At 51.8% G+C, this 69,005-nt stretch overlaps 4 protein-coding genes across 4 annotated transcripts in view; 3 read left to right on the top strand and 1 right to left on the bottom strand.

Annotated features, from left to right (window-relative positions):
• The first annotated feature begins 12,050 nt into the window (after positions 1-12,050).
• On the top strand, positions 12,051-17,810 carry LOC132249257 (zinc finger protein 883-like). Its single transcript, XM_059723853.1, has 2 exons — positions 12,051-12,165; positions 14,863-17,810. The coding sequence occupies exon 2, from the start codon at positions 14,952-14,954 to the stop codon at positions 16,917-16,919; it is 1,968 nt and encodes a 655-aa protein (XP_059579836.1). The 5' UTR covers positions 12,051-12,165; positions 14,863-14,951; the 3' UTR covers positions 16,920-17,810.
• Positions 17,811-23,406: 5,596 nt separating this feature from the next.
• On the top strand, positions 23,407-53,986 carry LOC132249259 (delta-1-pyrroline-5-carboxylate synthase-like). Its single transcript, XM_059723863.1, has 19 exons — positions 23,407-23,640; positions 29,227-29,350; positions 31,206-31,328; positions 33,252-33,475; positions 34,029-34,178; positions 34,283-34,387; positions 35,618-35,770; positions 36,237-36,327; positions 39,885-40,033; positions 43,166-43,310; positions 46,095-46,168; positions 46,923-47,022; positions 48,335-48,555; positions 49,489-49,626; positions 49,763-49,958; positions 50,120-50,241; positions 51,920-52,106; positions 52,426-52,521; positions 53,712-53,986. The coding sequence occupies exons 2-19, from the start codon at positions 29,248-29,250 to the stop codon at positions 53,891-53,893; spliced, it is 2,559 nt and encodes an 852-aa protein (XP_059579846.1). The 5' UTR covers positions 23,407-23,640; positions 29,227-29,247; the 3' UTR covers positions 53,894-53,986.
• A 705-nt stretch (positions 53,987-54,691) lies between these two features.
• LOC132249258 (zinc finger protein 391-like) lies at positions 54,692-58,206 on the bottom strand. The gene is made up of 2 exons (XM_059723859.1): positions 56,040-58,206; positions 54,692-55,015 (listed from the first exon to the last, which is right to left on the bottom strand). Exon 1 carries the CDS (start codon positions 58,039-58,041, stop codon positions 56,737-56,739), a length of 1,305 nt encoding a protein of 434 aa, XP_059579842.1. The 5' UTR covers positions 58,042-58,206; the 3' UTR covers positions 54,692-55,015; positions 56,040-56,736.
• A 7,480-nt stretch (positions 58,207-65,686) lies between these two features.
• Positions 65,687-69,005, top strand: part of LOC132249252 (zinc finger protein 420-like) — a 6,255-nt gene continuing 2,936 nt past the window's right edge. Inside the window, exons 1-2 of the mRNA XM_059723843.1 lie at positions 65,687-65,878; positions 68,582-69,005. The exon at positions 68,582-69,005 is cut by the window's right edge and continues 2,936 nt beyond it. Coding sequence (XP_059579826.1) covers positions 65,728-65,878; positions 68,582-69,005 — 575 coding nt within the window. The 5' untranslated portion in view covers positions 65,687-65,727. The remainder of the gene's footprint in view (positions 65,879-68,581) is intronic.

Genomic DNA, 69,005 nt, shown 5'->3' with positions numbered 1-69,005 from the left:
GTGGAGACGTGTGCCCAGGCCGTGGCCCTGGCCGAGCGGATTCAGCTGGGGCAGGCGGAGGACGAGAAGCTGTAGGTGAGAACGTTTGTTTGGTGCCATCTGCACCTCCACGTGTCGGGGGATGTTCCCCCCAGATCCCGGCTCCCCAGTGACACGCGTGTCTCGTCCCCAGGTCATCATGCGTGTGAAGGATGAGGAGAGGTCCTCAGATGAGATGCAGCCCCCGGGGGCCCTGCCGAAGCCTGGCGATTCCTGGGTGCAGCAGCAAATGCCGGTGGTGAGGACAGGCCGCTGGAGGAGGCAGGAGAGCGGGAAACCCCAGGGCCCAAGGATGAACTGCCCCATGTCCGCAAAGAGGAGCCCCCGCCCAACCCGGAGCCAGGTCCTTACCAGCCTTTTTGATTTCATAGATTTCATAGACATTAGGGCTGGAAGGGACCTCGGAAGATCATCGAGTCCAGCCCCCCGCCCAAAGGGCAGGAAGTCAGCTGGGGTCGTAGCATCCCAGCAAGATGAGCATCCAGTTTCGTCTTGAAGGTGTTCAATGAAGGCGCTTGAACCACCTCCGGTGGCAGGCTGTTACAGACCTTGGGGGCTTGGACACTAAAGAAATTCTTCCTTATGTCCAGTCTGAAACGATCTTGTAGTAGTTTGTGACCATTCGACCTCGTCATCCCTTGGGGCGCTCTGGTGAACAAACGTTCCCCCAGATCCTGGTGGTCACCCCTGATAAACTTGTAGGTGGCCATCAGATCACCCCTGAGCCTGCGCTTTTCCAGGCTAAAGAGCCCCAGGGCTCTCAGCCTGTCATTGTAGGGTCTGCTTCCCTGACCTCTGATCATGCGCGTGGCTCTTCTCTGCACTCTCTCAAGCTTCTCCACATCCTTTTTGAATTGTGGAGCCCAAAACTGGACGCAGTACTCCAGCTGCGGCCTCGCTAAGGCCGAGTACAGGGGGAGAATGATGTCCCAGGATTTGCTTGAGAAGTATCTATGGATGCAAGCCAGCGTTTTGGTCGCTTTACTATCCGCAGCATCGCATTGCAGGCTCATGTTCATCTTGTGGTCAATGATGACCCCCAAGTCTCTTTCTTCCATAGTGCTAGCCAACATAGCACTGCCAAGCCTATAAGGATGCTGCGGGTTTTTCTTCCCAAGGTGGCGAACCTTGCATTTATCAGCGTTGAACACCATCAGATTCTTGTCCGCCCACTTGCAGAGCCTGTCCAGGTCAGCCTGGATCACCCGCCTGTCTTCTGGTGTGGATGCTTTGCCCCGCAATCAATTACTACCCTCTGGGTCCAACCCCGGAGCCAATTTTCCAGCCAGTGGATCGTGGAGGAACCAAGGCAACAATTGGCCAGTTTCTCCAAGAGGTGATCATGGGAAACCAGATCGAAGGCTTTTTTGAAGTCAAGATATATGACATCAATCTCTTCTCCCTTGTCCAGGTGATAGGTCACCTGGTCGTAGAACAAAATGAGATTGGTCAAGCAAGACCTACCCGCAACAAACCCGTGCTGGCTATCCCTTAAGATGTTGACATTGGCCAGTCCGTTAAGGATGGCCTCTTTAATAAACTTTTCTAAGGTCTTCCCTGGGATAGAAGTCAGGCTGATGGGCCTATAGTTAGCCGGATCCACTTTCCTCCCTTTCTTGAAGATAGGAACCACATTGGCCTTCTTCCAGTCTTCGGGCACGACACCAGAGCGCCAAGAGTTTTCAAAGATCCGCGCTAGAGGCTGGGCTATGATGCTCGCCAGCTCCTTGAGTACCCTGGGGTGAAGATTGTCAGGGCCGGCTGACTTGAAGGTATCCAGCTTCTCAAGATGTTCCTTCACGAAGTCAGCATCAATGGAGGGCAGGGGATCACCCTCACCCGGACTTTCCGGCCCTGTAGCGGGCATGGGCGTCCCATGGGGCTGATGAAAGACCGACGCAAAGTACCTATTTAACAGGTTGGCTTTTTCCTGGGCGTCAGTTGTCAGTTGCCGCATCTGGTTCAGCAGGGGTCCAGTGTTGCCCCTGCTTTTCCTCCAGCTCCCCACATACCTGAAAAAGGACGTTTTATTGTCCTTGATGCTCAAAGCTAGCTGGAGTTCAGTTGCAGCCTTGGCTTTCCTGGTCTGCTCCCTACAGGACCGGACCAGTGCAGAATAATCCTCCTTGGAGGTGACTCCCATCCTCCATCCTTTGTAGGCCTTTCTTTTTAGCCTCAGGAGGTCTGCTAGGTCCCTGGAGAGCCAGGGGGGCTGCTGTGCCCTCTTGCTGCCTTTCCTCCGAGATGGAATAGACTTAGTTTGTGCATTGAGGATCGCTCCCTTGAGGAGCAACCACTCGTCTTGAACTCCCCTCTCCCTGTGGTCACAGTCCCTTAGGGCCTCACTGACAAGCCTCCTGAGCTTGTCAAAGTCGGCTTTCCTGAAGTCAAGGACTTGCGTGTTGCTGACTGACTTGCCAGCTTTTCGGCGGATGGTGAAGGTGATCAGGTCGTGGTCGCTGTCACCCAGCTTCCCATCGATCACTAGGTCGCTGACTAGGTCATCCCCCGTAGCCAGCACCAGGTCGAGCAGTGCTTTGCCTCTTGTTGGCCCATAGACTTCTTGAGTCAGGTAGAGGTCATCCACGCACGAGAGGAAGCTTTGCGACCGCTCAGATGTTGCTGAGCGATCCTCCCACGAGATGTCCGGGTAATTGAAGTCACCCATGACAACCATGGTCCTGGAGCAAGCTATCTCAGCCAGTTCCTGGGCAAACTCCTGGTCAAGCTCAGGACTTTGGATGGGAGGTCTGTAATAGAAAGCAGGCTAAAGAAAGCAGGGCTGGGAGTGGGGTCGCAGGCTCCAAACAAGTATTGCAAGGAGGGACAGCGAGCGGAGCAGAGCAGACAGTAGCTGGTGGCTCTTGAATGAGCCCAAGGAGCCAGGGACAAGGGAGTTATTGGAGACAGGCCTGGGCATGGGTCTGGGTGCCTGAGTGGCTGTCCTGTGCTCGGGGGGAGAGGCTCTAATGCCGGCTGCTGCCTGGGACGGGGCCACAAGATGAAAAAGCCCCGTGGCGCAGGTGGGAAAGGGCTGTAGACTGTCTGGCTGGTTGAAGGTGCTGGATGTTCCTCGCCGGTGTGCAGCTCCCTGCACACAGACGCTTTACGGCTGTTGGCTCTTGCTGTGCTGCCATGGTCACAGTGGGTGATCTCATTGTTGTGCTAAAGATCCGTGTTGTAATAATATCAATCAATACGAGGCCGGTGCAGGCCTCCTTGTCACCCTTGGGCTGAGGCTGGTGCAGGTGATGGGGATGTGAAATTGCCTAGTGACTTTGAGGTGGTCCAGGTGCAGTTCACCCAGACCTCTGTTCTGGTGCAGATCCCCCGGGACAGGGGAGACCTGGGAGCTGTCAGCACGTGGAGGGTCCCCAGGTGGGTGCCCCAGATCCACACCCTTCCCCAGGCAAGGTGAGGAGCGGTGGGTTTCCTGTTGCCAGAGGCAGGAGGCCCTGTCCCTCAGTGCACAGATCTCTGCCAGAGCTGCTCGGTGGGTCCGTGCTCCAACAGATCCATGGCTGTTGTTCTCCCGGTGCCCCTGGAAGCATTTCACATGACTGTACTGTGCATTTCCCCTCTTTGCCCCCTGAAAATGTGAATGTGACACAGCGCCAACATCACGGCAGCTTCTTCCCCAGGAGCGATGTCCCTGCCGGCTCGGACACGGCGCTGTGATCACCACCTGCACTGGGACAGTGCTTGGGGCTCATCTCCATCCTCGTGCCTGTGAAGGTCTGTTAGCGAGAGCTGTGGGATCATAAGTCTCCTTTCTCCCCCCTCTTCCACACACTGCAGCCTCCAGCTCCCTTTGCCCCAGGCCAGTGCAGGGGACGAGCAGGGCTTTCCTCCTGCCACCACCCCAGGGCTCACCTTTACACTCTCTTCCACCCGCAGGTGCTGGGACCCTGAGCAGAGCGGATCAGCAGCCTCCAGAGGAAGGGCCTGTAAACCTGGAGCCACAGAGACCCTCCCCAGGGAGACGGGGACAAAGCGGCTCCCTGACACCTGGGCCGGGCCAGCTGCAGGAGGGGCAGGGCAGGCCGGCAAAGCAGGGGCAGAGCATGGAGGTGAGCAGGGCACCAGCTGGAGGTGGGGGTGGGAGTGCAGCTGGGGAAGAGCCCAGGAGGAGCCAGGGGTGCTGTCAAGATTTTGGGGAGCAGAGAGACCTGTAGAGTGAGACGTCTCTGGTGACAGTTGCAAACCCCCCAAGCTGCATTAGCAGGCGCGCACTCCCGGGTGCAGAGAGCCAGGGATGCTGGCACGGGAAGGCCTGGTCAGAGTCCCTGGAGCTGGGCTCCCTGCCTCTAAATGTGCTGCCTGGGCTGCCTCCAAGGGCCGAGGAAACGGAGCATGTTGTGCTGGGCTGAGGCCGACGCACGAGCTCCTATGTCCACAGCTGCATCCGTGGCTAAGGTGCAAATGCTTGTAGTAGAGTGAGTGCAGACAGGGCTGGGGGCAGCGGGGGCAGGAGACACTGATGCTGTAACGCTTGCACCTGCAGCTCTCGGAGGTGTTTGAGGACGTGGCAGTGTACTTCACACGGGAGGAGTGGGAGCTGCTGGAAGAGGAGGACAAGGGGCTTTACCAGGACCAGATGCTGAGGAACTACCAAGCCCTCCTTTCCCTGGGTAAAGCTCTGGTTCTTGCCTCTCCCTGCAGCCATGTGAGCTCTGAAGTAGTGTTGTCTTCTCCCTGGTTTTCAAGCATCTCATTCTCATAAGCTTTTGGCAGGTGTCTTAAATACTCTTCCTCCTGACTGCTCTGTCAGTGATCTGATGTCTCTGGCATTTCATGTTGAAATCTGCTCCCTCCTGTGATCCAGTCGCCTTCACTGGAGTCTTCCCCATTCCTGTAGCTCCTGGTACTGACATTCAGCTCCTTCTTGGCGAATGATCCCCCTTTGCCTTCTCAGCCTGTGCACATCTTCTCCATCACCGCCTACAAATTCATTCACAGACGGTCCTTGGAGAATTATTGTGATTTTTCGCCCGGTTTCGTAGTGTCTCCTGTTCAATCCCATTCAACAATCTGAGCGTGCTCAGTTCAGTGCTCTCTAAATCCCCTTTCTCCTCCTCTGGGTAGGACCCCCTGGAGTTATTGGATGTTGTAGTCTTTTCTTCTACATGACATGGATTATGCATTTCCTTGACTCCTTCCTAGTGACCTACGTACACGTGATGGAGCCCTGGTACCTGTAGCAAGGAATCACTGGACGCTTCTCTCCCCGTCCTTCCTGTCATCCTCATCTCCAGAGATCAGAGACTGTGGCTGTACTCTGTTTCCTTTGAGATGTGTGCTCTCAAGCTCGCTCTCCCATTCTCACAGGTTTTCTTGTCCTCCTCCTGTAGTCCTCCTTGGTGCAGGGCGTAGTGAAAACCAATTTTCCTTTCCAGAATATCTGTATTACCGGGGCTTGTTGTGTCTTGTGTGCAAGGTTGAGGAACTTACCTCTTCCTGGGTCGGTTTGCTTTCCTGGTGCTTTCTTTTCCCTCTGTTTCCTCCAGAGGATTTGCTTAGGGAAGTGCGCAAATGCTTTTTTTAGCTGAGCACAGACCAAAGAGATTTCTGTTTTTTTTCTGCAGTTATCTTGAAAATGTTAGAGGATTTTTGCCCGCTTCTAAAAACCTGCTGGTTATCACTCATGTTGGTTGTCCTTTTGATTCTGGCTGCACTAACATTTTCCTTACCTCTTTCATGGAGTGGCTACGACTAAGTAACTGTTCTCCATTCATTGAAGAATTGGCATTTACTACACCTCTCTCTCTCTCTCTCTCTCTCTCAACAAGAGATGTGATATTTCAGCCCCAGTCTGTTCATCCTGTTCATTTTCTAGATGAAAAAGTTTCATAGTATCTAAGGTCGGAAGGGACCTGAATAGATCGTCAAGTCCGACCTCCTGGCCTGGGCAGAAACGAGTGCTGGGAACACAATACCCCAGCCAGACAACTGTCCAACCTCCTCCTTGAAGACCTCCAGGGTAGGGGAGAGCACCACCTCCCTTGGGAGCCTGTTCCAGACCTTGGCCACTCTGAGGGTGAAGAAGTTCTTCCTAATGTCCAGTCTAAATCTGCTCTCTGCTAGATAATGTGGCCATTATTTCTTGTAACCCCCGGGGGCGCCTTGGGAATTGGTGAGGTTTTATTCACCTTCTGTGCCCCCGTGATGAACTTATAGGCAGCCACAAGATCGCCTCTCAACCTTCTCTTGCGGAGGCTGGAAAGGTCCAGGTGCCCCAGTCTCTCCTCGTAGGTCTTGGCCTGCAAGCCCTTAACCATACGAGTGGCCCTTCTCTGGACCCTCTCCAGGTTATGCACGTCTCTCTTGAAGTGCGGCGTCCAAAATTGCACGCAGTACTCCAACTGCAGTGTGACTGGCGCCCGATAGAGGGGAAGTATCACCTCCTTGGATCTGCTCGTCATGCATCTGCTGATGCGCGATAAAGTGCCATTGGCTTTTCTGATGGCTTCGTCACACTGCCGACTCATGTTCATCTTGGAGTCCACTGGGACTCCAAGATCCCTTTCCACTTCCGTGCCACCAAGCATCTCAGGGTCTACGCATGGCAGTCTGGCGCCTTGCTGCTGCCTCTCTACAACCCCAGTGAGAGCCTTGTCGTGCCCCTCACTTAGGAACACTGAGGCAAAGAACTCGTTGAGGAGGTCAGCCTTGTCCCCCCTGTCCGTCACCAATTGCTTCTGCCCATTTAGCAGGGGTCCTATTCCTCCCTGGGACTTCCTTTTACTCCCTATATATCTAAAAAACAATTTGTTGTTATCTTTATCTTGGGATGCCATCCTCAGCTCCATGGTAGCTTTGTCCCGTCTAACTGCATCCCTACAAGTGCGAGCAGAGGAGGTATACTCCTCTTTGGTAATCTCTCCCCGTTTCCACTTTTTATATGCTCCCCTTTTAGTCCGCAGGATGCCCTGGATTTCTCTGGTCAGCCAAGGAAGCCTTCTGGCCCCTTTCCCTCTTTTTCCTCGCTTCGGGATCGTCTCCCTCTGTGCCCAAAGGATCATTTCCTTAAGGCACAGCCACCCTTCCTGGGCTCCCATCTCTTCAAAACTTCTACTCTGCAGTGCGTCCTTGACTAATCGCCTGAGTTCATTGAAATCAGCTTTCCTAAAGTCTAGCACTTTCACCCTACTAGTTACCTTACCCACTCGACGTCTTATGATGAATTCTATTATTTGTTGATCACTGTCCCCCAGGTGACTACCAGTCTGTAGGTCCCCTACCATGTCATCCCCCATTGCCAGTACCAGGTCCAGGAAGGCATTCCCCCTGGTGGGACCGTGTACCTCCTGTGTCAGGTGGAGGTCCTGTACGCAGGATAGGAGCCTGTGTGAACGGTGGGACTTTGCCGTCTGTGTCTCCCAGCAGATGTCTGGGTAGTTTAGGTCCCCCATGACTACCAGCTCCCTAGTGTTTATGGTCTCTGAGAGCTGCCTCAGGAGCCCCGCATCTAGTTCTACCCCTTGGTGTGGGGGTCTGTAGCAGACCCCTACCACCAAATCCCTTTCTCCTTGCCCCCCATGTAACCTAACCCACAATCGTTCTACTTTCTCCTCCTTCGATTCCGTCTTGATGAGGGTCGATGTATATCGCTCATTGACATAGAGCACAACCCCTCCTCCTCTCTTCCCCACCCTGTCCTTTGTACAGCCTGTAACCCTCAATATGTACCGCCCAGTCGTGGGACGAATCCCACCAGGTTTCTGTTAGCCCTACTAAGTCGTAGGTGTTTTGTGCAAGCAGGAGCTCTAGTTCATCCTGCTTGCTCCCCATGCTCCTAGCATTAGTGTATAGGCACTTGAGCCTGTGACTGGTGCCTTTTTGCCTCCTGGCTCTGATGCCCAAAGGGCCCCTTATTGCTTACCTGTGCTGTAGTGCTGGCTGTCCCATGGCTTGCAGGTTCCTGATGTTCTCCTTCTTCAGGCTGGGCTGTCCTTGTGGGTGCCACATGGTTTGGTGGTCCATGGCTTCCCCCACCCTCATCTTCCCCTCCCCCCAGTGAGGCTAGTTGAAAGCCTGCCGGAGGAGATCTGCCAACCTAGAAGAGAACACATGCTTAGCTGTGGGATGGGCTTCACCTGTCCCCCAAAGGTAAGCGTGTGTTCTAGGTTGGCGGATCTCCTCCGGCGGGCTTTAAACTAGCCTTGTCAGGGGGAGGGGAAGATGAGGGCGGGGGAAGCTGTGGACCACCAAACCATGTGGCACCCACAAGGACAGCCCAGCCTGAAGAAGGAGAACATCAGGAACGTGCAATCCATGGGGCGGCCAGCAATAGATTAAGGAGCTTTAGTCTGTCTTAGTAGGGCCTGCCCTGCTCCCCCTGATCATGCGAGTGGCCCTCCTCTGGACCCTTTCAAGGTTAGCCACATCCCTCCTCGAAGTGCGGCGCCCAGAACTGGACGCAGTACTCCATCTGTGGCCTGACCAGCGCTGCATAGAGGGGGAGGGATCATCTCCCTGGACCTGCTTGAGATGCATCTGTGGATGCACAACAAGGTGCGGTTAGCCTTACTGACTGCTTCCACGCGTTTGCGGCTCATGTCCATCCTGGAATCAACTCTGAGTGCAAGATCCCTTTCAGCCGCTGTGTTGAGAACGGTGTTCCTCCGCCTTGATGTCGAAGTGTCCTCCTGTACCTCTGCATCCGCATCCACCGACGAACCTAGGTTTAAAGCTCGCTGTACAAGATCAGTCAACCTGGAAGAGAAATGCATGCTTACCTGTCAGGGAGAGATTTAGCCTGCTCTGCCCTAATATTTCTCCTGTGTGGAAGCGCAAGCCATGGTCGAGGAATCCAAAGCTGCCCAGTAACACCAGCTCCGAAGCTGCCGGTTGACCTCTCCAGTGCAAGCCTCGTGGCAGCTTCCATGTCTGCTCACCAGAAGAACAGATGAGAAAACCACCTGTGCTCCTGTGTCCCTAAGCTTGTCGCCCAGAGCCTTGTAGTTTTTCATGACGCGGTCCGGACAACTCCCGGCCGCGTCATGCATGTTCACATGGATGAGGACGAAGGGGGAGTGATCACAGGGCCGGATGAGGTCTGGGATCATGGCCATGATGTCCTGAATCCAGGCAAGCAGCAAATCGCACGTGCCATGGGATCCGGGCGACAGGTGGGTCCCTCCGTTCCGCTCAGGAGGGAGTTGCCCAGACGAGGACCCGGCGTCTCTTCCTGTGGGTGTTCCGGCATCGCTGAGTCTGCGCCGTGTGTGGAGCCACATCGGCTGCTCTGGAGTCAACCTCCCCTGCCTCCTCCTCCCATGCTGCCAGGGCCTCGTACCTTTTCCCCAGGTGTACTGCGTGGGTCGACACTGCGGGAGCACAAGTATCCCTGGCCCTGGTGGTAATGGTCCGTGATACTGCTGGGTTGGATCCCTCCCGGGGTGCCTCTCCACTAGGTACTTGACCCTGCAGAGAACAGAAATACCCGTGAATTTTGTCCTCGGCAGCTCTGATTCCCCTCAGCCCGTTGAGCTCCGCCTGGAGCTCCCTCATCTGCCCCTCCAGGGCCCGAAGGTGGGCACACGTGGGACAGGCAAGGGAACTCCCGCTCCCCACTTCCCCCACAGCCCACAGAGGCCCTGCCAGGCAGCCCCCACAGACGGGGGGAGGGTGGCTTAACCTGCATGCGGGCTCTGTGTGGGTGGAGGACTCAGAGGAGCCCCGGGCAGGCAGCATCCCTGGGGCCGGGTCCCTGGCAGCCCATCACGGCCTTACCATTAATGTAGAGTGACTTGTCTTCCTGTGTCCCCTGCCAAAGAATCGGACTTGGCTTCTGCTTGCCCGCCTTGTGCCAATGCCGGTGCAAACGCTGGCGCGTCTTTGCAGGGGTTTGCACTCCTGCCTGCAAAATGCTTGGAAATGGCTCCTGTTGGCAGTCCCTGCTCATTGACTCCCTGCTCACGGGCCATCGCAGCAGTGGGGGGGCTATGCATTTGGAGCAATTGGTGTTTTTTTTTTTTTTTTTTATGAGAGAATTTGCAGTTTTTAAACAGAGAATACCAGGATCCCTGCATGCCGTGTCAGCAGAGTAGCGTACCCCTGGCTGTCCTGGCTAAGTGTGCAAAGCGCAGTAGTGCGCAGTAAGTGCAGACAGGGCTGTGGGGGCAGCGAGGCATTAGACACTGATGCTGTAACGCTTGTGCCTGCAGCTCCGGGAGGTGTTCGAGGACGTGGCAGTGCATTTCACACGGGAGCAGTGGGAGCTGCTGGAAGAGGAAGACAAGGGGCTTTACCGGGACCAGATGCTGAGGAACTACCAAGCCCTCATTTTCCTGGGTAAAGCTCTGGCTCTTGCTTTGCCCTGGAGCCATGTGTGCTCTGAATTAGTGTTGTCTTCTCCCTGGTTTTAACAGTCTCTCACCCCATTCTCATTAAGAAATTAGGTGACTGTGGTGTTGATGCCTACACAGTCAGATGGGTCACTCGTTGGCTGGAGGGCTGCACACAGAGAGTGGAGGTGGACGGGTCATTATGGACCTGGAGAGATGTGGGCAGTGGGGTCCCCCAGGGCTCGGTCCTCGGACCCGCACTGTTCAACATCTTCATCACCGACTTGGACGGGGGTGAAAAGAACCTTGTTCAACTTTGTGGATGACGCTAATATGTGGGGAGAAGTGGGCACGCTGGAGTAGAGTGACAGGCTGCAACTAGATCTAGACAGGTTACAGGGGTGGGTGGATGAGAGCAGGATGGGATTCAATACTGACAAGTGCAAGGTGCTGCATGTAGGGAGGAAGAACCAGCATCATACCTACAGGCTGGGAACTCCCTTCTCGTCAGTGCAGAGGCAGAAAAGGATTTTGGAGTCATTATTGATGCCCAAATGAATATAGGCCACCAATGTGGGGACTCAGTCAGGGAGGCTAACTGCACCTTCTCATGCATGCACAGATATATCTCGAGCAGGGCCAAGGAGGTGATCCTCCCCATCTGTGCGAGACTGGTCAGGCCACAGTTGGAGTATTGCATCTAGTTCTGGGTGCCACACTTCAAGAGGGGTCTGGATGACATGGAGAGGGTCCCAATGAGTCCACGCGCATGATCGGGGGCAGCAGGGCAGACCCTACAAGGAGAGGCGATGAGACCTGAACCTGTTCAGCCTCCACAAGAGAAGGCTGAAGGGGGATCTAATGGCTGTCTACAGACTGAGGAAAGGGGACCCGGAGACAATGGGAGAGTCCCTGTTCCCCCCGAGCACTACAGGGAGTAACGAGGAATAACGGCCATAAGTTGACTGAGAGTAGATTCAGGCTAGACATCAGGAGGTGCTACTTCACTGCCAGGGCGCCTTGGAGCTGGAACCAACTTCAAAGGAAAGTGGTGCTCGCCCTGACCCTGGGGATCTTCTAAAGGAGGCTGGATAATCACCCAGCTGGGGTCGTTTGACTCCAGCATTCATTCTTGCATGTGGCAGGGGGTCGGACGTGATGATGTACTCAGGTCCCTGCCAACCCTACCAACTATGAAACTATGAACTTTTGGCCGGTGGCTTAAATCCCTTTGCTCCCCACTGCTCTGTCCATGATGAGACCTCTCACATCTCATACTTGTATATATTCCTCCTCCAATTGATCCAGCCGCCTTCCCTGGAGTCTTCCTCCTTGATAACAGGATTTCCCTTTGCCTTCTCACCATGACCATATCATTTGCCATTGATTGTGCCTAAAAATGCACTAACAGCTGTTCCTTATGCAGTTATTCTGATTTCCTCCCTCTCTTGCCTAGTGTGTCCTGTCCAAACTCATTTCCACTCATTTGCCTGGAATTGCACTGGTGTTTGCTTCCTATGACCACATGTCCAATACCTGGTTGAAAAGGACCATCCTCTTCCCCCTGCTATGCCTTCCCTTTCATCCTAAATGTCCGTCTTCCCTTGTCCTTCAAGTCCTTAGTCTAATCCTTGAGTTCATTGGCTCCATTCCCCAAATTTCAGTTGCTTGTTCTGCATTTAGTACCAATGGTTAAACTCTCTAACCACTGCCCAAACAGGATATCGAGGCCCTGCCCCTGAACTGATCTGCCGCATCCAGGGAGGACAGGTCGAACTCTGGGTCTGTGGTGATGAGGACCGTGGGGCAATCTCGAGGTCGGAGGACTTGCTGCCAGGTGAGTTGTGGCTGTCCCCTCCACCGGACTCCCCTCTCACAAATTCACCATGCCCAGGGTAAAAGGGAGCCTGGAAACTGCAGACCTGCCCTGTGCTGCCATTTCAGGGTGCTGACCTCAAATAGCTTGTGCTGTCATGTGTGCAGACGGGTGTTGTTCCACCCCGTGAAATTCAAACTGTGGAAACTCTTAGTCTTTTTGCCAAAGACCCCCAAGAATAGACATGGCCTCTTGTCTCATTTAATATCAAGTTACCTTTAATAGTAATTATTACAAGTTCCTCCCTGCAATACAACCTGACACATGGCTGCTTTAGACATTACAGCAGCGGTTTTTGGTGGTGCTGGCATCATGACCTCTGCCGGGCGTGGGAGATGCTTGTTTCTGGCTTTCCCACTGTTCACGTAGAAATGCACGACCGCCCCCAACTCCCCAGAGTAAGAGCATGCACACAGCACCCTCTTCCTTTGTTTGTCCATTACTTTAATAACTTCCTCATGCCAAATTGTCTAATCCTGAAGTTCCTTACCAGCCAAACAGTTTTTCATCAGTGATAATTATGGGTTAGTTTTTTAAGCTCTTCCAGTACTGAAGTTGACGGTTTTCTTTGATATTTAAGATGGCTTTTTAGATCAGAGGAACATCCCATGGTCAGACCTTTTTGGGACCAGACTTTTTTTGGGAATTCTGCCCCTTTTATACAGTGGGCAATGCTTTCCTTGTTGGTTCAAGTGTATTGCTTGTGCCATTGTAGATTAGGGTCAAAAGGAAACCAAGAAAAGGATGAGAATACAAAAAATCAGTCAATCCGCTCTTCTCGATCTTTGGCATGACTGATATGTTTGAGGCCCAGGAGGCCATGCTCCAGGGGGGTACCATTTTCTGTAGCCACTTTGCAGATATTCCAGAACCCATCCAGAAGTTGTGCTTACATTTCCTTGTCTAGCATAGTTAACACCACAGCCACTTACAGCAACGACGGTACACAAACACAGCCGCGCAAGCAAGACAATGACTATGCAGAGCGCAGTGAAGCTCAACTCTTCTTTGTATCAGGGAAACTTCGTGATGATTCACTGCTGGTCCACATCCTGGAAAACACAGACAGAAAAGGGAAGGGCTTAGCCCCCTTTAAGTTTGTTCCTGTCATTGGATCATTTTTGACGCTGTGATTGGCCCTGGCCCTGCTGGAGCTCCTTCACAGATTCCTGTCTTTGCAGCTTGAGAGGCTGCTTTTTTAGCAATCTTTTCTGCTTCAAGTGACAGCTGCTGCAAGGTGTACCCTGCCACACACTTTCCTTCCTTAGCTTTCACCAGGGGTTTTCTGTTGGGGCAGGCTCCCCCTATCTGTTTCCCAGCCAAGAGTAACCCACAAGGCAGTGGGAGCCAAGGTTTTCAGGTGCTCTGCACTCACCTTTTTGAGGGGTGGCAACGTGGCATTTCGTAGAGACTGCCCTGCCACAAGTAGCTCCACCGCACTAACTAGTCCTAGGAGGGTGTAGTTATGAGGACTTAGTCAGGACTAATCTTTCGGTTCTTCTGCCCTGGTTATCTTCACCCCTCATGGGCACAGCCTCTCACTTCTGGGCTTTTTCACCCCCAGCCATTCTTGTTGGACAAGAGAGAGGCTGGGGCTGTCCCTGGTGTCTCCTGGTCTGGTTGACCTGGAGCACGGGACGTGTGTAACCCTGGTCTCAGGCTGCATGAAGTGGGTGGGTGGGGTGGGTGGGATTCAGAAGATGACATGTTGTGGGGGGAAGTGAACCCCCCACTGCTTGCACCAGATTCTCCCCTTGTGATGTTTCCTCTCTGGGGCCCCGAGTGTCATGAAGCCTGAGGCTCAGCCCAGAGTCCGTGTGCGGGTTCGTGCCAAGGCCTTTGTCCCAGTGCAGCTGTCTGTGATGTGGAGGCTGCCTGGGATTCATTAGCAGAGGAAAGCTCCATGGGCTCAGTCCCTGCACCAGACATTGCCCCTGAAACAGGTAGGAAGCAGATCACTGCTCTCAATCCTCCACTCCCAGAACATTTCTTGGAGGGATAATGCATGAACCGTGATGGGTTTTGCTACCAAGCAGTGTAAGGCAGTGCTCAGCACATGCTCCTGACTGGTGACAAGTCCTGGACATGCACCCCGAGGCTGTTCACCCTTGTACCAGATGCTGCTTTCAGGACTGCCAGAGATCAAGGACAAGCATTGCAGATGGGTCTCACCAAAGCACTGGGGCATGTGGAGCGTGTCAGCCCAGTCAGGTGGAGGGCTCAGCACCATCCGCCCCTGGACCCACCAGTGCTGTGGGATACAGCAGCCCTTTGAGAGCCTCATTTTTCCTTTGAGCAGATCCCTCTGGTCTCATCCTCTGCCTCTTAAAACATGAAGCCATTCGGGTACAGTCAAAACGCACATGTCCCACGTTTTTCTTGCAGGAGGGACTAGGGGGATGGGGCTGAGAGCTGGGCCAGAAACCCTGAGAATCTGACTCCTAACTCCACCGAGTAGAGAAGATGAGACTGGCACAGGGACCTGGCACTCCGCACCACTGTCACTTGGGATTTTGGCAAAAACACCTAGTTTTCTTGAGGAAACACAAGTGCCAAGGTCCAGTCCTGCTCTGAGGCCCATCCCAGCAGAAGGAGTAGCAGTGCTTGCCCCTTGGCAGCAGGGCAGGGACTAATCTGGTGTTTCTTCCTCCCATGCAGGACATGCCTGGTTACTGAGCAGAACCGAGGAGCAGGGTCCTGAGGAAGGGCCTGGAAAGCTGGAGCCAGCATGGGCTTCCCTGGGGAGTATGGGTGAGGTGGATTCCCTGAGACCAGCGAAGGACCAGTGGCACAAGGGCCAGGGGATGCCCCCAAAGCAGGAGAATGTAGCAGCGAACGAGGTCCCATCTCTAGTTGGGCATTGGAGTGAAGAAGGGGAACAAGCCCGAAAGAGCCCAGGGTGCAGGGATGAATATGTCATGCTGAGACACCAGAAGAGGCAGAAAGGAAAGGTCCACTGGAGAGAGACACTGCATGCAAACCAAGGCAGTGTGGGGGGCCTCAGAGGGAAGCAGGAGCCCACCACCAAGCGCAGGGGGAGAGACCACTCCTGCCCTGAGTGCAGGAAAAGTTTTAGCTGCCCCTTGCGCCTGGCTCTGCACAAGATAAAGCATGCTGGGGAGAAGCCCCATGTTAGCACCAAGTGTGGGAAGAGCTTGACCAGCCTCTCTGTGCAGAGGATGCAGCAGCCACACGGCTGCACAAGGTGTGGGAAGAGCTTCAGGCAGCCCTCCAGTCTAGCCAGGCACAGGTGCATACACGCAAGGGAGAAGCGTCATCCTTGCTCTGTGTGTGAGAAGAGCTTCATCTCCTTGTCCAAACTGGCTCGACACCAGCTTACCCACACGGGGGAGAAGCCACATAAGTGCTCTGAATGTGGGATGAGCTTCGCCCAATCCTGCAACCTGAATGTGCACCAGCGCATCCACACTGGGGAGAAGCCACATCGCTGCTCTGTGTGTGGGAAGAGTTTCACCTACCCCTCCCACCTGGCCCGGCATCAACTGATCCACGAGCAGGCGAAGCCACGTCAGTCCTCTGAGTGTGGGAAGCACTTCACCCATTATGGCAACCTGACCCAGCACCAGGGCATCTGCACCGGGGAGAAGCCAAATAAGTGCTCTGTGTGTGGGAAGAGTTTCACCTGGTCCTCCTACCTGGCCCAGCATCAGCTGATCCACGAGGCAGAGAAGCCACATCAGTCCTCTGAGTGTGGGAAGCACTTCACCCAATCCTTCTCCCTGACCAAGCACCAGCGCATCCACACAGGGGAGCAGCCACATCAGTGCTCTGAGTGTGGGAAGAGTTTCACCTGGTCTTCTGCCCTGGTCCGGCATCAGCTGATCCACATAGGGGAGAAGCCACATCAGTGCTCTGTGTGTGGGAAGAGCTTCACTCAATCCTCCTCCCTGACTGTGCACCAGCGCATCCACACTGGGGAGAAGCCACATCAGTGCTCTGTGTGTGGGAAGAGTTTCACCTGGTCTTCTTCCCTGGTCCGGCATCAGCTGATCCACATAGGGGAGAAGCCACATCAGTGCTCTGTGTGTGGGAAGAGTTTCACCTGGTCCTCCGAGCTGGTCCGGCATCAGCTGGTCCACACAGGGGAGAAGCCACATCACTGCTCTGTGTGTGGGAAGAGCTTCACTCAATCCTCCTCCCTGACCAAGCACCAGCGCATGCACACGGGGGAGAAGCCACATCAGTGCTCTGTGTGTGGGAAGAGCTTCACCCAATCCTCCTCCCTGACCAAGCACCAGCGCATCCACACAGGGGAGAAGCCACATCAGTGCTCTGTGTGTGGGAAGAGTTTCACCTGGTCTGCCCTGGTCCGGCATCAGCTGATCCACATAGGGGAGAAGCCACATCAGTGCTCTGTGTTTGGGAAGAATTTCACCTCATCCTACAGCCTGGTCCAGCATCAGCTGATCCACACGAGAAAGAAGCCACATCAGTGCTCTGAGTGTGGGAAGAGTTTCACCTCGTCCTCGTCCTTGACCGTGCACAAGCGCATCCACACAGGAGAGAAGCCATATCAGTGCTCTGAGTGTGGGAAGAGCTTCATTCATTCCTCCTATCTTGCCAAGCACAAGCGCATCCACACAGGGGAGAAACCATATCAGTGCTCTGTGTGTGGGAAGAGCTTTGCGCGATCCTCCTACCTAGCCCAGCACCAGCGCATCCACAAAGAAGAGAAGCCGCGTCATTGCTCTTAGTGTAGGCAGAGCTTCGCCTACTCCTCCAGGTTGTGCCGAACACCAGTGCATCTACACAGGGGAGAAGCTACATGGGTGCCCTGAGTATTGGAAAAGCTTCAGCCATCTCTCCCACCCCTCCTGGAATCAGCACATGCACACCCAGAAGCATCCCTAGTTCTGCCAGCAGTGCAGGAAGGGCTTGGAGATGTCTGCCTGCTCAGCACCCACCAGTGCTGCATTCAGTCAAGCACCCCCATGCCGGTGGAGTGCAGAAAGATTTTGTTCAGGCTGTGCCCCTTGTAGGGTACAGTGGGAATCCAGAGCCCAGAGGCTGGCCCACAAGAATTGATTGTGGGGAGAGTCTAAGAAGAAACACCTCAGGTAGAAGTCAGCCCCCATGCGGGGCAAGGAGAAGAGGAGGAAATGATCTTGCATCAGCCTTGGAGCCTGTGCATTCCCCATCCTTCTCTAAAAGCAAATAGTACTCGCAGGGGAAGAAGTGCCTTAACGGTAGGGTGCCCTCCCCAAGACAGCTGGCGTGAAATGACACCCAGGGACTTTCCGTGGCTGCCTCCCAGCTTTCTCCTTCCTCCTGGTCCAGGGCTTCTGGCATATCAGCCCCTGAGTTGCAGGGAGCAGTGCATTTCTGGCTGGGCAGCATTCCCTACCCTCTTCCCTGACCTCGCCTTTCCTCATCCCCACATCACCCCTTTCCCAGACCTGCGCATGCCCAGTAGGGTCCGCCAGGAGCTGCTACTGCCACCCCCTGAGCTGTTTGTTAGACCTGACTCTACGCAATGCCCCAAACTAGGGAGGCAGTGGATCGATGCACAAATTGCTTGTCAACTGCTTTATTCCAAGTGGAGACAGCTTCGGGCCAGCTTCAATAAACAGGGGAGCTGCAGTGAATATGATTTTGTTTCATATTTATATACCTTGGTTGATGCTCATTAACGTTTACCCCACCTTTGTCTCTCCTTCGCTGCACCCTTAGTCCTTCCCACCTTAAGCTCCGCCTTTGTTTACGGCTTACTTCACTGGCACGCAGTTGCCTTTGCATGTCACTCATTTACATGTCTTTTTGCTATGAGCACTTGCCTAAACCCTGACCTCTGCTTCTCTCCGTCACTTGAAGTTTCTTGCTGATGTCTTCACCATCTCCAAGGTCTTGCTTGTGCTTTATCTCCTCATGATAGCTAGAGGTCTACATCTTGTTTCTTGTACACAGTGAGCTATATATCGTACAACAGTACTCTGTCGTGAGGATAATGCTTGCCTAAGTGTCTTGCAGTGTTACTTTTAACATACCATTCTGCCTTCTGGTCAGCAGCTCTGCTAAGCCACGGGTTATTGCCTTTTATTCAGCTGCAAATCCAATGCTCCCCAAGATCCAAATACTGTCACCCCGACACTCTTCCCTCCCTCCCTCCCTCCCTCCCTCCATCCCTCCTTCCCATTCTCTCATGACAGCCCTGCTAGCAAAGCTCCTGAACTGAACATGGTACCTTGTGGTTGGTGTCTGTGTCCTCTGCAGAGCTGTGCCGCGGGAACCCTCAGGCCTTTCCAGGGCAGATCTCTCTGTGACTTCCCAGACCCTTGTCTTTCACAGGATTCACTGTTACACAGAGCTTGTTGCTAACCCTGAGGAGCAGGAATTGGTCCCACTCAGGGCTTCACTCCCCTGTCCCGCTGTGCAGCCAGGACCCTGCCGTGTTGAATGAACCCTGGGCAGGAGGCAGTAGAGTCCCTTACGTGAGTGCAGTGCGGTAGGAGGGGTGAAGGCGGTGCAGCTGGTGGCAGGTCCTCCCTCCCCCCTGGAAGTATAAAAATATTCTCCTGGTGAAGTGCAGCACATTGTAATCTCCCACTCAGAGTACTGAGGCCTTCCTGAATGTGCCACAGCCATTTGACTCATGATGATCCTCGGGACGTATACTGCTGCACAGCTGCCCAAGGGACCCCTGCATGCCTAGGGTACTGGCCCCTTGCTGGGAGTCTGGCCCTACCGCCGCTCCCCAAAGGGAGGGAGGATTGCAGGGAGGGAGACCTTCCTCCCTGGCAGTGCCTGAGCTGTTCCCATGTGCAGAAGGCAGGGGAGCGTGTTCACACAGGTAGCTGGGCTGCACACATGGGCTCCTGCTGAGATAGCTGCCTGAGGCTGCCCCGAAGTCAGGGAGCAAGGAAGGCGGGCCTGAGCGACAGACCCCATGCCCAGATGCTGGGGGCAGATGTCAGAGACAAGGGCCCACATAGCACAGCCTTTGCACCAGAGGCAGTTGCAGGACTCTGTTCCCCTGGGACAGGAGCGGGACATGATTGCTCTGAGCTGGCCGTGGCCAGGAGCAGAGGCAGCAGTGGGGAGCTGAGCCTTTGGCAGAGGGGCTGGGGTGGGACGTGGGGAGGCAGCTCCCCTGGATGGAGAGAGCAGGAGGGTGCTGAGGGCTGCAGGGCACAGGCAGACTGGAGGGCAAGAGGAGTGGTGCACTCTGGGCTTGGCTCCACAGCAAGGAGAAGTCCCCGCTGTCTGCTGAACTCGCCCTCCAGCAAGCTGCTGAGGAAGGTGGTTCGGTCATGTCTGGTGGGTTGCCATGCGATCCTTGAGGGCGCTGGTGGCGATGATGCTTACTGCTGGGTCCGGGCATTTTATCCAGGTCCCCGGGCTCTTTACTGAGCCCTGGGCTTCACCCCCTTGTGAAACCCGGCTTAAAGCTCTCTTCACTAGGTTAGCAAGCTTGTACGCAAAGATGCTCTTCTTCCCTGGCTTCGTGAGGTGGATGCCCTCTCTCTTCCTAGCAGAGCCCCTGTGGAGCAGCGCCCCAAGGTTGAAGTAGCCGCAGCCCTGCCAGCAATGCTCTCGACGCAGCCACGTGTTCTCTCTGGGATGCGTCTGCGTTCAGCTGGGCCTTTAGCCTCGACTGGAAGGATTGAGGAGAACCACCTGGACGCCCGTCCCCTTCACCCTTGTGCCCAAAACCATGTAGTCCCTTTTTGATCTGCCCAAGGTTGTCCCTGGCAGTATCATTGCTGTCAACATAGATGAGCAGCATGGGATGGTAATCAGGGGACCAGATGAGTCTGAACAGCGTTTTTGTGATGTCTCAGATGTGGGCTCCTGGCAGGCAGCGGCCTCCCCAGCCAGAGGTCAGGCCGACAGATGGATGTTTCCGTGCCCTGCAGGAGGGAGTTGCTAACCGTCACCCCCATTGCTTCCTCTTGGTAGTGGTCTCAATCCTCTTTCCCTGGCAGGGGAAGGGAGAGAGCAGGGCTTGGCCTCCCCGGCCACTGGAGTGGGCTCCTTTTTATCTGAAGCCAGGGCTTCATACCGGTTCTTCAGCTGGGCAGCTGCAGGCATAGAAGAGGAGCATTGCCTGTTGCCAGAGGTGACAAGCTGCCAGCTTCCACCTTCTAGAGTACCTGCGTCTTCCAGGACCATCTCTGGCTGGCCCATGTTCCCTAATGCTGGAGGTCTTTGTGAACCCATCTGCCTCCTCCTGCAGCGCCTTTACCTGATTACCGAGAGAATTCCCCAGGAGGTACCTCTTACGCCATAAGCCATCTGCGCCCCCACCCCGGCTGCCCCCGGCAAGGACCTGCCGGCTGCAGTTCCTGCAAAGCCAGACCAGACCTCAGTGGAAGCCTCCGTGGTCGGTGACCAAGCCTGGACACAGCTGCACAGGTGCAGGCAGAGGAAGAGCTGGTAGTGGCAGAGGCTTTGGCATTGCAGTGTTTTCCAGCCACCCTGTTGCTTCTCTTGCTAGGTCCATCTTTCTCTGCTGCTGCCTCATTGACAGAAAACCAGAAAGATCCCAAGTGAACGTGCGCTATCACAAGATGTAAAAACTTTAATCTGGAAAGGAGAAATTCAGCAGCATTTAATTGAGGTTTACAGAACTGTAAAGGGTTCAGTTAATGCTGTTCACACCACTTTTATAATGATGCACAGGTAAGGGGTAGCTCAATGTAAAACAAAAAGAAAAATAAAAAAAAATTAGAGCCAGTAATAAAGTAATTGGTCTTCCTATTGTGGGTAGTTAGCTGTGGAGTTCAGTCACAACAGACTGCATCTGAAACTGTCTGGATTTTCAAAGAGCTGATGATGTCTTTTAGGCAAGCCAGAATAACAGTGATTAAATCGCATGCTTTGTTTTGTGAGCTGCTCTTACATTCCTTGTATAGAAGTCTCCCTTCCCAGTCTCATGTTGCATGACTGGCTTGGTGTTTAGACAGGCAGGGTTTGGCCTTCGGGGCTAGATGTGGGCCCTTGCCAGAAGTAAACTACCAGGTTAGACAGACTGGGTTTGCGATGACCAGGGATCCTGGTTTTCTCTGTTAAAAATCCCAAATTCTCTGATTTAAAAAAACAAACAAACAAAAAACCAAAAAATTCACTGATTAAAAAAACCCAAATACATGTTTTTCTGTGATTCAAATGAAACGCCACTTTGGCATCCTTTCGTCTATGGGAGATGGTGGATATTGCAGACTGTGACGTAGATGGTTTGCAGTGTTTCATGTGACTGAATAGTCCAGTCCGAGATTTGCATGCTCTGTGGCAGTGATTACAAATGTACATGTCATGGTTGTAGGCAGACAAGGTTCCCTGGGTGAATTTGATATCTTTTATTAGACCAAAGATATCAAATTCACCCAAGGAACCTTGTCTGCCTATGTCCTTAGACCAACACGGCTACAACCTACACCCCTGCAACATGTCATGGTTGGGCGGTTTGGGAGCTGCTTGCCTCCTACGGGCTCTTTTCAAGCTGTTGGAGCCAATTTCTGTTGTGGACTTTGATGCCCTGGTGGAGACGACACCACTTGTTACGATCGCTTGCCAAGGTTTCCCATTGGTCAGGATCGATCCCAGATGCCTTCATATCTCGCTTGCACGTGTCTTTGTAGCGAAGCTTGGGGTATCCTGTTGTTGCCTCCGGTAATTCCCCGTGTAGCATGTCCTTGGGTATGCGTCCATCTTCCGATCTTCTTCGATGGCCTAGCCAGTTCAGTTGTCTGTGTTTGAGTAAAGCTGTCATGCTTGGTAAATTTGCTGTTTGAAGAACCTCTGCATTGGTAACTTTATCTTGCCATTTGATGTTGAGTATGCAGTGTAAGCAGCGCAGGTTGAAGCTGTTTTACTTTTTCTCTTGAAGTGCTTGAGCTGTCCATGTTCCCCCCCACATACACGAGTGCTGAATATGCAAGCCTTGTACACTAGCATTTTGGTCTTGATGATAAGCTTTGGGTTGTTGCAGGTTCTTTTAGTTGGTCTGCTGAAGGTGGTGCCAGCCTTTCCGATGCGAACATGAAGTTCTTCATCCAGTGAAAGGTTGGTGGTCACTATGAAGCCTAGGTAGCCGAACTCTTGGACTACTGCTAGCTGGTTCTCATCAATGATGATTGATGGATCTTCCCTGTCCTAGTACAGTGGTTTTCTTTATGCTGATGGTGAGAGCAAATGCCTGACAAGCTCTTGAGAGGCAGTTCATGAGTTGTTGAAGTAGGTCTTTGTCGTGGACTGTAAGGGCAGCATCATCAGTAAATAGAAACTCCCTGATAAGCACCTTTCTAACTTTAGTCTGCCTTAATTTGTGACAGGTTGAAGAGTTGCCTGTCCAATCTTGTGTGGAGGTACACTCCACCTTCCATGTCTTTAAATGTGCAATTCAGGAGTACTGAGAAGAAGATTCCCCAAATCCCAAACCTATAAACATCTATAAATTTTGGCATTTGATTTTGGGTTTTTTATCATAGAGAATCAGGGCTTCCCCTGCCCCCTTTGCTCACCAAGACACAGGTCCAGCTGCAGCTGTGTGGTCCGTCCTCCCTGCCCCATGCCATTGCCCTCACTCCTGACTTGCAGCCCCCCACCTCTCCCATCCCTGTCAGTGCCCCTCAGTCCCAACCTGCCCCCCAGTATGTGGGAAAGGGGGGACTGTGTGTGGGGCAGGGGGTGTGAAGGCATGGGTGATGTCAGGAGGGCATGGGGGGTCACAAGCCCCTCCAGAGATCTCTCTGCCCACAGCAGGGCACCAGGCTGCAGTCTGGCGGGACTGGCACTGGGCAGGAGCCACCTCCGTGGCCCAGCAGTTTGGACTCAGCCTGGGAGGGCAGAGTGGGCCGGGGAGGTGCTCTGCACCAAATGGGCCTTAGTATGGTATAACTTGCAATGCTTTGCACCCTGTTTTACTCTGTACTAACTTCCTGAGTTAGATTCACAGCCCTGAAGTTTCCTGGCTCTTTTCTAGAGCTTCTTTTAAATATCAGAGTCACATTGGCAATCCCCCAATCCTTTGATAGCAAGGCTGTTTTTTGTGATAGGAGGCATGCTACAGTTAGGAGTTTGGTAGTTTCTGATCTGAGCCCCTTCAGTGGCATTCACCCTAAGGTCCTGAGTCCTGGTGATTTGTTACTGTTTAGTTTATCCATTTTCTCACAACCTTATCTACTAAAACCTCAGTTTGGGTTAGCTTTACTGATTTGTCCCTGGAAAGGTTTCTTACTATAGTCAAAGTCCCTTCCTGCGACTGGTTTTAAGCTGCCTCTCTCCATGGCTGACCTTCCACTACAGCTCCAGAGGACCAGGACAGTCCTAGAAGAACAGGGCCAGAAGGAACCTCAGGAGGTCACCCAGTCCAGCCTGCTGCTTTTGGCAGGAACATCCCTGTCTAATCCATCCAGCCAAGCGTTATTCTGACCTGCACTTAAACTTCCACTGAAGAAGACTGCACAGCCTCTCTAGGTAATCTGCTCCAGTGCTTAACCACCTTCAGTGTTAGACTGCCCTTCAGTTTAAATCTCCCTGGGTGCTGTCTAATGCATCTGTCTGCTAGCACAGGCAGCGATGACCATAGCAGGTTGTGGGGCCTGGGAGAAATCAGCCTGTGTGGGGCCTGGACATGGCAGGGGAGGAGGGAGGGTGGCAAGCGGCCAGACATACAGCCGGCCTGTCTTCGCGGGGCCCCCCAAAGCACAGGGCCCGGGGCAGTTGCTCCAGTTCACGCCCCGCTAGGGACAGCCCTGAGCACAGGAGACAGGTCAAGCTCCTGTGAAAATCTTGGCTCCCTGTGGGAGCTTCTCACAAGGGTTTGTTGATCATGAGTGCAAAACTCAGCCCTTTGACTTAGTTCTCCTTTGATTGCTCCTCCCGCCCCAAGAAGGGACATTTCTTCTGCTGGCTGACAAGAAAAAGAAACAGTCTTTTCAGTTAGTTGCTAGATGCAGCTTCTGTAGTGGAAGCTGTCAGTATGTGGAATTGTGTTTGAATGGAGGCGTTGAAGTGTTCTGCGTCAGGTTGTGTCAAGAATCGCTGAGGTAGCCTGCAGAGAGGAGAGCTATTAAACACAAAAGCTGAACATTGACAGCTGTGTCATGTCTGGCTGGAGACTGAAGGGAAGAGGAGAGTGGAATACGACTTGGGCTAAGGCAGGGTCAAACTCATCTGGCCCACAGAGCGTGGGGCTGGTCCACAGCCCGGATTGAACCCCCAGGCCAGCTCCACACATCAGAGCCAGTGTGCAGGGCTGGGCAACTTCATGTAATGTGTGTCCTGAACCAACCCTGCCTGCTGCACACGGTATGCACCAGCACCGTTCCTGGGCTTGTACATAGAGCTGGCATTGGGCGCATGCTGTGTGAGGTGGCCGTGGCCGTGCCCAGGGGCAGATCTATATGCTGAGAAGTGGAGTGCAGGTGTTGTGGCACAGGCGGTGAGGCACATCATCACACAAAACACAACGCACATTATTCTTCAGTTCCAGTTCTCCAGTTGTTATGTTCACTGATTTGCTACATTATGTATTAAGTTTAAAAAACTACAACAAACAAGGCACAAATGGTCAAAAGATATCATGCAATTAGTCCCGTGAGTAGCCATTATAGTCAAACGTACATCTCTAATTCAGATTCATAAAACAAAACCTAGCCTTCTTGAGTGTTGTGATACTGCCTCCAGTACTTCAGTGCATTCAGCCCTGTGTGCCACACGCAGCATGCGCTGGACTGTCTCTGCACGCTGTCTCCGGTGCATAGGGACGGTCTCCGAGACCTGATCTGGCCCTGGAACAAGTGCACAGGGCTGGGCTGACATGGTGCCACGTGCAGCGACTGCCAGACTGGCTCCACAAACAGCACTTTTGGTCAGTCCGAGGGCGCCATCAATCCCAGGGCGCCACAGCCAAATTTGGCCCATGGCTGTATCTTTGAAAATAAATTAGATTAATTAATAAATGAAGTTAAAGAAAGGAGAGTTATGACTTGGTCACGGTGTGTCTAAATCAAAACAAGGATCTAGTTATTAGGCAACATTTTATCTGCTCTCTGGTTTTCCAGCCCGATCCCATTTGTCTTGTACTTGCCCTGCCTAAGTCTTTGGTTGCAAACTCTTTTGGGAGCACTTTTATTCTGTGTGCACAGTGCCAATGCAGTTAGTGCAGGGGTGGGCAAAGTATGGCCTGTGGGCCAGATCTGGCCCTCCAAATGACTTTATCCAGCCTATGACTGCTCCTCTGAAGGAGAATTGTATCTGGCCCATGGCTGCCCTGGCTTTCCGTGCTTCTCACTCTTTTCCCTTCCCCCTGCCAACCGGCTACAGCAGCACCAGCCATTCCCCTTCCCATTGGCCTGCCCTTCCCTGCCCTCCAGCCCCCAGTGCACACTCCCAGGCAGGGGACACTGAGCCCCTGGCCAGGCTCCTGCCCATCGAGGCTGCCTGCTTGCTGCTCCAAGCCTGAGGCTGTTCACAGACCAGAGAGCCCGGCCCCAGCAAACGTCACTCTCCACTGGCAGGGGTGAGGGCGCGGGGGGAAGAGGCTCAGGAGCTGCGGGTTATCCAGACTCTGCCGGGTCAGGACCTGGTAGGGGTGTAGGCGTTGCTAACATGATGCCACGCTGTGTTCCCTCACAGCTTTGGGCTGCACCATGTGGGCCCAGCTGGAGTGGCTGGTGCAGCTCCTGCCCAACCCCAAGCCCTCAGCAAGTGGCCAGGTCAGATGGGAACCATGTCAGATGCACCCACATGCCCCGAAGTGGCACCTGGGCCCAAAGTGGTACAGCATGGCACTGGCCTGGCCATGTGCCAGAGACTTTGGGCAGGGGAGGGGATGCAGGGAGAAGGACTGGAGCTGTGGGTTATCCGGGCCTGGCTGGGCTGGTGGTACACTCTGTTTACCCCTTCTCTCTGCACCCGATCCCCCGCCCTAAGTCCCCGGTACATGACCAGGTCAGGCAGGAACTGAGCCAGCTGTGCCCATGTGGCCCAAAGTAGCATGTGGGAATACAGGACAACATTGGCCCAGCTGTGTGCCAGAGACTCGGGGTGGGGGGAGGTACAGGGAGCAGGGGGGGACAAAGGTTAGCTTCCCCTAACCTTTGTTCTCTCTGCCCTTGGATCGGTGGCAGGTAATTATTTGGGCTGCAGGGCCACTTAGGGAGTTTGGGTGAGCTGTTGCCAGGGGGACCTGGCCCATGACAGTTTACCCAAACTCCCTAAGTGGCCCTGCAGCCCAAATAATTGCCCGCCCCTGAGTTAGTGCATGGGGACTCAGTAGGTTTCTTTAGCCCTGATGCTGGGAAAATGAATGGCTGCAGTTTTTATCTAAGGATAGATGTCCCTGTGCTTGGTTTCTATTTTCCCCCACCAGTTTGGAGATACTGTCCCATTTAGAAGTGGAGAGTGAGTCTGCCAGCCTCAGACATGCAAATGTGAATTGGAGCCTCCAAGTTACAAGAGTACATCTCTTTTTGGAGTCTCTGTATTTGCTCCGGTGTTTCAAAGAATGAATTTCAAGGATTCGGAATTGTTTCCAGCCACAGGAGTGAGGAAGCTAGCGTTTTGACCGAGTCCCCTAAGGCCTTGCTTTTTGGAAGGAAAAACAAGCCTTTGATTTGGTCTAGAATCACACTGTGAGACTTGGGGTGAGGCAAAATGGGAGTGAACCGGGGCCATCTGGGTGTGATGCAAGTCAGGCTGAGGCAGCAGCTTGACTTGGATGTCTCTGAAGAGAAGACATGACAAATGCTTTTAACTACAGAATCAAAGCGTGCTTTCCCCTTTACTGTGCCAAGTGGAGTACAAACAGAAGGGCAGAGGGGAGTAAATAGGACAAACTGCCTCCCCTCTTGTGGAACAGGATAGGGGCTGGATCTGGATGCAATCAAAAAGGAGAGAGCTGGGCTAAGGGTGGATTCAAAGACCACACTACCCTTGAAAGCACGGAGGGAGCTGCACGCAACTGCCACCATCAGTGGCTCAGCGGGTCTGAAAATGAAGAGCATGAAGGTCAAGGGAAGCTGGGTGTGGAGCAGGGTGCTTGTGCCGGAGTTGTGGGACCAGGACTGCCCGTGGCACCAGGGCTGCCATGCACAAAGTTCTTACTGACACAGCAACCTTAAAACTCTGGATTTTGTGCTGCAACGTGGAGCAGAGTTACATCAGCTGGGCGGAGAGGTGTACGTGCTTCTGCAGCCACAGGGAAGAGCTGGGCCTGACGTTACATCAGCCGCAGGGTAGCTTTGTCTGTGCTGCTGGAAGGGACGTGGCTTGTGCTGCCAGGACCTCGGATTGGCGGCTGCTGAGTTGCATCACGCCTCGGCCGAGCTGGCAGAAATTCGGTCTGTGTCAACTCCTGGTTTCACAGCAGCTGCTGCTTCTGTCTGAAATCTTTCTCATCAGGCTTTCAGCCGGAAGTGTCAGGTACAGAAGCCTCTGCACGGCACACAGTGAGTGGCACCTGCACGTGATGCTCTTGCTATGTTGCTGCTTGCTTTTGCCCTGCGTTCTGGATAGCGAGCTCAACTGCTTGACTATGCCAGGGAGGGCACTGGTGTTTGCCCCCGTGTCAAAGCTTGTCCCACGCAGGTCATAGAAGACCATTGACCAGGGATTGGGGCCTGATCCTAAATCTACTGCAGTTGGCTATTTGATTGTAGGCATATTGCTTAAACCGCTCCTGCCAGTTTTCCCATTTATAAACAGAAATAATGCTTAACTTGCAGCAGAATAGTCTTGTCTATGAGATGCTTGGATTGAAAGCGCATTGCAGAACCTCACCATGCAAATTCTCTAATGGAAAAGAAACATGTCTGTTTGGGGCATGCTTCCTATTCTGCACTGTCCATTTCTGGCCAATTTAAACCATTAGGAAACCTGGGCAAACTTTTATTGACTAGCTGCAGGTCAGATCAAGCTTTCTTCTGAGACCTGTTTTTGGGTGATGATAACTTTGTTTATACAGCTAGCTTTAATAGCTGACTTTTCTCATTTGTCTTGGTGTAGAGCAGGCTGTCAAGGCAGTGAATCCCAGGCAAGGGAGTGTGGCATGTTGGGATGCCTTGAGACCCTTTCAAGTGTCACAAGGTGCCACACAATGTTAGCAGTGTAACTATTGATAGTGAAGGGGGGGGGGCACAATTTGGCTGTCAACCTTTTTTTTTTAGTCCCAAACCCCTAAAACTGGGGAATGGATCTTGCAGTCTTGCAGCACCTTCAGATCCCACCTGAGGCAGCGGCAGAGATGGGATGAGGCGCCGCTACCTGGCCACGCTCTGTTCCTGGTGCTCAGGTGGCCTCTGGCCGCGGGGGGAGCTGCAGCAGGCTGTGCCTGCTGATATTGGGCTGCCGCCTGCTGCTGCTGGTCTGGCCACAGGAGTATCTGGAGCAGCAGCAGCACAGCCACCTTTTGTGGATGCTCCACAGACCCCCCAGAAATTGGGGGGGGGGGAGGCACGCGTCCCCATGTGTTCCCCGAGGTGTCGCCTATGCTGTTTGGTGTTCAAACATGATTCAGAAGATAAACCCAGAGATTCCAACCAGGAATTCAGAGTGTTAAAAACATTGTGGCCTGTTGTTGTCTTCCTGAGTTCTTTTCAGCAGAAGACTTGCTGTTATTTTTCTGCAGTCAAATAATGAGTGAAAACTAAAAGCTGGCATTTTCTGAGGTGTACCTCAAGTTTGTGGAAGGGTGTCTCGCATCTAAAAAGGTTGAGAACCACTTAAGGAAAGGATTAATTTTTTTGGTGGCATGTGGCCCTTAAGGTTACTTGCTGCACCTGAAACAATTGGGACGTTTGCGATAAATGCAGGTTTGCTTGTTTGTAGGTGCTATTTTCATTTTGTGAATGTAGACAAGGAAACTCAGTGCAATGAAACTACTGCCACATGAAGGTGCAGTTTCCACGTCAGGAAAAACTAGGTTTCCAGAGACATTGGGTTTGCTTTGCTGCTGGAGAGTAGTACAGTGAAGTTCTTTGTGTAGGAGATTGGTGATCCTGTGATTACGGTGCTGGCTTAAGACTTGGCACTCCCAGGTCTTCTTCTCTGTTTCCCCAGACTCCATGCCTGGCCTTGAAGATGCTTGCTTCTCTCAGTGCCTCCATTCCCCATCTGCAAAATAAAGGGCAACAGTGCTGCCCCTTGCTTTCCACTCCGAGTGGGACAGTATCTGCAAGAGCAGGTAGGGACCAGTGGGAAGAATGCTTCTGATTACAGCGGAGCTGCTGGCGTTCGTTTTGCCAGTGTCAGGACTCCAGGAGTCTCTACGCAGTCCGCAGCAGTGATGCATGCCCGTGCAGCCTCAGTCCTGACATGACTGTGTTGGGCCAGGCGTGGTGCCCGTGCAGAATGGAAAGTGCATTGAGATATTGCTGAGGACTGTAAATACCAGAGGTAATCAGGCTTTGTCTGACATATGCTCAGACACGAGGGCAGCTTCTCCTTCCCTTTCCCCTTATGTACCCTAAGAGTGCCTGCCTGGGTGCTGGCTGGAGCAGCTGTCCTGGGTCCCTTCCCACGTGGCTGAACCTTCCTCCCTCTGTCTGTCTGTCAGTCATGCTCTCTCAGGTGCAGATGCTTTTTTTCTGGTGTAGCTCAGGGAATCGGAATAACCTTCCTCTGCCAGTGCCATTCTGCACTGACCCTCTTGTACAGCTGAAACTCAGGTTTGGGGCTGGAGAACAGACTGGGACACTAGCCTTGAAGACATGCCTTTCCATGCCTCCATTCACCGCCCCAGGACAGTGTCTCAGGAAGGGGTACCACTGCTCTGCCTCTGACACCGGCCTGTATGTCAGGACCTGGGGTGTCTCACTGCTGTTCACCAAGGACAGTCTCCTATTGGCTAGCACTCATGTGTGAACCAGGAGAGGGCGTGTTTCCTCTCGGGAAAGTGTATGCCGTTCACTGTAGTACCTGGGCAGCGTGAAGGTGCTTTTCACTAGATCAGTGGGGGCCAACCTTTCTGGCCAGCAAGTCCCAGATGAGCCCTGTGCCCTCTCTGACTGTCACTTGAATCCCCTTCTGCCCAACCTGCTACTTTGCTGTGTGCTCCCTGCCTGATCTGCTCGGTTTCCTGCTCCCTCCCTGATTTGCCGTGTGCCATGCACAGGCTGCACATGCCACTTGTGGCAGCTGTGCTGCATGGTGGCCACCCTGCCTTAGACTGTTTGGAGCAGTTTACTTTGCACCAGACTGACAGGTGATGCTGGGGGCTCGATGCAGAAGGTGCCATCTGAGATTGTTGGCTTGTTTGGGCCGGAGGTCAGACTGGATTGGTCAGGCTGACTGTACCGTAAAAGAATAAATATGTCAGTGGTAACAAAATATGCACAACTCGCGTGTGTTGAGAAGGTGACAGAACCCGTGACCGGGAAGGGGTGAGCAGGGAGCAGAGGAGTGAAAACTAGCAGTATTTTCAGTGCCTGATTACTTTCCTGGGCCCCTTAGGACCCTGACTCCCCAAGTGGGAAAAGCTGGCCTAAAGTTATTATGACGCTCTCTTCTGATCCTACGCATACCCTTGGGGTAGTTCCAGCCTTCAGCAGAGCTGTCTTGGGATGTAGCTGGTCAACATTTGGGGGCTGAGGGGTAGGGCAGAAATGCACAAGCCCAGAGCCCTTGACCCAGGTGTGGGAGGCTGCAGAGGATGTGAACTGAGAAGCCCCCACCCGCAGTAGGAGTTCTGAGTCCTAGGCCACAAGGAGCTTGTCAGCATGTCACAGCTCTTCTCTTAGTGTTGTTCAGCTCTGCTCCATCCAAAGGAAGGGCTCCCAGTCCACTCCTGCCTCCCTGTTCCCTCCCCCCTGGCCCTTCCTTGTGCTGCTCATTCACTTCTTGAGTTGAGTGCGTATCGTCCAGCCAGTCTGCGTCTGAACCACTCCCCCACTTGTGAACATGTTGTGTACTGCAGAGGACAGCATGCAAGTTGGGATACGTTGGTGTGCAGGACTGAACACGGTTCCCTATTAGGGATAGGGAGGCAGGGTCACCAAGACTAATGAATCTCTCTGTCTCTCCCTTGCTTTATTTTGTAGGCATCAGTAGTTCTCGTGGGTGTCTCATGATGCTGTGTCGAGCTGCTCTGAGCCCCTGCTTCCACGCCCCTGGACGGTCCCTTCTCTTCTCACCATGGTCCATCGCAGCTATTGCCCGCCCTTGTACGTATCTCAGAGAGCATTCTAGGGCTTGTTTCTAGCAGTGCCAGTTGGGGTGCTCACAGATGTTTAGTTAATGGTATGATTGGATCTGATCTGTGATCTCAATAATCATGCCTCCTGCTGTACCACATGTGTGGCAGGATGTGTGATTTTGGGGATCAGGGGCCACACCCCAGGCACGCCCTGCTTCTCAGTGCAATGGTTGGGGGACAGCAGGCTCCATCTGCACCCACAAAGGATCCAACAGTCAGTCTGTTTGAGCTCTGTTGTGGTTCTGATACTGCTGCCCATCAGCTGATAGTGCGGTCCACCTGGCCACAGATTCATTTTGGGGTGCAATTGAAATGCCACAAAATTATTGTACATTTTGTGTGTGTGTGTGTGTGTGTGTGTGTGTAATAGTTTTGTGGTTGGTTTTGTTTTTTGCTGCACCATTACTTGCATGAACATGTGGCTGAGTTGCACTTTATGATGTGATTAATTGATTAATTGTGCCTTAAATATAATGTCTGGCAGGGGCCTCAGTTAACTCCACACTGCAGTTAATGCACTGTTTTCCCTTCATTCAGCTGTGAAGGACAGTGGAATGAATCGCAGCCAAAGAGATCAGTGCAGCTTTCCTTCCTCAGTCCAGTGATAATTCAGCCAGGTGCTGCAGCTATCGCTGTTTTCATTCAGACAGTTAGCAACTCCAGCCAAGAAATCATGTGGCCTCTAAGAATGCTTGTACTTGTTCTGTGCTTTCTGAGGTGACGGTGGGGATCATAAGTCTCCTCATGTGCTGGTTAGGCAGGGAATTCCCTCTTTATCAAACTCTTCTGTACCTTCAACCTAACTTTCTCCCAGACAAAAGAAAGCATAGTGAGGCAGTTTGATGCCTCTGCTCCCCCTAGACAAAGCATAAGGTTCTGGGGCAGGAGGCCTATAATTGTGTGGATAGGTACAAATGTGAAGATTCTTCATCGCAATCTGAATGCACACGTGGAGGTAATCTGCCTGGCTCTTACCTCTGGGCATGCATGGCTGAGTGTGTTGGTTGCTGTTCTCTGCTGGGCAGACTCCTTGCACCAGAAGCCTCAGGCCATGCAGCGGGCACAGATTCCCCCTACTGCAGCTAGACGCTATGCTGAGATGAGCAACAGTGGTAATACTGCAAATCACAGCATGAAGTCTGTAACTAGCAGTGTTTCTAGATTATTGTGTCTGGTCTCTCCAGGCATTTTAAAGTTAGACCTGTTCTACAATACAGAAACTGCAGGGATACCATGACATTTCCTCTCTTCAGCCAGTTAAAATTTGGCTAGAACTTCAGACTTAATTTCCTGACTGTTGCAAAGGGACCACTGGATATTTACAGACTCGACAGCTAGTGAGGATTGTTGTTGCAGCACCATTTAGCTCTGATGTATTTCCAGTGCCCCTTAACACTGTGCTGACTCAGTGGGGTAGTGCTGTTTTAGAGAGAAAAATGCTCCCATTCCCTGCTTCTCTTCTGCCTTAGCCTTATCTAACGGCTGACCCAGCTGGCTGCAGTTTCTGATTTCTATTGAGTCAAGTTGCATGCATCACCAAGCACTATAGCTAAAGCAGTTTCCAAAGCCATCTAAGTTATGTAAGAGGCACTCAGCTCAGTAGCTTTTCAACAAGCCTCCTCATCTGTACCTCAGATTCACTGGCCAACATGTTGCTTAGGAATGACTTACGCTCAAGCAGTTATTTGGAGGATGAGTGCATTGAAGTGGCTGGGTGGTAAGCCCTGAGTGTGTGCTATGGACCCCTTAGATTTGGGGAAGGGGAAGTTTTTGGTATGTAAGGGGTGGTGAGAGAGGGGAGGGGTCCATACCTAGGTTCTCCACATTGTGGGTTCTGTGGCTGGGAAGTACAGGCTTTTCTCTAGTCTTCCATGTTGTTTTGAAACCACAGCTCTCCCTGCCCACAACTGGGTGCTGAAGAATGGCTCTGTCCGCTGCTGGAGCAACATCCCATTCATCACTGTGCCACTCAGCCGGACGCACGGCAAGTCGTTTGCTCACCGCAGTGAACTGAAGCACGCTAAGCGGATCGTGGTGAAGCTGGGCAGTGCTGTGGTCACCCGTGGAGATGAGTGTGGATTGGCTCTTGGGCGGCTGGCATCCATTGTTGAGCAGGTAACTTAGTGACTAAGAATGACTTGTGCTTCTCAAGCTGGTTAGTCGGCTTCCCCTTCCAGCTGTAAATTACACCTCAAAACTTCCACACAAACTTCTGCTGCTCTTGTAACAGGGCACAACTGAAAACTGTACTAGAGAGGAAGGGGCAGCAGGGACAGCCTGTGCCTTAATATGTGTAAGGGAAGCCTAGGGGATAAAGCAGAAACCCCAAGGGAGTTTCTGCCCAGTGCAGAGGAGGGAGGAACCATCAGGAAGGGGGGAAAGGTTTTGGACTTTGCTAAAATGGGAAGAGATGATCTTCTGTGCCCCTTTGGATATTGAAAATTACCATGGATTAGAGTCCTAGTGAATGTTGGTCAGGGCATCACGACCTATGACGTGGATAACTTTGCGCCTGTTCTCTGGGCAAGCAGGTGGTTTTGGGCTTCAGAAATCATTGAGCTTGTGGTACACTCAAACTGTGTACGGTGGAAGTGGGGGAGGGACATCTTGGCAAGCCGGCAGCTGCCCTGTTCTGGGCCTGATCTCCCTCTTTTCTCCCTGCCTGCAGGTGTCGATGCTTCAGAACCAGGGCCGAGAGATGATGATTGTCACCAGTGGAGCCGTGGCTTTTGGCAAGCAGCGACTGCGCCATGAGATCCTGCTCTCCCAGAGCGTGCGACAGGCCTTGCACTCTGGGCAGAACCAGCTGAAGGACATGGTACATGGTGAAGGCAGGCACCTGGCCTCTGGAGGGATGTGAGGCAGAGGTTGCTCATGTCCCCACCTGTGTGCCAACTGATGGGCCTTCTCTGGTCTTTGCAGGCTATCCCGGTCCTGGAGGCACGAGCTTGTGCAGCTGCTGGGCAGAGTGGACTGATGGCTTTGTATGAGGCCATGTTCACGCAGTACAGCATCTGTGCAGCTCAGGTGAGTAGGTGCACTTATCCCATGATGCATCTTGACAATCCTTCCAGGCTGTTTTATTGCTCTGACTTCTTAGAGTATCTGTGTTGCACTTACTGCCATCCCAGACCTCTGCTTCAGTCCCACTTGTGCAGGGTTGTAATGCAGTGGGAGTGACAGCTGGCACAAGAGCTTGTTCAGCTAAAGGTAACTTAGATCAACTTCTCTACTATAAGTAGGGTGAAATAGCATTGTGTCTAGATTTGTTTTCTAACTGGTGAGATGAGATTAGGGCAAGGACCTAAGGATCACAAACAGAACTGGGACTGCCATGCTAAATGTGGAGAGTACCCATGTGGAGAGTCCCTCTAAAATGGACTGAACATTTAGACAGTCTAATATGGACTGTCTGTTCACTGAAACCTCTCCACTGCATATACAGGCAACCCCTGTTTAGCACTCTTCACTGGTTCCTGAAAAACTGAGCGTTAAGCAAAACTAATGTGAAGCAAAACCGAAAGTTTTAACAACCCAAAACAGCCACCGCAAGTGTTTTTAATGACCCAAGATGGCGACCATAAGCATTATAACAAAACTTGCTGAGCGCTAAGTGGAATCAGGTATCAATTTAAAATGAGCATTATAGTGACTTAGTGCTATGCGAAACAGCGTTAAGCGGGGGTTTCCTGTACCTGGCCATGGACATCTCTAACAGATAGTGGTACACTACTGCTTGGACTACTATAGGAATGTGGGCTTTGTCTGTTTATCTTGGATAGTCTGCAAGGGTTACGCTCAAGTACAGCACAAGCCTGTGTAAACACCTCTAGGTTCTTGTATCAACCACATCCCTGTGGTAGTTGAGATCTTTAAAGCACCATGTCACTCAGGTGACTTCTGCATGTTCTGTGAAGTAGGATGTGCTAAATTCACTCATGAAATAAGTATCCTGCACTGCAGAGTAAATGCAGCCATGCAGAAATAGGCTGGATTCTGTCCTGGCTGGTGTGCACATGGGTCTTCTGTCCTCATATGCAGAAAAATTAAATTTCTTCTATTTAAAAACACTTGGCTAGTTGTGCAAGCAGAACTCCCAGATGTTCTTCTGGTCAGAGACTTCTGCAGCATTGCATGGTGCCTCCCAGTCCTCATCAGCCAGTTTTCAATGCCTGGTGAGAAAAGAAGGGTGTAAGGCAAAAATCTGCCAGAAAGGCCATGCACAAAGCTCCTGCTGGAAGTCTTTCCTCCTTTCAGATCTTAGTCACCAACCTGGATTTCCATGATGAGCAGAAACGCCGGAACCGGAATGGGACATTGCACGAGCTGCTGCGAATGAACATTGTCCCCATCATTAACACCAATGACGCTGTTGTTCCACCTCCAGAGCCAAACAGTGATCTGCAGGGGGTAAATGTGGGTAAAGTATTGCAGGGGGCAGATCCGGTCTGTGGCCCTGCTTGGAGCATGAAGGCTTGGCTCACTAACCTCCGCAGGGAAAGCTGCAATGTAAGAACTAAAGAAAAGCATGGCAATGCTGGGGCTGAACAGAGACACGTAGAGCACAACAGAACAATGGGGGCAGCAGAGCAGGGGACACGGTCTGCCATGGCTGGCTTCTGGCAGGGCTCAGTGAGGGAGAAAGGATGGGACGGAGGTATGGGCATGACGTGGTTTGGCTGTTACTTGCTGCATGCCAGTAGTGTGTTCAGTTACCTACCAACAAGGATGGCATCCAGAAAACTTGGCGCTGCATGGAGAAAGCTTCTCAAAGGTGCATGGTAGCACTGATGTGGCTTGTCTTTGTTGGGCATGGCTATGGCTCTGCTTGCTAGCTTCACCCAGGTAGCATTGCTGACCTCTCAATGCATTCCAGGTCATTAGCGTGAAGGATAATGATAGTTTGGCAGCACGACTGGCGGTAGAAATGAAGACCGATCTCCTAATTGTTCTCTCGGACGTGGAAGGTACGTAGTCCTTCAACTTTGACTACACAAGTAGTTTTTTCCCTTAAATTCCCTACAGAGGTCATAACCTGCAAGATGCATGCTGATGTTAATCTCCTTCACTTTTGCCTGTATATTGTATCCTTATTGTTGTCTGTATATGCTCTCTGTGAGAGTAAACTCTTCAAGGCTAGGACTAGGTGGAGCTCTCCAATGAGTGGAGCCTAGCACTGGATAAAGTACAATGTTTTGCAAAGTGCTGTGTCATCCACTTTGGATCTCAGGGACAGTGCAATTGAAATTCAGAAACGACGTAGTAAGACAAGAAAGGGCTGTTTGCCCTCTAGAGTTTTGGGATTTCTCTGTAATATTGGTTAAATTATTTTAGATGGGTTGGAAATTACTTCTGTATGTCTGACTGCCAACTTGAGGTTAAAAAATACAGCCTGGGCCACTAGTGTAAAAGTGGGCTGAGGGTCCAACCGGATCCTGCTGTAGCTCCATTAGCATATGAGCTGTCCTTCTGCATTGGAGAGAGTCCAGCGGAAGGCAACAAGACGGTTGGGGGGCTGGGGCACATGACATGTGAGGAGAGGCTGAGGAAACTAAGCTTATTTAGTCTGCAGAAGAGAAGATTATGGCGGGGTTTAATAGCAGCCTTGAACTACCTGCAATGTGGTTCCAAAGGGGATGGATCTGGACCGGTCTCAGTGGGGGCAGATGACTGAACAAGGAGCAATGGTCTCCAGTTGCAGCAAGGGAAGTTTAGGTTACATGTTAGGAAGAACTTTCTCATGAGGAGGGTAGTACAGCACTGGAACAGGCTACCCAAAGAGACTGTGGTTACTGTCCTTGGAGGTTTTTAAGACCTGGCTAGACAAAGCCTTGGCTAGGATAAGATGCTTGGGGATGGTCCTGCTTTGAGCAGGCAGTTGGACTAGATGACCTCCTGAGGTCCTTTCCAGCCCTCGTGTTCTACGATTCTGTGATTCTATAATTGTTCGTATTTTAACTCCATCCTGGGGCTCCTGAAGCTTGGCTCAGTGCAAGGTTTTACCACAGTGACAATGGTGTGTATATGTGCCAAGCATAGCATTGCACAGCCCTGGGCCCAAACTCTGATGTGCTGAGACACATTGACCAATAGCTACTGTCCTATCACCTGGTCAGGAGAGCACAGGAGAGGGAGGGCATGATACATTTGCAGAGACCCTCTTCCATAACCAAGGTGTGATTGGTCACTTTTATCTACCCAGCTTCATTAGAAGTGTGGATTTGATATGGGTGCCTGTTGGCTGATGATGTGTGCATGCTTAGGATCCCTGGTGAAACTCGGAGGCTAATCTACTTTAATTTGGGGAGTGGCTGGACAAGTCTGCTCTTCCAGAAAGCATTACCCTTCCTGGGGCTTGCAGACATTGCCAGTTTTAGAGATCCTTGACCCCTTCCCAGATGCTCAGAACTTGTGCCTTTCTATTTTCCAGTTCCTTGATCAGAATTACTGTTTTTTGGCTGAGTGACATGTTCTGTTGTAAACAGTGACCCATTAGGCACTGACTTGCAACCTGTTCACTTTTGGATGATGAAATGTGTTACAGTTCAGGCATGAGCTGTGGCAGTATTCTCTCTGAGTCTTTCAGTGGATGCTTCCTTCTACTGACAATCCTGCACCCGTGTTTGAGTGGAACCGCATCATCCCTTTGCTCTCCAGGCTGTGCCACCCTGTTTACTAGTTGCATTTACCTTTGGCAAGTCCTTCTGCAAACAGCAATTGGTAGTAAAATCAGTGATAGAAAACAGCTCGTGCAAAATACGTATGTATTTAGCACTAGTACTGTTGGGCAGAGAATACAGCTGAACATGAAGCCTGACCTGGCAAGGGCTTTGCCCCAGCCCCCAGCAGGTGGAACCTCTGAGCTTCTGCCCCCTGAGTCTGATTTTCTGGGTTGCTGTCTGGCTGGGGTCCTTGCTTGCCCTGTAAACAAAAGCAATGAATAGTGAACAAAGGTTTGTGCCTGGACTTTTCCATGTTTCTTTGGCGTTGTCAGTTAACCTGCTGGCTAGAGTGTGGTGAGAGTAACCTTCAAACGACAAACGTGTGTTTGTGTCAGGGTCTCACAGAGCCCCAAAGCCACATGTTAACTGTTGGGCTTCCTTATAGCCAGTCTTCACTCAGTCAAATAACTAGAGGTTCCTGCTGTTCACTTTCCAAAGAGGAAAATATTCTTCCCACAAAGAACAGCCTACCAGTTACAACAGTTGGTGGCCCTTACAGAAAGGGAGAGTGAATGGCCATCTCTAGATGCTTTGCAGCTCGAGTGCTGTAGCTCGTATCCCATAGCCCACTCCATATTGCTGATCCTTCTACTGTCTTTTCAGAAAAAAACCCTAAAATCCATAGCAGATCATGATGCCTTTCCCTCCTGAAGAATTTAGTTTTACATGTGCCGACTGGTTGGTGCTTGCTAAAATTAAGCAAAGGGCCAATATCAAGTTTTACACTTATGAGAAGTGAAGAGGAAAGATAAAGAGGCTGGAGGTGCTATTAGCGAACTGATTATTTCAAGAAAGAACCCCAGCCCTAATTATGCACTCCCTCCTTGAACAAGTGCCCCCTGCACAGCCCTCACCTTTGCTTCATGCTGGTTAGCTTCTGCATGCACAGATGTGTTCTGTCACTGCAGACTTGCACCAGGGTCATTCCATTGACTTCAGTGGATTTAGGCAAAACTTATTTAACCACAAACCAGGAATTTACTGGATCTGTGCTTCATCTATCATCCTCCACTTGCCTACTGAGCAGGGAATAAGGAGAAGGTCCTGCAGCACAGGCTGCATGCATACATGCAGAGTGCATATCCCTGCGTGTGCTGCTTTAATGATTCTCTAGTGGGTGTTTCTATGGCATTTCTGGTGAGATGGCAGTAAGAGATGCTTAAAGGGGCAGAAAACTAGAAGTCAGTCAACTTAAAATGTCATTTCTTTTTCAAGCAGGCTCGTTTGTGTATTCTGCTCTTGTGTCCCCTGGAGCGGTTGGCATTACTTGACCTTTCATTGCTCTTCTTGGAACTATCTCCCACCTGTAGACCTCTGTGAAACATGGTGCTCTGCTGTGTTGTTGGAGGCCATGGCAGTGGTGCCTGTCCCCTCCCTGACTTTGCTAATGTCTTTCCATGTGCAGCTTCATACTGCTCTGTTGCAGGCTTGTCACACTGCAAGCTCATATCCCATTTTCTGTCATCTCTTGCTCCATTGCATCTGCCAACATCACTGCTTCTCAGGCTTCCTGCTATCATTTCAGATATGTTGTCTTTCTCTTTTTTATGCGTTTAGTTCTCTTTCTTTTAAGCTTAACTTTGAAGTTCTTCATTTTTGGGGACAAGCACCTCCTGGTTCAGGCTCACAACCTTGTCCTGAGCTGGGTTTGTTGAGACCTGCACAGGTGTCCTCTTGCAGTGGTAAATGGTCAGTGCCCATACCTTTGTAATGGAGAAGAGCTCCCTAACCCTCCCAGTTCTGTTCCCCTGAACGACAGAGTCCAAAGATATACAGAGCTAACAAATAGATTTGCATTTTAGGACTCTTTGACAGCCCCCCGGGGTCAGATGATGCGAAGCTTATTGACATATTTTACCCGGGAGACCAGCAGTCTGTGACCTTTGGAACCAAATCCCGGGTAGGAATGGGAGGCATGGAAGCCAAGGGAGGAGAAAACTCTAGAGCCTATGTTGCTTGCTTTTCATATGGGAAAAGCAATGTTCTGAAATGGTCTGAGATGCACTTTACCTTTGAGCCTTGCTCTAAGTCTGTTTTCGAACAAACGTGTACATTGCATTGAGTTTAACCCATTCTCTCTGTCTCCTTCCTGTATATAGACGCATTTCTGGCTTCTGAAAGAGGAACTCTGGGGTATTTTAGTCCTTTATCTGCGCATTTGTTCCATTACAGAGAGGTTAATTTCGCTACCGTGCACATGACCTTTTCATTGTTTTTTGGGAACTTTCCCCATCTCCAGTGTTCCTTTTCCTGCAGAGATTTGTTTTTAAATCCCATGCAAAACAGAACATTGGACGTGTCTGCAAGAGAAGCTTACTGCGCAGTAGTGTGTTGGTCAAAAACTGTGCTAATGCGCTGTTGTGCAGTGTTATTAAGCTCTTGTGCAGTAAGCACCACAAAAAACATGCACCAGTGCTACTGCGCAGTAACTAGTTACTGCTCATTTAGTTAGTACTTCATTAGGTAAGTACTAAACTAAATGCTCAGTATCTAAGCTCATTAATGAACGTATAGACATACCTACCCATTGTGTCCTTTGGTATGGATGTAGTGAGGAGGGGCATCTCCATGATGGGGATGAGCCAGTTCCTAAGGAGGTCTTAAAAGCTACAGTATTTCCAACTGCTGGAAGGCTCAAGTTCAGTGCCTCTTCAGTAGCTTTATTTAAATATTTCCAGTTGCATATGCAGGTTCAATAAGACCAGGAGAACTTCAGAATCTAAATGCACAAATGGGAAGAGGTATAGAGAAAGGAGTTTTACATTTAATGAAGTCCCAAATGTAACTTTGTGGGGATAGGAGAGCTAAAACAAAATAAATTCCACTGTATGCAAAGTGTGGCTGTCTTCTGGCATGAAGAGCTGGTGGAAAACTGTCCATTGCATAGGAGCACTCAAATTGCCCAAAGCACCAGCTGGGATTGTCAGTACTAGAAAAAAAAAGTAAGTGCGAAGATCCTAGGAATGGGCAAGGTGGGGATGGATTATTGCTGAAATGAAGTGAACTGAGATCAGGGAAATGTCCTGAGAAAATTATGGGATGCCAGATGAGCACCCTACATGTCAGTATATGTGGCGAAAAATCCATAAACCCCTCTATAGTAGTGAGAGACTTTTTAAAGGTGGGTTGGGGGGTGGGGGGAATGAGAGTCCTGCAGTAGAAGGGGAACGTAATGTAATGAGCAGATGGAAAACTCAGTCTCCCAGTCCAGGGGGGTCCTGTGCATCTGCACTGGAGGAGAGCTATAGAGCTAAGGAAGTGGAACTGTATCTGAAGGATTGAACAGGGTCTGAGAAAGCTTCCTCCTTATATGCACAGCAATAAGAACAGACATACTTACAAATATACTCGTATTGTCTTGCCTGCAGCCCATTTAGGAAAAAAGTGATGGCGAATGGATTCATGTCAGTGTAATAATTTATAAACAATGGTATCTCAGGATAGGGAAGTTTTTGTCAAGAAGTCACTTCTCCAGTTGAAATGATTGCTTTGGAGTCTGGGAAAAGGTGATTCTGTCTTAAAAATTAAGGATCACACATGAGCTGCTTCAAGTAAACGTTGACCCATAATTTAATTGCATTAAACATCGTAGACATCAGAATTTGTGCTTGGCCACTAAACTGCAGACGGGAGACTCCCACGCTGCCCCGCCCATCTGCAAAGAGTTCCCTGTTCATATCTGCAAAGGTCCCTCCTTTTCATCCCTCTTTCAAACTCTCCTTTGACATGAAGTGTACAAGAACTCAGAAGCAGTTGGGCGGGCAGCGGGCTAAGGCTGCTATCCCAGATCAGCAATATTGTCTCATCATTTCCTTTTGTTACCCATCTGCCTGTTCAACATGTTGAGTCCTTTTCCCAAGCAGCTTACAGTTTTTCCATGTTTGAATAGCACCTAGCATAGGGCACTTAGTAATAGACACTGAGGAAACATGTGGAAAGGGTGTGAACCCAAAAATGAAAAAAATAGAAGGCCTCAGATTAACAAACTGTATGTGGTATGGCCATGTCAGAACACGCATTCTTGCATGCAAAAGGAAACTGAAAGGCAAGACAGCGATCCAGCCCCAGTGAGACTGGTGTAAAGGAGTACAGCACATGAGGTAAATTGGGGAGGGAAATCAAAGAACTAAAATCACTTTGAAGAGCCATTACCAAAGAGATAGAAACAGTACCCAATCCTTCAAGATCTGAAGCTGGAGACCCTCAGAAAATCACTGGTGTCACTGGACTTCAGGGGGGTAATTTAGGAAGGTAAGGACATAGAAATCAGGTTTATTGTCTATGATGGTGCCTAGGAACCAAACAAGAACAGGCTGTCATTATGCTGGGCACAGGACAGACAGCAGCAGACAGTCTCGAGAGTCAGCTCTTCATCCTTCTTCCTTGTCACCGCCATCACCTCGGTATGTGCTGTTTCAGAATTGACAGTTCCAAATTACCAAAGATGAGAGGATAAAATCCAAGAATTGTGGAGGAAGGATGTGGCTGAACTTTTGACAGATGTGCTGCCCATCATTAAATCACCTGCTGGTTTTTGGTTGGGCAGCGATGCCTTAAAGGCATGTCCAGCGGTGCTGAGAACAGACACCAGTGACCCTTCTGCTGGCAGGAAAAGTGGTGGAAGCCAAAAGTTAAAAAAGGGACTCCAGACACCTGGATGAGCATGACACGATGGGGACAAACCAGCAGAGCTCTTGTGAAGGAAAACGGTCTCTTCCGCTCAGCACAATGCTTGCTGTTGTGTGTCAACGAAATAGAGGTGCAGGAAAAGTTACTATTATGATTTGTATCTTCAAAAAGCCTCTGTCAGCATGCTGTCAGGCATTTCTTTCTTATTCTGGGCCTTGGCTAGATTCCAGCCCACAGAACTTAGCAGGAATAAATGATCTATTTTCAACCTGGGTTAGCCTGTGGTAGCTCCTACACTGTGTTTGTATGCTCCCAAAGGTGTGTGAGGAGATGGTTCCTGTCATGAAGGATTTACAATCTAAAATCCTACAATGAAGCAGGGATAATCTCTGAAAGAAGATGCTTGCTTGGCATGAAGATTTTTTTCCCCCAGTATTTGCTTTCTTCCTTCTAGGTAAAGGCTGCTCTGTGGGCCCTCCAAGGGGGCACTTCTGTGGTCATTGCAAATGGGACGCCCCCAAAGATCTCTGGCCACGTCATCACGGACATTGTGGAAGGGAAAAAAGTTGGCACCTTTTTTTCAGAAGTGAAACCTGCAGGTAAGCTGGTATGCGGGGCAGTTTGGAGATGAGGACTGAGTGAAGGGCTGAAGGTTTCTGGCATCTCTAAACCAATGGTGGCAGATGCCAGGGAGAGCATGGCAAGGGATGGATCACTCTAGATCTACCTTGTAACATATGCTGTCTGTCTCCTGCCACTGTCAGAAACAGACGACTGGGCTAGATGGACAGTTGGTCTGACCTGGCATATGTGGGTGACTGGTGCCTCCTGAGACTGGGGGGGATGACAGTGGGTGACAGTGTCGGTGGCAGGGTGGCGAGCAGCGACTGCCCACAGAAGCTGGCAGCAGCGGTGGGGCGGGGGCGAGCAGGACTGCCCACAGAAGCCAGCGGTGGCGGCCAGTCTCAGGGGACAGGGGGCACGTGCCCCCCCACCAGTCACCTATGCTGGTATGGCACTTCTCGCATTCTTTGTAGATATTGGGGTTTGGGGAAGGCTTCCTAGGGGGATGAAGATGGGTTACAACTTTATCTATAGCTGTAAGAAACTGACAAAAATGTACTTTGTGAGGCTAGCAGATCATTTTTAAAAGATGTGTATCCATGTGTAGGGTCTGTAGCTGTGCTGCGGCAGTGTGCCTGCTGGCCTCCTGGGGCTAAGGCTGTGGGTTCAAGACCCCTGGTTTCCTTGGCCGGAGGGCATCTGAGGTGTGTGTCCTATCCTGAGCAACAAAAATGATCAGGGGCCTGGGAGATGAGACTTATGAGGAGAGGCTGAAAGAAACTCAGGAGAAGAGAAGATTGAAGGGGGATTTGATAAGTCTTTAAATACCTGAAGGGCAATTACTGAGAGGATGGAGATAGGCTTTTCCCTTTGGCCATGGGGGACAGGACTAGGGGCAATGGCCTCAAGCTACAGCAGAGGAAATTTCTGACTGTGAGGTGGTCAAGAGTTGGAATAGGCTGCCTAGAGAAGTCGTAGACTCTCTATCCATGGAAGTTTTCAAGAGTACTTTGGACAGACACTTGCCTGGGATGGTTTAGTCAGCGATGATCCTACCCTGAGCAGATGACCTTGTGAGTTTCCTTCCAGCCCTACTTTCCCATGGTCCTATGATCTGATAGAGTCCCTTGCATGCTCCTTGTATGACCACTGATGGGCTATAATTAAATTGTCTTTCAACCTTTCTTTAGTGAGTTAAAAAAACTGAACTCCTTAAACTTCTCATCTTAAGGCACACTTTTGTAGAGTGTAAATCATTTCTGTAGCTGTTCTCTGGACCTTCTGCCATTTTCTCTTATCCGTATAAGATGGAGACACCAGAACTTCCATACGGGGTTGGAAAGTTACCTTGGCACGGCATTGGTAAGACCAAGATCTCTTTCTAATCCTACTTGGTGGTCTCCTCATAGTACATCAAAGCATTGTGTTAGCTGGCTATCCCAAAACCTTGAGCTTGGGAGTGAATGTTCAGTTTGCCTTCTGCAGCAACACCTGAGCCTTTTTCAGAGCCACTGCTTTTCAGACTACAATCCTTTTTTCCTATAGATACAATCTATGTTCTCTGTTCCTATGTCTTTGAAAAAGATATGTTGCCTTTTAGGTGATCAGATCTCTTTAGCATTGACTTATCCTTCTTTTTTGCTATCCCATGTGTCTGAGAGAGAGACATTCCTTGGACATGAATGTATTATTTCTAGACGCTGATTTAAAAATAATTGAGTGGACTGAGAACCAATCCCAGCAGTGCCCCAAAGAGATATACTGTATTAACTGAGAATTCCTTTTTTGAGCTCTGAAAGTTGTGCCTTGCCTATTTTAATAGTGGTCTTTGTAGTTGTGATGGCTTAAGGAATATGAGAGAAGCTAGATTTGTTTTGGCAATTTCTTAATGGAACAACTCAGTAGTAGGAAGAGATGTTAGACAAACATTTTAGGTACAAATGCTAGTTTGTCTGACTTCTTTCCCAAATACACTTGGTCCTACTCCTCTCCTAGTGCTGGGAATGATCTTAGGAGTCCAGGCTATCTCCTTACTCTAACCACTGCTAACAGATTGCACTACTGTGGATGAAGACCTAGGCCAAAAAGTGACAGGAGGGAGTATAGAAGTCCTCTGCAGGTACTTGGAATGACAGAGATCATTTGGGGAGGGCCAAAGGATTGTGAAGAGCCTGAGATATTGGGTTGTGGGGTTAGAGGAGACGAGGAAGAAGCTGAGAACAAAGGTATCCTCATGGGTCAGCTACACTGACATAGTGTATCTGGCTCTGCACAAGAGAGCAGGGAGATGGTCAGAGGAGGAACACATCAGGAAAGGTGGATATGCTCCCGGCTCTTAACGTTTTTGTTTATGGTTTTTGTCTGTTTACAAGATTTTTACCACTCTGATACTGTCTTTACCTAGGAATATTTTTCTGTCTCTTTCTGTTGCTTGCAAGTCCCCAAGCTTACCTGAATATATTTAAGAGGCAAGGATTCCTTAGGGTGACATCTTTTAATGGACCAACTATGTAGCTGGGAAATGAGATAGACAAGCTTTCTTTTGAATGCAAGACATTCTTCCTCAGGTCACTAAACATGAATATAATTAGGCATGATTTTGATGTCACTTTCTGCATGGGTATAGTTGCAGCTTCTTGGATGTGCACATGAAACCGCATGTGTACCCTTCCATGTGTTGAGAGAAAGGGTGAGAGGTTTTAGCCAGTGTATCTTTTCTTGCCTGGTGGATGGTCACTGTGATGAGGAGTTTTAGTTTTTGTATATGCTCTAACTTGGAGTTAAAATTATATCCAGTGTGCACACTCTTGTTTTCATAGGCCCTACTGTAGAACAGCAGGCTGAAATGGCTCGAGCTGGTGGCAGGATCCTGGCAGCATTACAACCTGAACAGGTAACAGGGCTACATGACCTCAGATCTTACTAGAATCCACAAATGTGCAATATGTTTTCTGGGAAACAGTTAAGATGAGTCCCTGCTCGAAAGGGCTTGTGTTCTTGCTTTTCTGTCAAGCTCATCACTTAGTAATGTATTAGGAGAGGGGAAGGGGCATGGCATGGTGGATGGGCTACAGAGCTGTGGTTAGGAAGTTACGCATGTTTGAATCCTTGTGTTTTATATGTATTTCATCATCTAAATAACTGCTCTATTTTAATACAAACTCTCACCGTCGGTAGGCAATGCCTCAGACGCACCTAGGAGTGGGCTGCCCCAGCTGCTCCCGCTAAGAGAATTCTCACAATGTCCGTAGGGTGCCCCTGTGTGCAGTTCTCCAGTGAGCGCACCATAGCATTACAGTTGGGTTGGATCAAGGGGAGCCACCATGAAGAACAAGGCTGCTATAGCTGCAAATAGGAGTGTCTTAAAGGGAGAGGTTCTTGGGGTTGGGAAAGAAGGCAGAGACCTGAAAGGCAGAGATGCAAAGGCCAGAAATGGAGTTGGCAGAGTAAGTGATACAGTCCCGCTTCTAGCAAAGAGAAAGCTGAGAGCCGTCAGCTCTCTGAGGGGAACTGGGGGCTAAACCAGGGAGGAAACTGTGAGGTCCAAAGATGTGCCGTTCAGAGCTGGAAGGGACCAGAAGCCAGAGTACTATGAGCTACTTCAAGTTTACCATGATAAGAGGAATTCCCTTTTTTATTCTTGTTAGAGAGCTGATATTATCTATCATCTTGCTGACTTACTGACAGACCAGAGAGAAGAAATTCTGTTGGCAAACAAGAAAGACATGGAAGAAGCTGAGAACAAAGGTAACGTGTGCCAGCTACATTGACATAGTGCATCTGGGTCTGCACAAGAGAGCAGGGAGATGGGAATGTTCTCTGCTTCGGGGCTTGAGGAATTTGGGAATGAGCTCTGTGGGATGACCTTCCTCTTGGCTGCCACTGAGGAGCAAATCCAAGACCTTGAAAGCCCTGAGTGCAGGCAGCTGTAGCTCTGAAAGTTGTAGGAAACACTTTCTCTGCATTGGACACCACAGCCAGGTAATGTGCTGAACAGTGACGTACAAAAACTGACAGTGCTCCAAGTCCCCATGAGAGCGATGCCATGACATGGCGAACACCTCATGTTCCTTAGCAGTGGTGGCCAACACAGGATGCCGTGCCCCATGGAGGTGAATTCCATCTCTTGTGGCCAAGCCAGCTGTGACGCAACGCTCTCCAAAAAGAGCAACATCCGTGTACTAACTAGGCTTAGTCTACTTTAAGCAACTGGTGCAATGCCTTTAATCAGCATCAGGTTATTATTCTGAGAAGTCTGGGATGGACTAAATGTGGGACAGGTGACTTGTGCTCACATCATGAATCGTTTCTACATTATACTCCTGCATCCTTCATGAAGGATGCACAGAGGTGTGCAAAGTGTAGGTTGGGGCAGGCAGTGGGTTTGTGCCTGGATGTATCCATTCACAGCAAAGCCTTTCTACGAGTTTATTGTTTTAGCAGCATCAGGAATTCTTTAAAAAGGGCAGAAACATTGAGCTCTCCTGTCATGTCTGAGATGTCAGTAAAAGTGTCTTGCTTTAAACTTCACCTTCAGAGCGTGAGCTATGCATGCAGCTGTGCTGAGCACACTCGCTGCTAAACTGATAGAGCCAAAATAATCTCACCCCCAGGAAATGACCCACCAATAACAAGCATGGCCAAGGTAGGGGTGTACTCCTATTGCCCGTCTCACCCATCGCTGTTTTTCTTGAGCTTCTCTACCTTATACTAGTCACTGTTAGACACCTAGCTCTGTATTTGGCTCTTGTGCCACAGTTGCTGCATTGCCCTTCAGTGAGTCGGGTGTCACTTTCTTGATATCTGTCCTCCTCCTTCTCCTGCAGTGACCCCTCAGTTTTTCCAGGGTAGACCCTACATGCATCCCTAGCAAGAGCATCTTTGCAACATTTGAACAACAGCTAGCTGCCTCTATGGTAGATACGTCTACAAGGAACCAAGGACCAGCCACTGTTGTCCTTTAAAGCTCACACTTAGTGGTTCCTCCAAATGCATAAGTCTAGTCTCCAACAAATGTGGTGCTTGTTCAGAATGGCTAAATCGCTTTCCCCTCTTCCAGGGAGACTGGCGCTTCCTTTGATGAAGAGACTGAGTCTGTCTACGTCCAAGCTGAACAGCTTGGCCATTGGTCTGCGCCAGATTGCAGCATCCTCGCAGGACAGTGTGGGCCGTGTCATTCGCCGGACGCGAATAGCAAAGGACTTGGAATTGGAGCAGGTGACAGTGCCCATTGGTGTCCTGCTGGTGATCTTCGAGTCCCGCCCAGACTGCCTCCCACAGGTACGTAGCAAGAGCACGTGGAACTGCTGCAGCTGCCTGTTGTTACCAGGGGAGGAGCCGGGGAGGATTCTCTTGATGCAGGGGGTGGTCAGCCGTGTGCCTGAATGTTTCCTGAAAGGTTCCCTTGCTGGGACTCCTCTAAACTGAGGTTCTGGCCTCCTGCCTGCCTGCACCAGCTGCTGCTGGGTCACAAAGCCCCTGAGCAGTGCGGGGCCCGGTGCTTCCCTCTGTGGGTGCGGCCACCTGGGAATGGCTGGCTTGGCCCTGGGGCAGAGCAGCAAGGTGGCAGGAGGGCAGTTGGGTGTGCTGGTGGTGGGAGAAGGTGGTGGGGACGGTGCACGGGTCGGGTTTCAGCGTCCCATGCACTGTTGCACTTTGTTAGGTAGCAAACTAAAACACCACAAAGGTGTTTTACCTTGCTACATTACAAAGTCATTTACAGTGGAATACACTGCTGAGCGTGCAAACAGCAATGCCATTAAAGCGATGCAAAAGGGCATTTAAGCTGCTTTAAAGGCCAATTTTGTGGTGTATACAAAGACCCTTGCAGTTTAGGCACTGTAGTAGAAGCAGGACTTCTCCTTTCGTGGAGAGCTTCAGTGATTTCGGGCAGCTGGAAGGACTGATTGGTGCAGAGGGGAACCAATGTATCATTGGTGATACATTGGTGTCCCCTTGCAGTGGGACATCCATCCACAGCTAGCCCCTTTGCCAGCACCACCTTGACATTGGAGACTTGTCCATGAAGTGTATTTAGCTTTGGAGCTGTGTGCATCCTATGTCTGTCCAAATAGCTCCCTGGGCAGAGTGGCCTGGAAGACGGTATGACTCCAACAGGGTCAGCATGGCTGCAGGGGGAATCTGGTACTTGCTCGGTGGTGTCTGCATTATGCTGATGTTCTGTAGTGCTCATGCCTTCTCTCCCTTTGGCAGGTGTCTGCTTTGGCCATTGCCAGTGGAAATGGTTTATTGCTGAAAGGCGGAAGGGAGGCATCACATAGCAATCAGATCCTTCACCACCTGACACAGGAAGCACTTTCTATCCATGGGGTCAAAGATGCAGTGCAGCTGGTGAGTACTGGAGGCCAGTCTGGAATTTGGCAGATGTGTGCATGTGCTGTAAGTGAAGCCCATTTGTGAATGCTTCAAGGCAGAGATCCTGTGAGCTTCCTTTAGTCCTCAGAAACCTGCTGCTTATTTATTACAGGTGAATACCAGAGAGGAAGTAGAGGACCTCTGCCGCTTGGACAAACTGATAGATCTGATCATTCCACGCGGGTCATCTCAGCTTGTTAGGGACATCCAGAAAGCAGCTAAAGGGATCCCAGGGATGGGGCACAGTGAAGGGATCTGCCATGTATATGTGGACGCAGATGCCAGTGTTGAGAAGGTCACAAGGATAGGTAAGGTGGGAGAGGCTTCTTGTGTTTGAGTTCAGCTGAGATGTCTGTATTGTTTTAAGACATAGGTTCATAAGTACATGATACTCAGGCTTGCTCATTAGGAAGGCTTGAAAGAGTGTGCAAGGAGCAGCTTGTAACCATTGTCCATTCTTGCACCGTAGTCAGAGACTCAAAGTGTGAATATCCTGCTGCTTGCAATGCTCTGGAGACGCTCTTGATTCACCGGGACCAGCTGCGAACCCCACTGTTTGATCAGATCATCGACATGCTGAGAGTGGAGCAGGTCAGTGAGCACCGCCTGTTTTGCTATGGACAATTGCTAGCCTTTAGGAGTCTGGTTGGGACGTTAGGGGCATTTGCAGTAGCGCTACGGTATACAGAAATGGGCTTCTGGGGCCCTGCTCCCCCAACCCTCAGGTTCTGCCTAGAGATGAACCTGGTGTTGCTGAGCTGTGATGTGCATCGCGGTCCTTCTCTGGTGCTGCTTGTATTCCCTTTCTCTGCTGTGTCTGGAAGCAGAAGCTTTTGGTCCCGACTCTTCATGTCCTGGTGCTAGTCCACCAGATCGGCCCCTCTTGTGCTTGAGGTTTGTCACTCGTCTTTATCTTAACCACACTCAAGTCCCTTCTTTGTTTTTGCCCCCTGTTTCGCACTGTTTCCTCCCCCCAGACTTACCCCACACCCATGCTTGTCAACCTGTCCTTGGTTCTGCCTGTTCTGCTTTCCTCGTGTCTATGCAGGATCTACAGAGCGAAGCTCTCGAACGACTTTCTCGGCATCTTGCAGACATTGCAGTTCCAGCAGCATCTGTGCAGGAGTCTTTGTAGTTGTGTGCTGAATTTCTCTGGGCTCCAGAGAGCTGTAGGATTAAGCCCCCAGCTCAGACCTTGAATGCTAATTAACAGGCACTTGACACAGCTGGTGCTATGTCACTAGGACACGCAGGCTGTGGGTATTTGTGCAGAAAACACAGGGTCAGAGGGAAAGTTGGGACCACATGTGTTGGTGACAGGGGAGCTGGGGGGATGTGTCCAAGGGAAACCACGTGACCCAGAAAGCTCCCCAGTGAGCCCCACTGGCAGTTCTCCACAGACTTGGGCTTCCCTTCTGCAAGCGGGAAGGGGCTGTTAAGCTAGTGTAGTGTCGGTCTGTCACAAAGGATGTGAAGTTTCATTCAGTATTTGTGTATCAAACAAGTGGCAGTTGAATAAATATTAGACAGACACCCAGCTCTGGTTCTGCAGGCTCCCAGCAGCATTAGCTTCACGACAGACTCAGAGTAGCTTGCCTTGTTTTGCTTGACACAAGTACTATGTTTTCTTTGCAGGGCAAGACCAGGAACACTAGCAGTTACTGTGGTGTAGCTGATGCTCTGTGTTCACTTATCCAAGCTGATCTTGCAGGGGCTTGTTCATGCAGCCAGGCTGTGAACTGAAATCTCTTCATAATCTTCACTTTGGTTAAACTAACTAAATTGCATTTGAGTCTCTGTTGTAAGGGATCTTCTCTGTATTTCTGATTCATTCTTTATAGCTCTCCTCTGAAGTCTCTCTAATTCTTAACATTCCTTTTAAAGTGAAGGTACCAGAACTGGACATGTGTTCCCAGAATGGTTTCATCACTGCTGTACTGGGTGTACTCTCACCTCTCTACTCTTGCTTGATGCATCGTTAAAGGAATACGTTACATCTTCTAGCTGCCATATTGTGCTGGCAGTTCATGTTCAGCTGGTTGGCAGCCATGACCCAGGTTCAGTACCCTGTTGCTAATTCCCTGAGCCATAAAATTCCCAGAAATGGCTTTTACATTTTATGACCTGAAACTGTCTATAGGGTCTACATAAGGCGAGAAATCTGTGCTGCAGCCAGCTTTTTATTTCTAGGGAATATTTAACTTGGGGGCAGCTGTTCTGTGTGGAAGGTGTTTGGAGAGGTGAGTTGATGCATATTTTGTCCTCGCAGGTGAAGATTCATGCTGGCCCTAGGTTTGCATCTTACTTGACTTTCAGTCCTTCAGAAGTGAAGTCTCTCCGTACAGAATACGGAGACCTGGAATGCTGCATCGAGGTGGTGGACAGTGTCCAGGAAGCCATTGAACATATCCACAAATATGGAAGCTCTCACACAGATGTGATCGTCACAGAGAATGGTCAGTGCCCTGCACAGTAAAGTGCATCAGCTCGTGCTGTCAAACTTCAGGCACTGGTGGTTGATGTGCACTTTCATGGCATGTAAGGCTACCAGGCCCAGAAGCTACTTAGGACAGAACCTCTCTTGATCGTTCTTACTGTCATGGCTGCAGACCTGTAGAGTTGACATCTGTGTGCTGTGGTGAAAGGGCTGTCAGTATTGGTTTGGTCATGACGAATCTGCCTAATGCTGTGCTGCACAACTTGGTTTGTGCAGGTTCTTGCACTGCGCACATAACTGAAGATCTCTGAACGCTCACATCAGTTTGTTTCCCTCAGAGAAAACGGCAGAGTACTTCCTGCAGCACGTGGACAGTGCCTGCGTGTTCTGGAATGCCAGCACCCGATTCTCCGACGGATACCGCTTGGGGCTTGGTAAGGGAGCAGGAGCAGTTCTTTTGCTCTGCTTGGGTTGCAGATTTGAATTTGGGATTTGTACACCTAGCAGGTACCTGCCTGAATCCTGGAAGATGAGGCTGTACCTTCTCTGCCTAGAGCTTCCTGGAAGGATTTTAGAGAAGATACTGTAGCAGAAGTAGACATTTGGATCTTTCAGCTGAAAGGATTAGCAGATAAAAATCTGGTGGGTGTAGTTAAGTTTGACAGGAGCAGAAAGTACACTGTACCACCTGGATTAATTAGGAAGGCGAGTCAGTTAGGAAGGGAGAAAAGATGTTCTGTTGTGGAACTGAGTAACCTCTAAAGGCCCTAGCCTTGAGGCTGTGTGGTGTTAAGTTTAGTTTAGTGCATGTGCATAGCAGGAGAAGACCCTAAAATGACCATGCTTAGATAACATATGGTCTTCACTTCAATTCCAGAGGGGATTCAGTGGTCTCTTCCGTGAGGATCGTTAGACCTGGAGATGAATGAATACCTCACACACATGTGTACGCATGCAGTCTGGCATAGTGCAACACCTTTTCACCTGCATTCGCAGGCTGGGCTGCTGACCACTACAGTCCCAGAATCGAAAGGGGCTGTGTATGTGGGGGTGTGGTATCCTGAGAAATTCCAGGAGCAGTTCCATTTCTCTCCTCTCACAAAGCCTTGTGGGAGTTGCAGAAGGCTCCCAGTGCGAGCCTTCAGTGTGAGGGAAGCACTGTTGCTTGGAGCAGCAATGCACAGGATGGCCTTGGTCACAAGCTCTGTGGATGTCTGTAGGATATTGCTCAGTTATGGCAGTATCCCTGCTGTATATCCTGGCAGAGCTTTTTACAGAGCGTGAAACTTTCAGAACACAAACTGAATCTTGATTCTGCTTTGTAAGGATGTCACTTCAATTTCTGAAAAAAGCTTCCAGCTGGCTCCATAAGGGCTGTTTCACTCCGGAAAAACAGGTTGTAGACAGAGAGACGTTACTTTGCCTCCCTTTTTAAAAAAAAATGTAAGCTGAGTTCTGCTTGGGGGAAATGGGATGGAAAGGATGCACTATTGGCTGTTCTTCGTCTTGGAAAAGATGCAAGAACTGTGTAGCACTGAAGCAATAAGAGAAATTCCTTCCAGCAAAGAGCCAACTGTGCACAAAACCCAGCTTCATCTTGTGCTCCTATCTCCCGCTGCTGCAGGGGCCGAGGTTGGAATCAGTACTTCTCGTATCCATGCCCGTGGACCGGTGGGGATCGAGGGACTATTAACTACAAAGTGGCTGCTGAGAGGGGACAATCATGTTGTGTCTGACTTCTCAGAGCATGGGAGCATGAAATATCTTCATGAGAACCTCCCCATCCCTCAGAGGAACACCGACTGACAGCACCTGAGAGCCCAGGAGTGCGACAGGTTTACTGAGGATGCTCAGGCTCCAGAGCTGCCTCTGGGGAGGGGTTTGTACTTGCCCTCAGGTGAGTTGTCTGCTCTGGCTCCCCCGGGGGGTTAGACACTGTGCAGTAAAATGAAGAAAAGACAATTGTGTCTGTCTGAGAGTTCCTGCTCCTACTCGCCGTTAGCGCCATGTAGCAACAAACATAGAGGCTGCAAGTAGACACCTGTTCCCAGAGCTGGGTCCTCAGACCATCCCAGCTGCACAGTGAGACTCTCCCCTTTGCATCCCTTTCTCTCCCTTGCTCCTTTGGTAAACCACCTTTACTTGCTTTGGGGTGGACCTGTTCCTTTCTCTTAATCTCTTCCTGTGGCACTTGGCCATCTCATCCTGGTCTGAAGGGCTTTGTTTCTGAGAAGACTTTGTATTGCCGAGCGTGTTCCCTTTCCCTGCAGTCCTAGCATCTTGGCAGCTCTTGGAAGGGCTGGAATGTTCTGACACTTACTTTGCGCTTAAATGTTAGGTAAATCGATGAATAAATGTTCCAGCGGCAGAATGCTTTGACCAAGAGATCCTTTTTAATGTTTGATTTCTTTTAATTACAGATAAATGTAGATAAATTTCACAACTGTAAATGTGGATTCCATTACCCTTTTATGAATATTTGTACCAAATATTTTTGTTCTTTGTTTTATATGAAACTTTATCATCCCCGCAGGAGAATGGAAATGCTATTTTAACTCCATGTTTTTCAAAATAAAGTTCTTGCAAAATGATTTTCGGTCTTCAAGTGTGTGATTATTTAAAATGAAATTGTAACTTTCTCTAGAGAAGACTCCCCTAGTTAACAATGGCAAGCACTTGGAGGTCGGCAATCTTGCAATTTTTTTTTTCTGATTTTTTCTTTCATTTCATTAACATTGTCACTTTTTTCACATAAAATGAGTCGCACGTTGTACGAATTGGCTATGTCCTTCCGTGGAAGTGGGGCTTAATCGCAGAAATCCCAAATGTGGTTTCCTCTTTTAATCTAAATTCCAACACTAGATGTAGGATCCTTGCCCCAGTCTGTCATGGCTTCATCTGGTGGCCCAATGCCTGTGATTGCTCTGCCTGTTTGAATACAAGAGACTAGTTTAGAACAAGAGGGAGAATTTGAGAAGCCAAAGGCAGTGACTGCTAAGTCTAAGTCCTGTGTCTTTTGGGCCATATCCCTGCTGGGATTACTGTGGCCTTTTGTGTGCGGAGGGGGCCCTATATTCTCTTCCAACTCTACAAAGTTGTGTAAATAACTATGATTTTTTAACATCCTCTCTTAGATTCATAGCTGTCAGGGGCTGGAAGGAACCTCGCAAGATCATCGTGTCCAGCCCCCTGCACTAGGCAGGAAGGACAACTGGGGTCAGGTGACCCCAGCAAGGTGACCATCCAGTCTCCTCTTGAAGATGTCCAGGGTAGGTGATGGCACCCAGTCTGGAGAGAGTTTATTCCAGAGCTGGACACCCTGATTGTGAAGAAGTTTTTCCTAGTGTTAAGCCTGAAACGGTCTTCTGGAGTTTGTGGCCATTACTCCTACTTTTCCCCAAGGGTGCCCTGGTAAACAGTTGTTCGCCAAGCCCCCGATGTAGCGGTAAGCTGCTACTAAGTCCCCTCTCACCCTTCTCTGCTTTAGGCTGAAGAGCCCCAGGTGCCTCCGCCTTTCCTTGTATGGCTTGCTGTGCAAGTCTATGATCATACGTGTGGCTCTTTTCTGCACTCTCAAGATTTACCACGACCTTGTTAAAGTGTGGTACCCACGTGTGTGTGTGTGTGTGTGTGTGCACAAGTGTGTATAGAGTTATTTTGGTTAGTCTATAAGGTACAAATCTACCCTTCCTTCTATTTGTCTGAAGACTAACATGGCTAGCTATGTTTCAAATGTGATCCTCAGCATTTGGAGTGGGGGGGAAAGGGTGGTTGCATGAGGCAGCATTGTTGCATGTTGCAGCCAGGCTGCTGTGGGTGTAGCAGGGGCGGAGTGGAGCTACAGGGTGATATGGAGCATCAGGGGTTGGCCTGGTGTTCAGCTGCATGGTACAGGTGCAGAATGGATATAACAGTAGTAGTAGTAGCCTGGTTCATAGTTTCTGTCAAGTACCGGTGATCCAGGGGGTCGGCAGCAGTCAGGCCTGGAAGTCTCTGCTCCTTTCCCTTATGGTGCCATTTGGGTCAGCAGCGGGTGAGGTCCATGGGCATCCATCTGCAGTCCTCCCTTAAGGTGCCATTTGGGTTGTCTGTGGGCAAGGTCCACGGGCCTCCATCCGCAGCTCTCCCTTACGCACCATCTGGGCCTGTAGCGGGCAAGGGCCGGGAGGTCTCCGCTGTCTGCTCTCAGGCTCATCTTGCCGAGCTGCGGTGTGGTGCTGCCCTGCTCGCAAAAGGGTCGAGCACTGACAGCCTTTCACACTCTGAAGCCTGAGCTACGGTGTGGCACTGCCCAGCTCTCCCTACTGCGCTGTTTCTCCTCTCTCTCCCGTCATTTCATATCCAGGTTCCCCACATCTGCTGCTGCCCCCGTTCATTTCTGCAGTGGTTCTCTTGTGCCCGCCGCGTGTTGAGTGCCTCCGAGCTGGTCACCCAGGATGCTGACTCCCTTGCTGAAAAGGGATTAATGGGAGATGTCGCTTGTCTTTGCTGTCTGGTTGAAGCGGCCACCTGAGGCTTTATCTGCAAATCACATGAAACAGGTCGCCTTTGGGGGTCAACCCCCTTTGCTTGCTGCCAAAAAGAGAAGTGGAGAAGATGGCAAACGCAGGTGTGCGATGCCTTGCTCAATAAGAGACTAATACCATTGATTAGTCGCGGCGCGGTGCCCCGACCCCTGCGCCTCGCAGCCACCAGAGAAGGGCGGGTAACGTGGGAACGGGGCGGGGCGCCGCGCGTTTCTCACAGGGCTGCGCGGCCGGGGGAGCCTGGCACGAAACACACCCCGTGGTCCGGAGCTCCGCGCTGGGCCAGCAGCCGGGGGGTGCTTGTCCGAATGCAGCACTGGTGGGTGCTGAGCAGGCAGACAACTCCCAGGGCTTCCTGCACGGCTGGCAGAAATAGAGATGCTTCTGGGTGTGGATGTGCTGATACTGGGACAGGTGGGAGAGATGGGGGAAGTTTTTCCAATACTCAGAGCACTGATGTGGCTTCTCCCCTGTGTGGATGAGCTGGTGTCGGGTCAGGTGGGAGGATTGGGTGAAACTCTTGCCACACTCAGAACAGCGATGTGGCTTCTCCCCTGTGTGGAGGGCCTGGTGCAGGGTAAGGGTGGAGGACTGAGCAAAACTCTTCCCACACACAGAACAACGATGTGGCTTCTCCTGTGTGTGCATGCACCTGTGCCTGGCCAGGCTGCAGGGCTGCCTGAAGCTCATCCCACACTTTGTGCAGCAGTGTGGTTGCTGCCTCTTCTGCACACACCGGTGCTGGGACAACTTTTGCCAGCTGATGAAGTTCTTCCTGCACTTGTTGCAGCGGTGCGTCTTCCTCCCCAAGTGCATCCGACGGTGCTGAACCAGGGAGAAGAAATGGGTGAAGGTCTTACCACATGTGACACAGCAGTACTGACGCTTCTTCCTGTGCACATGTTGTTTTTTGAGCAGCTCCAAGCTGCGCACAAAGCTCTTCCCCCTTTTGGTGAAGCGGTGGGGGAGCTGTCCAGAATGGACCTGGTGGTGAGCAGCCAGGGTCGAGAGGCACGTAAAGCGCTTCCCACACGTGGCACATACATGGGGCTTCTTCCTAGCACGTCTTATCTTGTGCAGAGCCAGGCGCGAGGGGCAACTAAAGCTTTTCCTGCACTGAGGGCAGGAGTGGCCTCTCCCCCTGGGCTCGGTAGCGAGCTCCTGCCTCACTACCAGCTCCTCCACACTGCCCTGGTTTGCATGCAGTGTCTCTCTCCAGTGCGCCTTTCCTTTCGTTCTCTTCTGGTGTCTCAGCATGACATATTCATCCCTGCACCTTGGGCTGTTTCGGGCTTGTTCCCCTTCTTCACTCCAACGCCCAACTAGAGATGGGACCTCGTTCACTGCTACATTCTCCTGCTTTTGGGGCATCCCCTGACCCTTGTGCCACTGGTCCTTCGCTGGGCTCAGGGAATCCACCTCACCCATACTCCCCAGGGAAGCCCATGGTGGCTCCAGCTTTCCAGGCCCTTCCTCAGGACCCTGCTCCTCGGTTCTGCTCAGCAACCAGGCATGTCCTGCATGGGAGGAAGAAACACCAGATTAGTCCCGGCCCTGCTGCCAAGGGGCAAGCACTGCTATTCCCTGTGCTGGGATGGGCCTCAGAGCAGGACAGGACTTGGCACTTGTGTTTTCTCTAGAAAATTAGGTATTTCTGCCAAAGGCCCAAGTGCCGGCGGTGAGGCAGTGCCAGGTCCCTGTGCCAGTTTCATCTTCCCTACTCGGTGGGGTTAAGCTGCACACTCACAAGGGTTTCTGGCCCAGCTCTCAGCCCCATCATCTCAGGCCCTATTAAATTACTATTTAATTACTATTAAACTTTACCTGATACTAAATGGGCAAGGGGCCATGTCAATCCTTGGGGGTCTTTGGCAAAAAGACTACTGACTCTTTGAATTTCAGGGCGTGGAACAACACCTGTCTGCACACATGACAGCACAAGCTATTTGAGGTCAGCACCCTGAAATGGCAGCGCAGGACAGGTCTCCAGTTTCCAGGCTCCCTTTCACCCTGGGCACAACGCATTTTTGATAGGGGAGCTGGGTGGAGGGGACAGCCAGAACTCACCTGACAGCAGGTCCTCCGGCCTCAAGATTGCCCCACAGTACACATCATCACAGACCCAGAGCTCGACCTGTTCTCGCTGGATGCGGCAGATCAAGTCAGGTGTGGGACCTCGATATCCTGCTTGGGCAGTGGTTAAAGAGAGTTTATTCACTGGTACTGTATTCAGAATAAGTAATTGAAATTTGATGAATGGAGGCAATGAACTCAAGGATTATACTAAGGACTTGAAGGACAAGGGAGAATGGACATTTAGGATGAAAGGGAAGGCATAGCAGGGGGAAGAGGATGGTCCATTTCATCCAGGTACTGGACATATGGTCATAGGAAAGCAAACACCAGTGCAATTCCAGGCAAATGAGTGGAAATGAGTTTCAACAGGACACACTAGGCAGGAGAGGGAGGAAATCAGAATAACTGCCCAAGGAATGGCTGTTAGTGCATTTTGAGGCACAATGAATGGCAAATGATATGATCATTGTGAGAAGGCAAAGGGAAATCATGTTATTAAGGGGAAAGACTCCAGGGAAGGCAGCTGGATAAAATGAAGGAGGAATATATACAAGTATGAGGTCTGAGAGGTCTGTTCATGGACAGAGCAGTGGGGAGCAAAGGGATTTAATCCCCCGCCCAAACGTTCATGAGGATGAAAGTGTTAATACCAGGAAGAAGGCAGAAAAGGATCTTGGAGTCAGTATTGATGCCAAAATGAACATGGGGCGACAGTGTGGGGACACGGTCAGGCCACAGTTGGAGTATTGCATATAGTTCAGGGCGCCGCACTTCAGGAGGGATGTGGACAGCATGGAGGGGGTCCAGAGGAGGCCATTCACATGATCGGGGGGCAGCAGGGCAGGCCCTACAAAGAGAGGCGACGGGACCTGAACCTGTTCAGCCTCCACAAGAGAAGGCTGAGACGGGATCTGCTGGATGCCTATAAACTTGCCAAGGGGGACCAGCAGGCCATGGAAGAGTCCCTGTTCCCCCGAGCACTACCGGGGTAAGAAGGAACAACAGCCATAAGCTGACAGAGTAGATTCAACCTAGACATTGGGAGGCGCTACTTCACTGTCAGGGCGGCGAGGAGCTGGAACCAACTTCCAAGGGAAGTGGTGCTCGCTGCAACCCTCAGGGCCTTCGAAAGAAGGCTAGGCAATCACCTAGCCGGGGTCGTGTTATCCCAGCATCCCCCCTGGCATGGGCGGGAAAGTCGGACTTGATGATCTGCTTAGGACCCTTCCGACCCGACCAGCTATGAAACTATGAAGATGACAACAACACTGCAGAGCTCACATGGCTCGAGGGCAAAGCAAGAACCAGAGCTTTACCGAGGGAAACGAGGGCTTGGTAGTTCCTCAGCATCTGGTCCCGGTAAAGCCCCTTGTCCTCCTCTTCCAGCAGCTCCCACTGCTCCCGTATGAAATACACTGCCACGTCCTGAAACACCTCCCGGAGCTGCAGGCACAAGCGTTACAGCATCAGTGTCTCCTGCCCCGCTGCCCCCTGCCCCCACGGCCCTGTCTGCACTCACTCTGCACTACAGCCCTTTGCACGCTTAGCCAGGACAGACAGGGGTACGCTACTCAGCTGACACGTGACATGCAGGATCCTGGTTTTGTCTGTTTGAAAACTGCAAGTTCTCTCATAAAAGAAAAAAAAAATTGCTCCCAACCCATAGTCCCCCAGCCCTGCTGCTGCCCCACACTCCCCCCACAGTCACCTGGCCCTGCTGCGGACTCGCTCCCTATGTACAGCCCTGCTGGCACTGCTGGTCCCCTCAGTCCTCACCCACAGCACTCTGCCCAGCCCAGCCCGGGACCCCAGGTGCCCCCCCCCGCGCGGGGCCCGCCCCCCCCACAGCCCGGGGCGGCCCCGGCCGGGACGAGCGGCTGCGGCGGAAGCGCACGCGGACCCGGCCCCTCCCGCCCGCCGCGTCCTGCTGCCGGGGGCGGGGCTCTGCCCCTTCCTCCAATCGTTGCACGGGTCGGATTTGCATATGCAAATCGGACACGAGCCGGCCGCTCTGCCGTCTGCACCTGGCGGGAGGAAGGAGACCTAGCCCCGCCCCGGCCGCAAAGCGCCCTGGGAAGAGCCGGGGCCCCGCCCCCCGCAGGAGCGCCGAGCACGCGTGTGCGGACAGCGAGACCCGCCCCACCCTACCCTCCGATGAGCCTCCCCCACGGGGAGAGCGCTGCACGCCCCCCCCGGCACACGTGGATCCGTCCCCGGGCCCCCGTGCGTGTGAGGGGCGAGGCGGGGCCGCGGGCGGGCGGTGGGGAAGCGCCCGGGCTGGAGCACGAGCTGCCCCGTGTCCCAAAGAGGGGCCCCCGCCCCGCCCCGCCCGGAGCCAGGTCCTTGCCCGCCTGCTCGGTGCGCGAGGTCCCACGGGCCCCAGCGAGCACGAGTGCCCCCCACAAGTAGAGGGCGGGGCGGGGCGGGGCGGGGCGGGGCACACAGCACGTGCTGCACGGGCGGGGGCAGCGAGCCAGCGAGCCCCCGGAGCCGGGCGCAGGCGAGGGGTCGGGGGCAGGCCTGGGCGGCTGTCCCGCCTCGGGGGAGCCTCGAGCGCCGGCTGCTGCCCGGGACGGGCCACGAGATGGAAAAGCCCCGCGGCCCGCTGGGACGGGCTGTGGTCTGTCTGGCGGGTCGCGGTCCCGCGTCTTCCTCGCAGCTCCCCGCACACACACGCTCTACGGCTGTTGGCTCTTGCCATGCGGCCGCGGTCACAGTCAGTGATGTCATTGCCGTGCTAACGATCCGTGTTGTAATAATATCCACCAATGCGAGGCCGGTGCAGGCCTCCTTGTCCCCCTTGCGCTGCGGCTGGTGCAGGGGAGGGGATGTGGGAGTCCCCGTGACTTCCAGCCCGTCGGTGCCGGTGCCGTCCCCCTGTCGTGCCCCAGCTCGAGTCTGGGATCGTGCCCGGTATGCAAAGGCCAATAAAGATACCAGGGGTGAAAGTACAAAGGTTTACTGCTAGCAATAAAAGGTTACGTGAAATTATTCCGCTCGCACAAGCACACCAGATCACTAATCTAAGCATCTCTTATACAGGAGTTTTTGAGCCTTCATAAGCATACTTGTTTGCTGATTGGTTATGAGTGACGCAAGAAGTTCTTTACTGAGCGTGTCTCTATACCTGTGTTTTAGCCATGTATCTCATTTGCATACATGTGTGTTTCATTAGCATACTTCCCCACCCAGGGGCGTGATTTTTAGTATTCTAATGAGCCCTTTTAACCCAGTTCCCTGTTTTTTCTTTTTGTTTTCAAGCCCCCTTTATCTAGGACTGTCTCCTCCTTATCATTGCAGATGGGCATTCGTCACATAGCATTCTCTTCCGCTTCGTCTTCGGGCACTGCTTTCTAGGTCACTCCTTACATTCCCCCAGGCCTCCGTCCTGCTGCAGCCCCGGGACAGGCAGACCTGGGCGCTGTCGGCACGTGGACGCTTCTCAAGTAAGTGCCCCGGGCCGGGCGCGTCCCCAGATCTCTGCCAGAGCTGCTCGGCGGGTCTGTGCTCCGACACGTCCGGGCTGTTGTTCTCCCGGTGCCCCGGCAGCATTTCACATGTCCGTGCTGTGCGTTTCCCCGCTTCCCCCCTGAAAATGTGGATGTGACAGCACCAACATCGCGGCGGCATCTCCCCCAGCAGCGATGTCCCTGCCGGCTCGGACGCGGCGCTGTGATCTCCACCGGCGCTGGGCTCATCTCCAGCCTCGTGCCTGTGGAGGTCTGTTAGGAAGAGCGGTGGGACGATGAGTCTCCCTTCTCCCCCCTCTTCCACACACTGCAGCCTCCAGCTCCCTTCACCCCAGGCCAGTGCAGGGGACGAGCAGGGCTTTCCCCTGCCCCCACCCCAGGGCTCACCTGTGCACTCTCTTCCACCTGCAGGTGCTGGGACCCTGAGCCGAGCGGATCAGCAGCCTCCAGAGGAAGGGCCTGTGAACCTGGAGCCGCAGAGACCCTCCCCAGGGAGACGGGGACAGAGCGGCTCCCTGACACCTGGGCCGGGCCAGCTGCAAGAGGGGCAGGGCAGGCCGGCGAAGCAGGGGCAGAGCATGGAGGTGAGCAGGGCACCAGCTGGAGGTGGGGATGGGAGTGCAGCTGGGGCAGAGCCCAGGAGGAGCCAGGGGTGCTGTCAAGAGTTTGGGGAGCAGACACCTGAAGAGTGAGACGTCTCTGGTGACAGTTGCAAACCCCCCAGGCTGCATTAGCAGGCGCGCGCTCCCGGGTGCAGAGAGCCAGGGGTGCTGGCACGGGAAGGCCTGGGCAGAGTCCCTGGAGCTGGGCTCCCTGCCTCTAAATGTGCTGCCTGGGCTGCCTCCAAGGGCCGAGGAAATGGAGCGTGTTGAGCTGGGCTGAGGCCGACACACGAGCTCCTATGTCCACAGCTGCATCCATGGCTAAGGTGCAAATACTTGTAGTAGAGCGAGTACAGACAGGGCAGCGGGGGCAGGAGACACTGATGCTGTAACGCTTGTTCCTGCAGCTCCGGAAGGTGTTTGAGGACGTGGCAGTGTATTTCACACGGGAGGAGTGGGATCTGCTGGAAGAGGAGGACAAGGGGCTTTACCAGGACCAGATGCTGACGAACTACCAAGCCCTCCTTTCCCTGGGTAAAGCTGTGGTTCTTGCCTCTCCCTGCAGCCATGTGAGCTCTGAAGTGTTGTCTTCTCCCTGGTTTTCAAGTGTCTTCTGCTCATGACCTCCTGATATCAAGCCTGAACCTACTCAATCAATTTATGGCTGTTGTTCCTTGTTATCCCAGGTGGGGCTCGGGGAGCAGAGCTGCACCTGTTTTCCACTGGTCCCCACTGGTGAGTTCATAGAGGGCCACCAGATCTCCTCTCAGTCTTCTCCTGTGCAGGCTGAATAGATTCAGGCCGTTTAGTCTGTCTTAGTAGGGCCTGCCCTGCTACCCCTTCACCATGTGAGTGGCCCTTCTCTGGACCCTCTCAAGGTTAGCCACATCCCTCTTTGAAGTGCGGCGCCCAGAACTGGACGCAGTACTCCAACTGTGGCCTGACCAGCGCCGCATGGAGGGGAGGATCACCTCCCTGGACCTGCCTGAGATGCATCTGTGCATGCACAACAAGGTCCGGTTACCCTTACTGACTGTCACCCCATGTTCATCTTGGAGTGTATGTTGACTCCCAAGATCCCTTTCAGCTGCTGTGTTGAGAAGGGTGTTCCTCCGCCTTGACGTCGAAGTGTCCTCCTGTACCTCTGCATCCCCATCCACCGACGAACCTTGGTTGAAAGCTCGCCGTAGAACTTCAGCCAACCTGAAAGAGAAACGCACGCTTACCTTTCAGGGAGAGATTTAGCCTGATCCACCCTAGCATGTTTGCTGCGCAGAAGGGCGGGCCATGGTGGAGGAATGCAAAGCCGCCTGGTAACACCAGCTCCAAGTCACCAGTTGACCTCTGCATCCCCATCCACCGACAAACCTAGGTTTAAAGCTCGCTGTACAAGATCAGTCAACCTGGAAGAGAAATGCATGCTTACTTTTCAGGGAAAGATTTAGCCTGCTCTGCCCTAGCATGTCTCCCGTGTGGAAGTGCGAGCCGTGGTCGAGGAATCCAAACCTGCCAGGTAACACCAGGTCCGAAGCTGCCGGTTGACCTCTCTGATGCAGGCCTTGTGGCACCATCCATGTCTGCTCACCAGAAGAACAGATGAGAAAACCACCTGTGCTCCTGTCTCCGTAAGCGTCATACGTGCCCATATGGATGGGGGTCAAGGGGTAGTGATCAGAGGGCTGGATGAGGTCTGGGATCACGGCCGTGACGTCCTGAATCCAGGCAAGCAGCAAATCGCACGTGCCATGGGATCCGGGCGACAGGTGGGTCCCTCCGTTCCGCTCAGGAGGGAGTTGCCCAGACGAGGACCCGGCGTCTCTTCCTGTGGGTTTTCCGGCATCGCTGAGTCTGCGCCATGCGTGGAGCCACATCGGCTGCTCTGGAGTCATCCTCCCCTGCCTCCTCCTCCCATGCTGCCAGGGCCTCGTACCTGTTCGCCAGGTGTACTGCGGGGGTCGACACTGCGGGAGCAGAAATAGCCCTGGCCCTGGTGGTAACGGTCCGTGATACCATTGGGGCGTTGGGTCCCTCCTGGGGTGCCTCTCCACTAGGTACTTGACCCTGCAGAGAACAGAAATTCCCGTCAATTTTGTCCTCGGCAGCTCTGATTTCCCTCAGCCCGTTAAGCTCCACCTGGAGCTCCCTCACCTGCCCCTCCAGGGCCCGAAGGTAGGCACACGTGGGACAGGTGAGGGTCACCGTGCACTCCCCGCACAGCCCACAGAGGCCCTGCCAGACAGCCTGCCACGTCCTTACCATTATTGTAGAGTGACGTGTCTTCCTCTCTCCCCTGTTGGAGAATCGGACCTGGCTTCTGCTTGCCCACCTTGTGCCAATGCTGGCGCAAACACAGGCGCGTCCTTGCAGGGGGCTTGCACTCCTGCCTGCAAACTGCCTGGAAACGGCTCCTGTTGGCAGTCCCTGCTCACTGACTCCCTGCTCACGGGCCATTGCGGGGCTGGGGGGCTATGGGTTGGGAGCAATTGGGTTTTTTTTTATGAGAGAATTTGCAATTTTTAAAGAGAAAACCAGGATCCCTGCATGTCATGTGTCAGCTGAGTAGCGTACCCCTGGCTGTCCTGGCTAAGTGTGCAAAGCGCTGTAGTGCAGAGTGAGTGCAGACAGGGCTGTGGGGGCAGCGGGGCAGGAGACACTGATGCTGTAACGCCTGTTCCTTCAGCTCTGGGAGGTGTTTCTTAGGCAGTTATTCTCATTTCCTTCCTCTCTTGCCTAGTGTGTCCTGTCCAAACTCATTTCCACTCATTTGCCTGGAATTGCACTGGTGTTTGCTTCCTGTGACCATACGTCCACTACCTGGATGAAAATGACCATCCTCTTCCCCCTGCTATGCCTTCCCTTTCATCCTAAATGTCCATCTTCCCTTGTCCTTCAAGTCCTTAGTCTAATCCTTGAGTTCACTGGCTCCATTCCCCAAATTTCAGTTGCTCATTCTGCATCCAGTACCAATGGTTAAACTCTCTCTAACCACTGCCCAAACAGGATATCGAGGCCCTGCCCCTGAACTGATCTGCCGCATCCAGGGAGGACAGGTGGAGCTCTGGGTCTGTTGTGATGAGGACCGTGGGGCAATCTCGAGGTCGGAGGACGTGCTGCCAGGTGAGTTGTGGCTGTCCCCTCCACCCGACTCCCCTCTCGCAAATGCTCCATGCCCAGGGTGAAAGGGAGCCTGGAAACTGCAGACCTGCCCTGTGCTGCCATTTCAGGGTGCTGACCTCAAATAGCTTGTGCTGTCATGTGTGCAGACGGGTGTTGTTCCACCCCCTGAAATTCAAACTATGGAAACTCTCAGTAGTCTTTTTGCCAAAGACCCCCAAGGATAGACATGGCCTCTTGTCTGATTTAATATCAAGTAAACTTTAATAGTAATTTTTACAAGTTCCTCCCTGCAATACAACCTGACACGTGGCTCCTTTAGACATTACAGCAGCGGTGTTTGGTGGTGCTGGCCTCGTGTCCTCTGCTGCGTATGGGAGATGTTTGTTTCTGGCTTTCCCGCTGTTCACGTAGAAATGCACGACCGCTCCCCAACTCCCCAGAGTAAGAGCATGCACACAACACCCTCTTCCTTTGTCCAGTATTTCAGTAACTTCCTCATGCCAAATTATCTAATCCCCAAGTTCCTTACCAGCTGAACAGTTTTTCACTAGCGATAATTATGTGTTAGTTTTTTAAGTTCTTCCAGTACTGAAATGATGGTTTTCTTTGATATTTAAGATGGCAGAGAAACATCTCATGGTCAGAGCTTTTTCGGACCAGATGTGTTCTCAGGAATTCTGCCCCTTTTATACAGTTGGCAACACTTTCCTTGTTCTTTCAAGTGTATTGCTTGTGCCATTGTAGATAATCGTCAAAAGGAAACCAACAAAATGATGAGAATACAAACAAACGGTCCATCCGCCCTTCTCGGTCTTTGGCGTGACTGATATGTTTGAGGCCCAGGAGGCCATGCTTCAGGGATGTACCATTTTCTGTAGCCACTTTGCAGATATTCCAGAACCCATCCAGAACTTGTACTTACATTTCCTTGTCTAGCATAGTTAACACCACAGCCACTTACAGCAATAACGGTACACAAACACAGCCGAGCAAGCAAGACAATGACTGCAGAACGCAGTGAAGCTCAACTCTTCTTTGTACCAGGGAAACTTCTTGAGGATTCACTGCTGGTCCGCATCCTAGAAAACACAGACAGAAAAGGGAAGGGCTTAACCCCCTTTAAGTTTGTTCCTGGCATTGGATCATTTTTGACACTGTGGCTTGGCCCTGCCCCTGGCCCTGGCCCTGGCCCTGCTGGAGCTCCTTCAGAGATTCCTCTCTTTGCAGCTTGAGAGGCTGCTTTTTTAGCAATATTTTCTACTTCAAGTGACAGCTGCTGCAAGGTGTACCCTCCCACACACTTTCCTTCCTTGGCTTTCACCAGGGGTTTTCTGTTGGGGTAGGCTCCCCCTATCCTTTCCCAGCCAAGAGTAACCCACAAGGCAGTGGGAGCCAAGGTTTTCAGGCACTCTGCACTCGCCTTTCTCAGGGGTGACAACGTGGCATTTCGTAGAGACTGCCGTGCCGCAAGTAGCTCCACCACACTAACTAGTCCTAGGAGGGTGTAGTTATGAGGACTTCGTCAGGACTAATCTTTCAGTTCTTCTGCCCTGGTTATCTTCACCCTCATGGGCACAGCCTCTCACTTCTGGGCTTTTTCACCCCCAGCCATTCTTGTTGGACAAGAGAGAGGCTGGGGCTGTCCCTGGTGTCTCCTGGTCTGGTTGACCTGGAGCACGGGTCGTGTGTAACCCTGGTCTCAGGCTGCATGAAGTGGGTGGGTGGAGTGGGTGGGATTCAGAAGATTTCATGTTGTGGGGGGAAATGAACCCCCCACTGTTTGTACCAGATTCTCCCCTTGTGATGTTTCCTCTCTGGGGCCCCGAGTGTCACGAAGCCTGAGGCTCAGCCCAGAGTCCGTGTGCAGGTTCGTGCCAAGGCCTTTTTCCCAGTGCAGCTGTCTGTGATGTGGAGGCTGCCTGGGATTCATTAGCAGAGGAAAGCTCCATGGGCTCATTCCCTGCACCAGACATTGCCCCAGAAACAGGTAGGAAGCAGATCACTGCTCTCAATCCTCCACTCCCAGAACATTTCTTGGAGGGATAATGCATGAACCGTGATGGGTTTTGCTACCAAGCAGTGGAAGGCAGTGCTCAGCACACACTCCTGACTGGTGACAAGTCCTGGATATGCACCACGAGGCTGTTCACCCTTGTACCTAGATGCTGCTTTCAGGACTGCCAGAGATCAAGGGCAAGCATTGCAGATGGGTCTCACCAAAACCCTGGGGCTTGTGGAGCATGTCAGCCCAGTCAGGTGTAGGGCTCAGCACCATCCGCCCCTGGACCCACCAGTGCTGTGGGATACAGCAGCCCTTTGAGAGCCTCATTTTTCCTTTGAGCAGATCCCTCTGGTCTCATCCTCAGCCTGTTAAAACATGAAGCCATTCAGGCACAGTCCAAACACACATGTCCCACGTATTTTTTGGAGCAGGGCCTGAGGTGATGGGGCTGAGAGCTGGGCCAGAAACCTTGAGAGTCTGCCTCTTAACCCCACCGAGTAGAGAAGATGAGACTGGAACAGGGACCTGGCATGGCCTCACCCCAGCACTTGGGATTTTGGCAGAAACACCTAGTTTTCTTGAGGAAACACAAGTGCCAAGGTCCAGTCCTGCTCTGAGGCCCATCCCAGCAGAAGGAATAGCAGTGCTTGCCCCTTGGCAGCAGGGCAGGGACTAATCTGGTGTTTCTTCCTCCCATGCAGGACATGCCTGGTTGCTGAGCAGAACTGAGGAGCCAGCTGCTGAGGAAGGGCCTGGAAAGCTGGAGCCACCATGGGCTTCCCTGGGGAGTATGGGTGAGGTGGATTCCCTGAGCCCAGCAACAGACCAATGGCACAAGGGTCAGGGGATGCTCCAAAAGCAGGAGAATGTAGCAGTGAACAAGGTCCCGTCTCTATTTGGGCATTGGAGTGAAGAAGGGAAACAAGCCCGAAACAGCCCAAGGTGCAGGGAAGAATTTGTGGTGCTGAGACACCAGAAGAGGCAGAAAGGAAAGGCCCACTGGAGAGAGACACTGCATGCAAGGCAAGGCAGTATGGGGGGCCTCAGAGGGAAGCAGGAGCCCACCACCAAGCGCAGGGGGAGAGCCCACTCCTGCCCTGAGTGCAAGAAGAGTTTTAGCTGCCC

The sequence above is a fragment of the Alligator mississippiensis genome, chromosome 1, assembly GCF_030867095.1.
Source record: "Alligator mississippiensis isolate rAllMis1 chromosome 1, rAllMis1, whole genome shotgun sequence".
Classification (NCBI taxonomy): domain Eukaryota; kingdom Metazoa; phylum Chordata; order Crocodylia; family Alligatoridae; genus Alligator; species Alligator mississippiensis.
This window is presented reverse-complemented; position numbering and strand designations above follow the sequence as displayed.

Excerpts from the sequence above, each read along its gene's own strand:
- LOC132249257 (XM_059723853.1), top strand. The coding sequence starts at position 14,952 with ATGGGTGAGGTGGATTCCCTGAGACCAGCGAAGGACCAGTGGCACAAG.
- LOC132249259 (XM_059723863.1), top strand. The coding sequence starts at position 29,248 with ATGCTTGCTTCTCTCAGTGCCTCCATTCCCCATCTGCAAAATAAAGGG. Across the intron at positions 52,107-52,425 it reads TGTGATCGTCACAGAGAATG|AGAAAACGGCAGAGTACTTC; the intron begins GTCAGTGCCCTG and ends TGTTTCCCTCAG. Across the intron at positions 52,522-53,711 it reads CGGATACCGCTTGGGGCTTG|GGGCCGAGGTTGGAATCAGT; the intron begins GTAAGGGAGCAG and ends CCGCTGCTGCAG.
- LOC132249258 (XM_059723859.1), bottom strand. The coding sequence starts at position 58,041 with ATGGGTGAGGTGGATTCCCTGAGCCCAGCGAAGGACCAGTGGCACAAG.